Genomic DNA, 71,724 nt, shown 5'->3' with positions numbered 1-71,724 from the left:
AATGTCATTATGACAGTTGACAAAAATAAATAAATAATAAAAACAGGTATTAGAGTAGGTAGAGTAACATGTAAACAGCTGCGATTGTCAGAGGAACTTTAACTATCATCAGGGTTCCTTCCATCAGAAGTATTATTGGTGGCACATACCAGGAAACTGGGCGTGCCCAAGCTCCAGGGACTAATTGTTTTCCAGTGTTGTTTGCGTTTGTGTCGACCGAGTTATCTGAGCCACTTGTGATGTAACACATCATAAAAAAAGAAATTATAATAAATTGTGTGTGTATATGCACTTGGAGGATTTTTGGTGTGATGTCGGTTGTACAGCAGAGATCTGGTTATTATAAACATGTTTATATAATTATCTCTGCAGGAGTCTGGAGAGAAAGAGACCACTTCTCCAAAGTAGTATGATTACCTCTTACATCAGACTTTTGCTTTCTCCCCCCCAACATCCCCCCCCCCTTTTTTTTTTTTTTACAGATGCAGAGTTGTAATGGACAAGTTTCTTAACAAACAAAGAAATTTCTCCTCAAACTAAATTACACAACCTACAATGATGTTTGCCATTTCAATAAGTTACATAATAACAACACTCCGGCCAGCGGTTTGGGGGAAAAAAAAAACACATTGAGGTTTTATCACCTTGACCAGGAGCAGGGAAACTGATTGTTGGAAAGAAAAAAGAAAAAAAAACACATTACAAAGTTCAAAGAGGCCTTTACTCTCGCCTCAGTAAGTTCATAACGTAATGGAAATGGACAAGCTGATATTTCTGAAGTGAGGATACCATTTGTCCAAACAAAATATTACATATAAAAAAACAAACAAACAAACAAAAACAAATACACGACCCCCATAAGCGCGTGAAATCTGTCACCTGTAATCAACAAAGACCTGTGAGACTCGCTATAGAATGGAGGCTGACAAAAGTAACCTTAGAGAAGCTTACATGAGAGTTCTGGGAACAATCTAAAGGAACCATGGTCAGAAAGAGAAGTCTCTCACAGAGGTGATCCAGTTCATTTAACAGAAACTATAATGCATTGATTAGCATCATCAAAGGGCATCCACCGACCTGCAGCAGTTATGTTCGAAGGCAGCGGTTTTTGACTCCCTCAAACTTGCATTTAAAAGCAGATTTCAGCTAAAGAATTCAGGGGGGTAAATAAAGTTGAGAACACAGCTATATATACACATTCCACAGCCATGATTACAAAGAATGCATTATTTCTTTGGAATAAAGAGTGCTCTGTATGAAAATCAATGGAATTCATGTGTTTTTGATCAACACGAGCGACTGGCTAGCTTATCGTGCGAAGATACCGTCGCTCAAGAGTGTGCAGTGCATCTGTTTCCTCGCTAGTTTCTTACAAACATATTTCTTTTTTTTTTTCTTTTTTTTTGTACAGCGCTCTAAGTCATATCACAGTGTTTTAAGTGCAATGTTTTCTACCACAGCATATCGCAGCACCAATGTCCAAAGCCGTGAATGTCCCGAATATGACTCGACTTGTCTGGCAACAGAGTCCCCAGTGATTTGAGTGGGGATAAAACGTTGAGGCATGATTCGTCATGACTCGGACAGAGAGAGGGGATGAGGGATACGTTACGGAGGACGTGACTCATAAACTGAGTCTACATGCAAAGGCACCCATAGGCCAGAGACGCACATCCCACCAAAGACATTTCCCATTAGGAAGCTTCACAACAACAGGACACAACGAGCCAAAGCAAAGACGCGAAATCATTTTCGGTCAAACGGCTAATGTACACAAGCCTAACCCCGATGCATACCTCTAGGGATTCCAGTAATGACCCTCACGTTTTTATTTTTTTGGACTCTTTTAAAAAAGCCTATTCATGTAATGCATTTTTTTTTTCTGGCTCTAGGCAGCAGGAGCAGCATTGATCAACAGCTGCAAGCTTTGCGGTATTAGAACATTTCTGACCCTCCTTCCCTGGGGACAACACGACACCGCGATGGTCACCATCATTTCCACACACACAGCCATGAACAAGGCCTGTGCCCTGCAACCACACACACACACACACAAAACACTCCGGGCACATTTCCTGTCCCCTTTCTCATCCACCACACCTTGTCACTCCCCAACTCCACCCCATTTCCCTACTCCTGACTGGATTCAAACTGCATCAAACCATCCACCAGAACAAAAAACCTCCAACATGGTCTGCACCAGCAATGGCTGCCGTGTGCACCTCTGTTTCGAAACTGACTGAGACGTTCTGGCCTATTGTGATTAATCTACTGGAAAGCGAGAGAGAGAAAGAGAGAGAGAGAGAGAGAGAGAGACCCGGGCAAGGCCCTGGGAGGATGCATAAGAATGTGCTGCTCTGTACTGGCCTCACATCACAGGTCCCGTTCTGGCCTGTGAAGTCAGATCCCCCTCTGTTTGTGTTGGCAGCAGACCCCTGGTCCTCTGGACAGGACTAAGCCCTAGTGGGTACCAGCTTAATCTGGAATTTATTTCCTCTAGGCCAATAGGAAGATCAAACTCATAAAGTATATTATTGTGAAATAGCTGTCCACTCCATAGATGTCCACGTCAACAGGGTTATGCTTGAGAAGTATTCACACGTGCAGAAGTTATGCCTAACATATTTTAAATGATAAATAAACGTAAAGGCGGAAAGTAAAGAGCTGAGATGTTGGAAAAATGAGTGGGTGTGGCCACCCGGGGAATTTGTCTTTTTCTGTTTTGACTTGAATTATAAGCAGATGAAATTTCAGACCGGACACAGTGTGAGTGTGACTACACTCCGCCTCTGCACTGGACCTGATCCTCTGAGAGACTGACTCCCAAACATCACCGTTATCTGAGGGGAGTTTCATCTTGATCAAACACGAACCCTGTATTTTTTTTCAGGGGATATTCTCCCAGCAGAAAAACAGAAACATTTTCTGATATTGGTTTGTAAGAGTATAAACTTTGAAATGTGTAAAAGAAATGCAGAACTTTGATGAGGATCACAGCGGATGACCAGCGCGGTGTTAAAAACCAAACCACGGCCAATTTCTTTTCCTTTCCGCCTCTGAAACATACATATTCCATCTGAAGGCCAAGGCACTAAGACCTAACCACAGTGATTCTCCATTAAAAAAAAAAATAGCATGTGATCTTGCTTATGTGGTATTGTCTCTGCTTTAAACATATTCTGATTCTGAGAATTGTGTGTAGTAAAAACTTCTACTATCACTTGGAAATATTGGGTTATCAATTGGTGGAATTGATGATGATGTAATGAACATGTTCATGTTTTATGAGTCATAATGCAACATTGTTTTGTGTACACATAACGACAAACAGCTTCCATCATATACCCACGGCTTCTCTTCATTCTGATCCAATAAATGAAGATACCACGATTATGGTATTACCACGGTATTATCTCGATTAAGGTAATATATGAACAACAGTTGGTTCACAGTACGTTTAAGAGATTAACCACAAAACTCCAAGCTCTCTCGGTCACATATGTCGCAACTGTTTTGACGTACGTAACACTTAAGAATCTCTCAGAGAGGTTTCGACCAATTATCAGAGCCATATACCAAGTGGTGGAGATATTTCATCATCAGGCAAGGTCTTTTAGCGACCTGTGGGGAGCCCTCATCATCTTTCTTAAAGGGCGGACTGCCATTCGAATCCCACATCTGTTTCTCATTACCATTCCACGCTGCTCTGTCTAGAGCTTGGCTCCCAGCGAGCACCTCACCCATACTCTAGTGTCCAAAGCCTATAAAACACTAGCCGCTTGAAATTAAAGATGACATTGTCTCCTTCTTAAAATCTTGTACTTTGTCTTCATTTGAAAAATATGTGGGTTTCATGTTATCTCTCTGTCTGTCTGTCTGTCTGTCTCTCTCTCTCTCTCTCTCTCTCTCTCTCCTGTCTTTCCATCTTCTTGTTTCGGTTTTGTTTTGTTTAAAGGTGAGAATGGTTAATATGAAGAACAAAAGAGAGAGAGAGAGGGGAAGAAGCAAAACACCCTTGTCTGGCATTTGGAACAGGAAGTCCTCTTCAATCCGGCTAATGCCATGCTAACAACCACAATGCGCAAGCATTCAGTTCTAACAATGTCTTGGTATATGTAACAGTGCTGTATGCATCAGTGAATGGTGAAGAAAAAACCTTATTAAAGTTCTGGGTGCGGTTCCTCATGTTGTACATTATGCAAACATGAAGTCAAGTGTAGTGTTAATGACTTCGAAGGAACGTTGGCTGCGTGCTAACATACATCAGTCACGCCTTGTGCTCAGAATGAACGTTCAGCTGGAACCGTATGCCTGTTTGTCATTTGCGTTTTTTAGCACAGCAAACCTGCATCTTTAAGTACTCTGACTTTCAGAAAAAAAACTGCATTAAAAGCAGGTCCTGAGAAAAATGGTTCTGGCGTGAATCCGGCCCTTTTTTATCACTTCATATTCGTCTATCAACATGTGCCTCTTCTAGAACATTCTTCCTTTCTGATCAACAGCTATGTCATCGCTGTGAACCATGTGAAACCCAAAATCACCATTCACTTCCATTTAAAATCCAAAAACAGCGTATGCTCTGTACACACAGTCAAACAGTACAATCCCTCTAACACAGCAAAGGCACAGTGGCATCAACCACATGCCACCTGCTGCTATAGTTTCCATATCAAATCATGAGTCAGACAAACACCATTTTATGTCTACATTAATTCTAGTAAGACAGTTGTACACAGTTTATAGGAAAACAACTTTGTCTTTTTTTTTTTTTACAATGAAAAGATGAAAGCTACGATCCACAGGGAGTAAGGATGTGGCATGTTCTGCAAATGAAATCTTAAGATGAAAACATGTTTCCTATATGTAGAAAAAAGATTACTTAACAACCAATTGTGGTTGATCAAAGGATGGTACAGTAGTTTCTCCAATTAACTTGATACACATGACTCAGAGGACAGAGGGCTGTCTGTTTGACAAGTAGGTCAATACAACATCACCATTCTCTCTCTCTCTCTCTCGCACTTTCTCTCTCTCTCTCGCACTTTCTTTCTCTCTCTCTCTCTCTCTCGTACTTTCTCTCTCTCTTTCCTCTTAGCTAAAGGTAAAGGTGCTTACCTGAGGGCAATCTTTGATGTAGTGTCCCTTGTTAAAGCAGAGGTGACACAGGTAGTTGGGTGGGGGTCTCTTGCTGGGTTTACGAGGCTCAGAGGACAGGGAGAGGTCTGAAAAGTGGTCCGTTAGAGAGCTCAGCCCATCCACAAGATTACTCAGAGAGCCGTAGGGAGAGACGGTTTTGTATAAGCCATTATTCAAAGCCTGTAAAGTGATGGGGGGGGGGGGGGGGGGGGGGGACAAAAAAAACAAAAAAAACAAGAAATCAGAAACAGTAATCAACATTGGACTGATAAACATGTTTGCTTTTAGACTTCAGGGTATTCATAAAGCCTGTGCGGATTACCAGTTTTATCAAACATACTTAATCAGTATTATGTGAAATGGCACAAAGGTGACATTGCTTTGTCGTAGTCTAGAGCATCCATCTGATTACACCAGGTTGTGTTTGAGAATCCACTTCATGCCGAACAGGATCTGACAACACCCCAGAGGTACACACACAAATCCAAGAATTCGCTTTTTATTCAACTGCAAACATCTGAAGAGACTAAAAGACAGAGTGAGACAGCACTGGAAGATGACAGAAAGCCAGCACTGGCACGAACAACACAGCTGTCGAAGATTTCAAGGAAGAAGAACCAACATCTGTTGAAACCATCGAGCTCTGCTCTGAACCCCTTACTTTACTTAAAATGATATTTGTTGATAAAATGCATTTTATTATCTGCCTCTTCTTGATGATATTGATATGGCTGATCGGCGACAGAGGTCCGCTCGAAGAAAAACGTTAACAGCTACACTATTTGGCAAGGGGGCTGGGATGTAAGAATAACGTGCTACGGTGCAGTAATTCATGTGTCAATCAAAAGGCAGCAAACAAATCTGCTGCATGACCGCAGCCGTACGGGGAGTGCCAGACAGTCAGCGGGGCGTGTTTTCGTATATCTGGGAGTGAAGATCTCCTCTCTAACTGATGTCTTCCTCTGGAGGATACGTTGTGATTTTGGAGGATCGTGTTTTGTTGTCGACGTCTATCTGACATTGTGTGAGGCTGAAATTTTATGCTTTGGCGAGTTTCCGTCGGAGAGGGAAGCGTCGTCCAGGTTCGAATCCAGCCAAGCCATTACACTGCTTTCTCAAAATGTTTTCCAGCATGGCCTTATTTCATTGGTTAGATAAACTCAGGATACACCAAACATGCATTATAATTTTTTTTTCTTTCCACAGCTTCACATCTGCCCTTGGTTTTCTGTCCATAACCATTGAAATATTGCCGATTTCCATCCGTAGTGTGTGAATCCATACAAAAGAGAAAGCACATGCTGTCTGAATCTTCTCTGTTTTCTTTTCTCTTTAACATCTGGCTCAACACAGATGGTAGAGAGTTTTGGGACCTCTCAGATTGGATCATATTCTTATATTTGACATCCTAGTAACCCTCCCTGTTCATGAAAATGACACCTAGCATCATGTATGATAAAAAAAATAACCAGAATTTCTTCATTATGTTCTTTGTTATCATAACAATGTCATTTTCATATATATATATATATATATATACTCAACATATACAGACCTTGCAAAAACATGACTTGGAAACACATCAAAACTACATGTATGTATTTAAAAAGTATTGGTCAAAGATATTCACAACAACGATTATAAGTATGATCATTAGTGTTAGCATAGCATCTGTTGTTATACAAGGGCAATCAACCAAATGGCACATTATCCTCTGAGTTCAACGTCCACACAACATTTCAGTGAAACGTGTGGGTGACGAGATAACTTTTTGGAGAGGATAGAAACCATGTACTCCACACTGACCTCTCACCCAGCAGGGGCCTCTATAAGGATACAAGTCTTCCTCACACACACACACACACACACACACACACAGAGGGATAGGTGTTTGCAGCTGCTGTCCCTTGCTCACCTCTGCTTCTTTGATCAGGTGAGTGCTTTCTCAGCGCCTGCACTGAGGTGTGACACAGAATCTGACGCTAATGTCTTTTACTCGATGCCACAAATGGTATACGCTGAGTGTCAGCCTGACGGGTCTCTGTTTACACGATCGCAGAGAACATCAACAAGAGCAGGAAGAATAACTTTTCTTTTTTTTTCTGCAAAGCTTGAGTTTTCATATCATCAAAAGAGGCAATAAAACGAATGAGAGAGATACAAAAACACTTACAGTCATATTTTAGACTTTCTGTCATCCCCCCCCACCCCCACCCCCCTCTGTATAATTGACATATTTTGCTTTTTTATTACTGCAACAGCATCATCACAAAATCAAAAAGAAAGCAAATGTGTATTACTCATAAGATTAAACTTCTGGAAGCATTTATTAGACTTGGCACAGTATCCATGTCTCAAAAACTCACTTTCACAACACCATCCAGACTCCATGTGTGTTCTTTGAGTTTTTAGTTTTTAGGGTTTTTTTTTTTCTTCAGAAGTTAAATCATTGCTTAAATAAAAATGCATTCCAAATGTCACAATATATTAAGTAGACACACCCGTGTTGAAGGGTTCTGTTATATGTTTTAGGACTGCAGAACTTTTCTGGTTACCATAATAACATGTTATTTACGTTCAAGTTTAATATGACTTACAAAGTCTAGACAGGCTCTCCAGGCCAGAATGAACACTGCTCTATTTCATAACTTTGTAATTATTTCCAAATGAATTAACAAGCAACGGGGTAATTTTTTGAAGGGAAAAAAAATGATTATGTGCATGTGCATGTATCCTTCCCTCAGTAAGTGATGTTATGTATGTTGTGTCATTTTATGCTTGTATCATATGTTTATTTTGAAAATCTGCCCTACTGAAATGGCAATATGCTTTTCCTCTCAGCTTCAGGGCTGGTAATGAAAAGCAGCACCGATTACTGGTCTGTTATATCAGTAATGCGGTTATGCCAATACCTTATGACTCCTTTATGGCACATCATGACCAAACTCACTATTCAACTGTGAAACGACAATCGTCCTTTTAAAATGGGACTGATCAAAGACTTAAAATAAAAAATGACACTTCAAGGGTTTGGCAGAATAGCATGACGAACCATACCAGCTAGGGAAACACGACAATGCGCACTTGTATAGGCCTCTAAACCATCGCCTCCACAATCTGTGGTTCATCTGTATGCGGACCACAACCCCGGACGTGCGGCAAACTGGTGTGTAGCCTCAATTTGAACGCCCAAAATGAAATTTGAATAATCTAAAGTCGAATGTCATCAGTTTTTTTTTGTTGTTGTTGTTGTTGTTGTTTTTAATCCGCTATGTAAGCAGGTCTGTGGATTTCACTTATGTCTTACTAATGGGTTGAACGTGGAACATCCTGACAGAATTTCTAAATATATTTCACCAACTATCTAGTCCTGTTTCCATCCGGTATGCTCATTTGTACGCTAAAGTAGATCATTCGACAAAACTATCCGAACACTTTAGAGCGCTTCTATGTAAGCCCAAACTCGGTTGACAGAAATCACAGTTGGTGGTTTGAACGCTGTGAATCACGCTAAACTAAGCGGTTAAGCTCAACTGTTGCCACTTGGACGTCAGATAAGTGTTTATATACTCTAAAATATCTGACCTGAAAGCCCCTGTGCGAAATATCCGGAGCTTCCGATGATGGCAAAAATACTTTTACCATGCATCTGGCGAATGACATGGCGGTTCTACATGACACAAGAATAGCTTGTGATAAACACTCACAAATCACGAATGTTACTGAGTTCATTTCAAACAACTGCTCGTCAAAGAAAATCCAAAAACATAACAAAGCGACTAAATCAATACCATAGTCAATGAGTAAAAGAGGGAAGAGACAAAATGCATATCTAACCTCGTTCCTCTGGAGCTGAAAGAAATTGTTGAGATAGTTGGAATTTAGGGAAGAGCTCAGGTCGGCTGTGGGAGCTTTGCTGTAGTTCAGGTCCGGATGGGACGAGTTGGGCTCGGGTCTAAAGGCATCGAACGCACTGGTCTGATGTGTATCTTGTAAAGACAGATAAACCCAGTTAAGAAGCTGTGCAGGCTGGTACACGGAGGTACTGGTGGTGTCTATGGCAGACAACAAGCTCATCTTTAGTGGAATATACTTCGCTTCAACAGATAACTTGGGTGAGTCTGAACTTCGCTGCCTTGTTCTACGTTTATTGAAAGTGCCGTCCTTTTTCCCACCCAAAAGTGGAAATTCTTCTGTTCTCCCAACACGGACCCTATCCTTCTACTGGGATCCCGGTCCCAGATTTACGATTACCCAAAAGTCATGGCTCTGACATGTCATTACAAAAGTTTTAGCCCGCGGCCCGTTATCTCCCTTTATTTGCACTGTTACAGCAAGAAACTCATTGCATATTCACAGAGCTGTGGTGTGCGTCACTGGGTCAACCGCCGAATCAGAGCGAAGCTCATATTTTATGTGTATTCATATTACAGCCGTCTATCCTTCATTGGATGCCTGTTACTGTATTTGCGTCCATATTCATTGCTGTTCCTGAATTTTCACAAGTTTACGCGCGGACTGTTTTAGGCGAGATTTGTATTTTGTACACAGGCTTAAAATATTCCTTGTAATATACAATATCAGTATAGTTAGTTTTAAGTTACCCATTTAAACAACCCGAGGTTGTGAAATATATAAAACTGTAAATTACATTGGTAAAGTCAATGCACACACTTACATAATCTCATAGACGTATTTCTAATGAAGTTACGTCTATCCTACTGCCAGTGACTTGTGTTACTATAGACGAGCCTCCCAGAGGTCCTCTCTTTTCAACAGATGCCTGTCTCTAAAAATGCATTTCAGATGGGAACTGGCTTTTTATGGATTTCAGTCTCTCAGAACTGCCTCAAATTTACATGGAGAAATTTGCATGAAGAGTACGAGGTATGAAGTTTTGCATGAGTTCCCACATTTTTTTTAATGCATTGCGTTTTTCTTTGTCTTTATATACAAAACCTCCACGCAGGGTTTTTGGGGGGGGGTTTGGCGGAAACCGCACACTGAATGGCCATCCAGGTAGAAGGTACAGATGTGGATACTGGACTCGCAGAATTAAAACGTGCAGTGTCAAGTCGTTACTACATTACTGACCTCATGGCTGGTTCTCTGACAAACTGTAGGTGTTTAGCTTCGCAAAATCGCACTGAATAGGCCAATGAAGTAAACAAATGGTTTTGTTTATTCAGCTACAGAGGTGGTGACATTCTCAGTGTATGCCTGCTACAATACACAGGAACAAGCAGATATCAGATCGCCCCGCCTCCAGTTCTTCAGAGTCAATCTTCAGTGTAAACTGGAAAGCTTATATATCCATAAAGTTGGTAAAATAATGTCTGTATTCTCTGCCCTATTCCGTACACTGTCCACACAAGCAGAAGTGTATGTATGTATGGTATGTATGTGTGTGTGTGTGTGTGTGTGTGTGTGTGTGTGTGTGTGTGTGTGCGCGTTTGTGCCATAGAATGGCCTTTACCATATACGAAAAACACAAAAACTCACTGACAAACATACGTGTTGAAGATTTATGAAAACTGTGGACATACATATGCTTACATTGTAACACAATATGTAAATGTATGTTCAGTAAACATCCAGACAGGCAACCAATAAAAGGCCATCTCTGGATGGTGTCAGGTTATTAAGATAACAACAAAAGCAAGGCAAGAACACTGAATTTTATAAAATAAAGTGTTATATGTGTAAAGTTTTTTCTTATCTTTTCTGAAGTAACTTGTTTTTAACACCTATAGAATTTCCTTGCTCCACCATGAAATCTTCCTCCTGCAAAATAGCTATACTTCCCCCTTGTGGTGTTTTTGGATTGCCTGCGTCTGTCTGTGTGGATTCTTGAAAGTGGCACAAGATTAAGGCTTACCTCGCTGTAATCAAGTTCTTGAGCAGAATGTATTTGTGTTTTTCATCTGTCCAAAAGCAGAATGTCTCAGAGTAATGTTATGACCTACAGTTTGTCATTCAACAACAGTATTACATACATTTGCTATCAAAAATGCTCACTCAGTGAGATTACTATATTAATTATGGATGTAAGACTACAGATTTATTACCATTAAGCCATAAAATAATCAGCTCCTATTTCTGGTAAGTAAGAAAAGAAAAGAAATGCTGACCCCTCCTGGCAGTAGCTGCTTACTACCATCTGGAGTGCTTCTATAAATTACCAGAAACTCACAAACTCTTTCACTTCACCCCCCTACACCCCCCCCCCCCCAACCCCTCCACCTCCACTCACCCAGGTCTTCCACGACCTTCTCTAGTGCTGGTCACGTGCTGCGTCTTTCACTGAAATCAGTGAGGGATTATGGGCCCGCCTGTTAGGTCTGACACCCCCGGGGATCTCTCACATCCAATCAACAAGTGTCTCGATGGCAACGTTCAGCATTACATTTTTACAAGAAAACTCTTTTGATTCTAACAAGAGTTTACCAAATGTCCTAAAAAGCCACTGAGATCGTAATAAAGCTGGTCTCACAAATGTTGACGTTAGCATTATGCAGGACATAATGTTGAAAAATGGCAGAATGCTACATGAAATACCACGTAGTTGCATTTCATAATTGCCATTTAAATAATCACTGTATGTTGATGCCTTGAAAAAGTATCATGTAAGCAATAGCAACGTTACATTGTCCACACAATGTCAAAGTGACTGACAAGGGACAGGAATGGCTGGATGAAATGGAAGAGGAACCTAAGAGATAATCTTTAACAATGACATTATGCACCCATAAGTGTCAGAGACACTAACTGTCAACTCTGTTAGTCTAACTGGGAGGGAGTACTGCTGACAGATATCAGAGTTGCCTGTTCTGCCATATTAACTGTTAATATTTACTATTTATTAGCCATTTGATTTTGCTGCAGTTCAGAGTTGGTAGAACCACTTGAACCCAGAGACGAATGAGGAAAAACCAGTCACACCAGAGAGTAATTCAGTCAAGCAGGGTTTAATTTCAAAGTGCCGTAGGGAAGACAAAGACAAGCAGAGGATCATTTGTAGTACAAACAGTGAGACAGACTAAACATGTACATTTTATATGCAGGTGATAAAACACAAACGTCGAACTTGTATTTCATTGTATCCCTGAGTTACTGGTACTACTCCTGAGATACTAATTTTTGGAACTGGCCTCACCTTGGAATTTTTCTTTTTGAAAGACCTGGTATGACAGGTAAGTTATGCCACAAAACAATTTCCAGGAGGATCAACGACTGTACTTTCTTAGAAAAAAAGAAGGGGAATCCAACACAATATCTTGAGAGACGTATGCAAATCAAGAACATGATATCACTTGATGGCCTTGGAGTAGACCCTTTTTCATTTAAAGGGGTGCTTTCAAAGGGTAGCAGCAATGCCTGAAATTTCAGACATGCAGATTGGGAATAATTTTATGCATATTAACAAACATCATAATTTAGACGCCCACTTCTCATGTTTCACTGATTGTCATGCATCACGCATGATGGCAAAGCTGATACAAAACAAATAATGACAAATATAATGTAGTTAAATGTAGTTAAACATTTTAGTGTTTATTTTGAAGACCAAACAAATCAAACATCAAACATATCATTTGGAAAATTGGAAAGGAAAAAGGAGGAGATTTATGAATAGTACTGCCAAATGGAGGGTGAAACATGCTGAATTTAAGTATCGGGTGGAAGAATGTTTAAGCTGTACATTTAAAAATTTGATTATTACAAGTGGATAACTTTTAACGAAGCTCATTCAAACATCAGAGTTCAGAACACCGGACACACTAGTAGTTCATCATCATTATCGTCATCATCATCATCATCATCATCATCATCATCTTTATAAAAGTCCACAATTAACGATCTATTTTAATATAGATTTCGTTTCACAGATGCTGTCCAAAGTCATTTTCAGATGGAAAAGCCAAAAAAAAACACGTCCAAAATAATTGAAATTCAAATGGTGAACTTCCACTTTTATCACATCAAACTCGTAGTGTAACTTCTTCGATAAAAAAAAAAGAAAGAAATTCACTTGAAGGAAATTACTGCCAGACTCAAAAACAATAGTTCTCATGCTAGTTAGGAAATCAAGCAGTAAATACTGCCAGGACTGTCTTTGGTAAGCCTGCTCATGCCATATCATGTTATATTTGTTTAAAAACGTTTTTTTTCCACACTGAGTACAAGAGTAAGGTTTTTCCACATGGTGAATTCTTCGGCGTTTTATGAGTGTACACATCTTACTGTTGCTTCTTCCGTATTCTGTGCATACAAAAAGTCTCTCTCCAGTATGACTATGAACCTCTCCTCACTGAAATGATGTCTGCCTGGTGTACCTTGGCAGAGATGCCATTTTAGAAGGGAGCGTGTGGTTAGCTTCATCTCAGGTGAGTCTGGTTTTGTGTGTTTCTCATGTGTCTCTTTCTCTTTCCTGTGTGGATTCTTATGTGGTCAGCCAAAGAATCTGATCAAAGCTGTTTTTACATGTCTTGTGATATATGATCTCTGTATCTCTATGCTGTATTAGTTAGCACATACAGAGTTAGGGCATGCCTTTAAATGTAAGGGTTGTATTACTGTTTCCCTTTGAGAACGCCTTTGTTTTGATTTGCCGTGTGCTATACCTGGACAATTCCGTCACGGTCACTGCCAGTTTAAACAAGTCTTCAGTTTCCTCATCAGTCTCGCTAAAAAGATAAACTTTTTGTATCTGATTTCATTTTTTTTTTTTTTACTCAGAGAATCATTTAAATGTTTTGAATATTGCTTCAAGCAAATACCCTCAACCCCCCTCTTCCTTTTGAATGTCCAGTTTTATCTGTTTGATCCTGAAGTTGTTAATATTGTGTTCCAGTTAAGATCTGCTTGTGAGCCATTAATAATAATAGTAATAATAATAATAATAATAATAATAATAATAATAATAATAATAATAATAATAATAATAATAATAATATCACCAATCTCACTATATAGTCTCAAAGGGCTTTGCATGTCTATAACAAAGTCAAATCAAAATTATATTATGCATAAGTTCGAGAAAATAGATAAGTCTTTAGTCATTCACCTCTACAGATTGTGTCTTAACACAAAGCAACACCTGGATCAACACCTTGTTAGAGACTCTGCTGGGAGGAGCATTGGCTTATGTTTTGTTCTCGTGTCGTTTGTGACGGCCAAGGCGTGTTCTGATTCGTCATACTCTTTGGTCCATGGAGTTCTGAGAACTCCAGTGAGTTCTGAGAACTCTGAGAATTTGCTCAACTGTATAATCTACGAAATTTTCCATTAGAAAACAAAAACAAGGAGGTCATGGTATGAATTTTATGTTTTATGTGGGTTTTATTTGGGTGCTACATCTGAATATATTCATATTGATGCAGGTCAAATCAGTCAAATTATGCACATATTTAAAGAGAGTTTATAACAGTCACCTGGGAGGGAACAAATTCAGTGAGAGAGAGACTTTATCATTGCCCCTAAAAAAGCTTGCGCGCGCACACACACACACAGACACAGACACAGACACACACACACACACACAGATCAAACCACATCTCTAGTATACGCATTGAGATGCTTAAAGGGCCCACATGTTTTGGCCAGAGTTGTCATAGAACTCATCCTTTTAGCTCCATGAAGATGTGACACGACCTGTTTAAACGTGAGTGGTTGCAACAGGGTAGAGAAGGGAAGAAAGAACAAACGGGAACATGGGCGTATAAGTATATCGGAACAGATTATTATTTAAGAATATGTGCAACTATTTAAGAAACCATTTACATCTGCGAATGTCATCGAAACAGTGTGTGTCAAAAGGGCAAATCCAAATCTCAAAGCACGTTACAGAACAGGGTTAAAATCCAAAACACACACACACACAAGAGGAAAATCACACAGGCAAAACACAGAGAAAAGATGAGCGCAAAACTAAACCCAACTTCCACGGTGGCTCTGTGAGAGAAACCTTGAACCCCAGACCAGGCACACATAAGAGGGTGGGATACGACATCCGAAACACTGGATTGAGGAATCTGGACAATGACACTGTATTCTGAGGAAATCTGCAATGGAGCATGGAAGGGAAACAGACAACACGCAAGAGAGACATGTACAACACACACACACACACACAAACACACACACACACACACACACACATCCTAGCAGGATGTAATAGATGGAACACTAACCATGCTAGACAACCTACACACTGACTGTCTCAGGTTACAGAATTCTATGGAAAACCACTGCTCACACAGATAAGTTCATACATGTATTATCTCCTACTAACCCTATCTGAATCTTTCAGCAAACAGGGCACCAAATGACCTCCTGCTAAATGATCAGTGTGGCGTACCAGGAGTGGACAGTACCAGGAGTACATTTACTTGAGTACTGTACTTAAGTATATTTTTCAAGTATGTTTACTTTACTTGAGTGTTGACTTTTTGAGAAACTTATGACTTTTACTCCACTACATTTGAAAGACATATATTGTACTTTTGACTCCACTACATTTCTGTGAAGGTTTGTATGACTCATTACTTTGAACCGTAGCTTTTGAGTGGGTGGCTATAAAGCTAGAGGTGTATCACCGGCATTTTAAGGTAGGATGGTTGTTTTATTTATTTTTTATTTTCTGGGGAAGCTGCATCTACAGCAATACCACTGTCTGCCCGATGCAGGCATGCGCACTCAGACACACGCATATACACGCGCACACACACACACACACACACACTGTCAGTGCTCTGTCAAAACCTCTGCCATGCTGCTGTGTAGGTGTAGAGATGGGGTGTGGTGGAGGTGCTGACGATGGCTGTTGAGTTTCTATAGGTGTTGTAGTGTAGCATATTCCACAAGCTTGTTATTCTACAGGTTCTACAAGCAAGTCAGTGCAGTCAGTAGGTTGTGTCAGAGTCATTCGGTTCTGTAAATGCATTGTGGCAACAATACAACAGTTTGTTGGCATGAAAAATGAAAATGTACTTTTGAATACTTAAGTATTTTTAAAATCAAGTACTCCTGTGCTCAAGTAAAAATTTGACTAAACAACTTTCACTTGTATTGGAGTAATATTTGACCGGGAGCATCTACACTTTGACTTAAGTAATGGAGTTGTGTACTTTGTCCACCTCTGGTGGCTAGTGATCCTTAAAATACACCTAAATCAAAAATTTGCATATCCAGTTTAGATCAAACCGTGATACTTAACTTACAAACCCTGATATGAAACTTCAAACACTCTCCTCCAGGCTGCAGTAGTGATTTAGAGGAAAAAACAAACCAGTGTAGAGTTTAGGCAGAATAGTTTGACATAGTTCAGTGTATCAACACCCCAGTGATAAGTGGAGAAAGAACCAGTCAGACCAGGAACTATGCTGAACAGAAATTATGATGATTGCTTGTAGCAGAACGTACCCAATGAGTGACAGACTGTCCGAGCAGATTTGAACCGTGTCACGCAGCTTAACACACTGCTGAAAATGGTTTATGTCCGTTGTGAGAGGCCTCACTGATGGACTACGTGAAGTTCTCAGAAAGTGCTGTGAACCAGTTACTCACAAAGGACAGTGAGAATGAACACATGCACTTTTCTCCCTTTGGCCCCCTGGAGCCCTTCCCCATCCATCAGAGCGCTGAATAACTCAACTTACTGCTCAGCCATCAGTGTTCATAGCAACACAGGGTCACAGAACGTTCACTGGAGATGCCTCTCCCTCTCTCTCTCCCTCTCTCTCTCTCTCCCTCTCTCTCTCTCTCTCTCTCTCCCTCTCTCTCTCTCTCTCTCTCTCTCTCCCTCTCCCTCTCTCTCTCTCTCCCTCTCTCTCTCTCTCTCTCTCTCTCTCGTTTAGGCTAAAGGTTTTAGCTCGTGCTCACGCTCTGCTGTGCAAATATCCACTGCAACCCCGAGGCTCGGTCTCAACCATAGCACAGCCTTGACTTATGTCCAGTCATGCATGTAAGCTATGCTCTAGGAGTTTTTGCCTTGTCTGTGGAATCGCCTTTGACCCTGAAGCGTGGAGCTCTTATGGATTTATGCTGAAATACACTGTCTTTCACCACTGTTAAGAGTTTGGGTCAAATGGCAGCACGTTGTGAACTAATTGAAACCTGGCCTTATTGTTTTTGTCTTAGGTCATTTCCATCGCGTATACGCAGGAATCGTTTGGCGGCACTGCAGACGAGATCGGACTCGGTCGCTGGCTCGTTCAATCGATTCCTCTCAATACGTTCACAGTACTCTTTCTTCTCCATTCTCTGGTCTGTCAGGTTCACCTCTGCAGCCATCACAAATCATTAGACATTTCAATTCAATCGCACCAAACAATGCGTCAGAGACATTTTATTGGAGCATCTTAAGAATCCGTTACAAAGGCACATGATTTCCTTACAGTAAGAATCATTTCTCAGCATTACTGAGAAACTCCCTTTTTTTTTTTTAAACATAAACTTAATTAAATTGAACAATGTATGTTACAGTGAAAATATACCCAATGCTAGAGAAAGGCCAGTGTTGCCATGGAATCTGGTCAAGCAATAGGTTACTCAGCCCTAGTTTGCATAATTCAATACAATAATCACATGTAGATACTGTCAGTAGCTGATATGCTTTAAGGAACCTAAAGTCTATTAGTCCATAACTGTAAGATGTCTAATAGAGCATAGCTTAGGTCCCTGACTAAGTGGTGAGGGGGGTGTCTGTTGATCTCAAAAAGATGAGATGGAAGAGGAAAGCACTATCCTCAAATGCCTGTATTTATAGTGGTAACTTGAAACATTGTGTATTTTCCTAACAGCAACACCCTTGTGTGAATTTGGCAGTGTGTGTGTTCCTTTATGTAAACTCCACAGTGGATATATGTGTGTGGCTGGGTGTGTGTGTTTGTGTGTGTGTGCAGGATATGGAGAGAAGCTTGCCATGGATGGATCTGACTGAGACCTAATTAGTTTTTACAGTGACTCAGGCAGTTCCAGTGCTGACATTACGTGCTACAGGGTTTCCCAGTCAGGGTGATGCTATGAGGCCCATCCAGATAATGACACAGCGTTAAACTAACCTGAAACCTCACCAGCCTACTTAAATCATTTTAATGCGTAATAAACAAAGTCCATTTGAAATTCTGAATGAATGTGAATGGAAAAGCAATTCTGCTGGACGGAATAAGAACGAATTAGCAAAATATTCTTGTAAAACTTCAACAATTCCAGTCATTGTCAACTATAAAACCTTTTCTTTCTTTCTTTTTTTTTTTCTTGATTCAAGATTTTCGAGATAAAGGAAAACCCTTGCGTTGTAAAATAAGGCACGAGAGAGGGTCTTCTCAGTTTGAATTCTCTAAATGGTGAGTACAGTCCTCTCCCTCACAGTTTGGAAGATGCTGGCCCTGGAATGGTTGGAGCATAGCTTGAGATGAGGCGGTCAGCTTCTCTCCACCCTGTGAGCAGCGCTCCGTGCACGGTGGAAAAGAAAGAACTGTGTGTCGCTTCCCCAGCAAACAACACCTGCATCGCCTGAACGGAAAAACACAGTTAGCTTTACAGTCTCTTCCGTAAGCTAGCACCACAGGTCTCCGCCAACGCACAGGCAGGAGTGGTCTATAGGATTGGCATTCTCTGGAAGTTAGCTACAAACTTATTTCCTGTGAAACCAGTGCATTTTTTTTTTATTAACGTCCATGAATAAAGCAAGATAATACATCATTGTCACCTTTGGTCACAGCACAGATAGTGCAAAGAATTTTAGGGACCTTAATAGTGTTTGAGAATGGATTTGATTTTTTGGTTACTTTATAAAACCACGCAACTCCCCTGGTGGCTGGAGGGAAAAAATCATGTCTAATGTACATAAAAAAAAAAAGGTTTGAACTCAGATTTCCAGAATGTTGAGATATTGTCCAATGACATAAAACAGTCTGGACACAGAACAACTACTGTTACAGCGGTACAGGTGTGGTCGTGGACACAATACGTTGGGCGTGTGAAGACGTGAATTTACCTTTGTTTGTGAGTCTCCCGGGGGAAGGGGTTCTGCCAAGTTGCTGATATCACACCCTGAGCAGCCCTTGGCTATGTAAGTGTAGGATCCACATGCGTAAGGATGGCTGTGCCATTGGGATCGCACTAGCTTCCGGGGAGCAATGGTTGGGTTTCCTTCAGATCACGAAACATGATCACATCACAAAGGCTGTATATTAGTCATCGTTCGCTATCTAGTGTTTGGACTTTCAGTCCAAGTTAACAGTATTAGAATTTTGGTCTTTCTGTGAAATCCAATTAAACACTGAAGGCAATATACTTGGGAAATTAAAAAGGTCAGGATATATACAGTAAGCATACATAGGGCACAAAATGTACGTTTTTCAAGTATATAGTAAATCCAGTCAATAAAATACCACCAAGACAAAACATCTTATAATACAATATAATATAACAGGGCACACACAGCCTGACGCCTCTGTGCATTTAAAACATTACCTGTAAACTTGCGGATGAGTTGTGTTACAGTATGTAGTACTTCCAGCTCAGAGAGAGTTTCCATGTATTCAGATTCATGTCCAGCAATCCATCCGCAAAGTACATGTCCATATCTGTGAGAAAGCAGACAAATATATTCACACTAGTTCTTACATGCTCGTGCAACATCTCCCAACTTCTGGGGCCTTTTCTTGCTGTTCTTATACTGTCCCAGTTTTTTATTATCAAATGTGTCACAAATCTTACTGTCGGTGTAGTTCAGAAAGACTAAAACCATTTCTTTGCAGACAGAAGTTCTGACTTTATGAAAGAATACCCCTGAATTACGCAGAATGAACGAGACATTCCAGAACAGACATGACTCACCTCTCTGCAGGCTTCAAAACGGTAAACCCGAACAGTTTCCTGGCCCAGGACGTTTTCACATCAGCCACGACATCCGTGAGGCCAACCTCGTCGTCCCACACCAGGAAGATTGCCTCACAATCTTCTTCCCAGAACGGCTGCTCAAACTCCAGGAAGATCTTATTGTTGGTGCCAAAGCCCATTCTCTGAATGGAGTGCACTTTATGAAGTGGCAGCGGGGGACTGAGAAGTGTCTGGTGATGCTTTTTCAAGTAACCTTTAATGGTCGAGCATAGAAAAGATACTTTAGGCTTCATGTTAGCATCAATTTAAAATGAAAAAAAACCCCAAAAAAACCCACACACACCAGAGATAATCTCACTATAAAAATGAGTGGAGCAGGGGTTACAGCTGGTGCAACCCAGCACTTAATTGTGATATGTGGCACTTAACAGTTTATACCATGGGCTTTTTTTTTTTTTTGACACGCTTGTAGTCCATTTCCCTTAAATTTTTTTATATGTATATCTAGCCTGATACTGAATTTAGCAGTGGCAACAGTCAGCTCCTTTACGGCTGTATGCTTGGTTTGTAATCTGATTGCCCAGAGGATTCGCTTTGGATAAAAACATTTCTGCTAAATTAATAAATATAAACATGATGTAAATGTAAATGCAAACAGCAGATAAAAATGAGTTTTCTTCGTAGCACTTGTGATACACACCGAGTGAAATGGTGATGATGACATGGTCTGCCGGGAAGGTTTCCCCATCCTCACATTCAACCACTACAGGGCATGTGGTCTTTCCTGCACTGGACCCATCATAAGAGCCATTCCAGTGAATGCATTTGACTGGTTTATTGTAGGAGACTATATCCTTTGGAAGTTCTTTCATCATGTGCTCAATTAATCCATCATAACCTCTGAAACAGATAAAAAAAAAGAAAGAGAGAGAGAGAGAGAATGTTAAAAACAAAGAAAAAAAAAAAAAAACTCTCAGACTGATTTATAAGCCAGACTAGCAAATCTTTGTGAAAGTATGACATACAGAGTACATGTTTTATTAAAATATACGATAGTCATTATTGTTGATCTGAGACCTAAATCAGTGCCTCTTGTCTCCAGTCCTGTGCACCCACAAGATTTTTACATTTTTATTTATATTTTATTTCTATAAGAGCAGCACAATCACAACTGATTCAGCTAATCTTCAGACTACAGACTAACCCCTGAGCTCTTGACCGAGGTGTGCTAAGGCTTGACATCAGCCAACAGGTGCGGCCTTACGGGTGCGCAGTACCAGAGCCGACAGGAACACTGGTCTAAACGAGGAAGACAGGTTGGCCTTCCTGCGGACTCACTGTGGGAAAGTGCAGTCCAATCCTGGGAGGGTTTTGTACATCCCAAAGGCTCCGAGACCCACGTCGTCCATCGTATGAGTTCCACTGACACAGCACTCTGCCTTTAACAACGTGTTAACCATGGCCAGTCTCAGCTCTCGGACCACCTGGTCATCTCTCCACTCCTCCTGGGCTAGGCGAGAAGCTTCACTCTTGATAAACTCCCCTACGCTGGGCACGGGTTCCCCACCAATATGCTGAAACTCTTGGCTCTTCTCCAGCACAGACGCATACATGGACATTGCAGGCAGCATAAGCTCAGGTCCAACTTTCCTGCCTGAGCTGCAGAACCAGTTGGGTACGAAAGGTGGATGCCCACCACAGTCAACGGACTGGTTCTCCTCAGACATGGCTTCATTGTCGAGGAGCTGGTACTGACAGGCCAGGCGAAACACAGGATTCTCTTTACATGGTCCATGGATCCAATTGGCGCCTATTTCCACTATATTAGTACCTTTTAAATAATAACATGACAATGTTTTACCACTGGATGATATGTGGATATTACAAATTGTTATTACATTTTCAATAGGGTTTTGTAATAAGACAGTTAATACGGTTTAATGATTTCCAAAGCGACTGGGGTAATGTCATACATTTTTGATTAAGTTCCTATTTTGAGCAGTGGAAGACAAAGAAAGATTCAAAGTCCTCAGTCCACAGGGTGGGTGAGGCAAGCGCTTTCAAAGAGGATAACTGTTCAGAACTGAAATGAACGAAAACCCCGACGACGAGTCAGTTTTGTCCAAGAAGTACACATCAGCGACCGAAGCTGACCGAAGAGTACACATTTCGACTGCGTCACAAACTGTAGCTGCGTCCAAAACCGCATACTACACACTGCACGCTAAAGTTGCATTGAAGTACGTGCTGCAGGAGTACGCACTAAAAGATTGTAGACAGAGAGTATGCTAGAATTTGGACGCACTAACGAGGTAATCAAACTGCGCCACATTTTTGCGCGTGAGCTTTATAATCGCGGTTTAATGACGACCACCTGTAAACAGACATAGCGGTACATTTAAATGCCGCACCAGAAACGCCCCTTTTTTCCATGTGGCCTTATAGGATTGAAAAGTGTCCAGAGCTCGCATACTTCGTGTGTCCAATAGAAGTAGTATGTCATCCGGGTACTATTCACATACTACTCTATGCATACTATGTATTTGGACGTATTACTAATGGTGGCGTACTGTTTTGACGTACTATTTAGTACGTTAGTACGCGGTTTTGGACGCAGCATGTATCTTTTGACCTGGAAATGACCTGGACTACGTCAGCCACAACTGCAGGAAGTTCGTCAAACCATTATTTCCCAAGCCATTTAACGGTGTAATGATCCAAAACACTATGAGAGACTATAGAACTGTATAAAATAATACTTAACAGTAAAAGATAACGGAAGACTTCAAACTGACTAAAAAATAACAGTGCATGTGAAGCCCGAGTAATAAAATCCACTGCGATACCATCGTCGAAAAACATTAGCAGAACATGTAGCGTAAAGGCGAAAATATCTTGACAGCGTTTGAGCCGTATAGCTCTATATTACTGCAGACACAAAAGTACAGAAGGTCTGAGAAATTAAAGAAAGCTCAGGTGTAATGTTAAAATTTACCTAGTTGGCCGGTTTTTATTCTCCCACCGCTTCTGTCGGTTGCCTCAAGTATACGTACGTTACGAAAGCCATGTTGTGTCAATTTCTGAGCAGCTCCAATTCCAGATATTCCACATCCAATGATAACTATCTGTGGATCAAGACCTGTACGGAGAGGCATAGTTTTTATGCTTGTCTCACACGGAAATAACGAACATTCTACTTATACCACTTTATGCTATTCTGCGCACATTACACTTTGAACTGCTACTGCGCCGGACAGACGAATCACGTGACATCATCCTGTGTCCTCTTTTAGCCAATCACCTAAATACAGTATGTGGACCTGTTTCCTTGAGTTTGTTTCGCTTTGCCGTATTATGGCATCGGTTTTAAATCCTAAACTCAGTCATTGGACTGTTTTCCTTGTCCATACAACATATCTATATTAAGGCACAATTGTTGCAGAAACGGATTAATCAACGACGCTCTTTTTAAATCTTTGATAGAATCACAAGAAAACAGCAGTTGTGACAGTTGTCTTCCAGATGGGGGCAGCGTCCTCTTTTACATGATAGGCTACTGTAACTATTTATTAGTCTAAAACGCTTGGACGTGAGGTAGTATCATACCTAATTCCATCCGTCTATCCTACATTTCTCAAAGATGCATCGAAATAAAAATGATAGAGACAGCAACATAACGATATTCATGAGGTCACCACAACAACCATAGTCATCGCTGCCATCATCAGAGATAGAATAAATTAGGTGCCTAATTCTTGTTACTATTCGTAGCATCGCAATAGACATTTTCAGCTGTATAATTTTGCATCGAAAGTGTTCTGTTGTGTAAAAGACTTTAAAGAGTTTAAGGATAGTGGATTTCTTCCTTCCTAAGGCCAACTAGCCAAAAAAAGGGTAGTTCCAATACAATTTACAATTTGGTATTCGCAGACGCTTTTAAACCAAAGCGACAGTAGCAGTGGTAACTGTTTATTTACATTTGTTTAACTGTACTAAAAATAATATTATATCTCTGTTTTTATAAAAACTGTCTAATAATTTGCAATGTGCTTTCAGCTGACCGTGGCCAAAATAACTGAAAGGCAGCTTAGCTGACTTTAGCTTTAACAAAGCTTTTACGCTTAGACTCAAATGTCATTTTCTCACACTACTGAATATTAACACATGGTGCATTCTAGTCAGGGCCGAAACTGATATACCGAACAAACAGGTTAGTTTAGAAATTATAATCTGAAAATTAATGCCCTTAAAAAATAATTTAGGACAGTAAGAATATTTGTGGTGAGGCAAATGGTTACAAATGATCTTGTAAACGTGAAAAAACAAAAACAAAAATGAAACGAAAGATTTGCCTGGTCTTGCGGTGGCGAGAGCGTAAACAACTGAGGTATGCGTTTTCTTTACAGGGGTATTTCTCTGGGAAAATGGAACCACCTTGCATACTGCCACTTTTTTTTTTTTCTCAGGAGACCTCCTATTGTGTAAGACTGGCAGTCAGCCCCTCAGGCACTAATTTCATGTCTTACTCTCAGCAAAACACGCCGCGAATAGCTCGTGGGAACTGGCTCAAAGCAATGGTCACCCACACAACAATGACACACCATGTGAGCCTCATTGTGAAAATGCAGGAAATAGTACGTGGTCAAAACAAAACAATCTGAACAATGATTTGAGATAGTGAATTTCTGGGATAATGAAAGTTATGGGATGTAAGACCAGCATAAAAAGTAGACATATTCGTGTGTATTACGAAAATAAAATGAAAGGAAACATAATTTGAGGAAATTTTTGGGAATTTATTTTGCTAGGAATGTGTGTGTGTCTCTCTGTTGAAGGTATTAGAAATCCGACTGATGCACCAATTGTAAGTCGCTTTGGTAAAAAGCGTCTGCCAAATAACTAAATTGTAAATTGTCAATTTTACAGTTTATAGTATTAATGGTAAGGATGATTTTTTTTTGGGGGGGGGGGGGCTCCTCTTTCCTGCTGTGTTGTTTTCCTCTTGAATGTGATAGTGGTTTAAATCCACGTGTCAGTAACTGTAAAATCGCCTGTAAGCCCAGGCAAGCTGAACTGTTGACTGTAGACAGTTCCACCTGTCACCTCATTTAAAAACAAACAAACAAACAAACAAATGACACAAAGATGTTTCAGAAATTGCAAACACTTTTTTTTTCGAGATGTAGAAAAGTCTTTATTTTCTTTAGAAAAAGACATTTTAATATCGGTACATATCAAAATATTCAAATAGTCAAACAATAAAACGTGTAATGGCATTCTGTGAACAGCTGAAGTGCTATACGTGTAAAAGTCACAGTTAAAATGATAAGTGCTCACTCAGTGTTTCATTCCTGAGAACTACGGGTGAAATCATATTTACGTAGTGATAGATTTACTAGATTTAACGCACATATTATTGCCATTATGTCAACATACTTCTTTTTCGATAGCTCTATAAAACACTTAAACATTCATTATTTACAAACACGGCACAGCGGGCTAATATCGTAGCTCTTCCTTTGAGCTGGGGGTACTTCCTTTCATATCTGATCTGTTCTCACAGCCATGCTCTCCAGCTGCTGTGTTATCATAGACTTCAGTGCACTGTATCTTTAAGAAGGAAAAAACAAAAGTCACATCAGGTTAAGGTCAACCAAGACGAAATCCAAGCAAAATCCACAATGGTTCCCTTTTTTTAGTTTGAGTTTTTTCATTAATCACAGTGGGAAATGTTTATTATGTCCTGAGGCTGTGCAGATGAAATACTATTATTTAGAGCTTCTTTTTGCAGGAGTCATATGAGGATACATCTATTAAACACTAAAAAAAAAAACAACAACAACAAACAAACAAACAAACACGCAAACAAAAAACCCTTTTTGATGGCATGACTCACTTTTTTGTCAGTTTTAAGATCTCTCTCTCCTCCTCTTCTTTCAGTTTTTGCACAAAGCTATCCAAAACTGGCATCTCAAACTTAATGTATTGAGCAACCTGCAAAGACAGGCAGATGCCAGGCAGTTCAGTGTTCTGGAACAAGATCTTCATTTTCAAGATGGATGTTATGACAGATACGGTATTAAAAGCATCGCATTCTTGTTTTCCTGCGACAGCATTCTGATTATAAACAGAGCCAAAACAAAATTAGAAAACAGAGCCATTGTTTAGAACACTAAACAGGAAACTGTCCGACAGGTTCCTAAAATTAGACCGGACAATTATAACCTTGACATTATCTTATTTATCCTGTGTTTGGTAAACAGCCGGTAACCTGTCTAGGCTATGAAGAGTTGAGTAGTGTTTTTTTATTTTTATTTAAGTATTTTATTTGTTTATATTTTTTAAATGCAGACACTTACATCGTATGTCACTTCTTCACCTAAATCTGTTTCCATGATAAATAGTTTGGCAATTTTTTCACAAGGGCCATGCAACACTCGAGTTACCAAAGGATATTCTGTGTCTTTCAGCTTTGTCCTCTCTGTGAAAAAAAAAAGAAAAGAGAGAAAAAAAAAAAGAAATAAAGCACATTTTGCTAAAATACACATACATATGTCCAGAATAACCTTTATTTAAGACAAAACAGCACATCACAAACAAATAAAAATCATTTAATAAATGAAATAAATAAATAAATAAAAATACCTCCTGATTCATGGACCAAGTAGAGAGCAAATTCATCTGCCTTGTTCTCCACCTACAGAAAAATCTGCAATATTTCAGAGCACTTAAAAATAACGATGTTCAAGTTCAAAAAAGCAAAGCGTTACTCACTCGGAATTTGTTGAGGAGCAGACTGAGGACCTGGAGAGTTGTCATGGCGCTGTTGACGCGAACATTAGTGACAGATCCATACGCTGGGGTAAACACTGAGGTCTGTGAAAACAAATTAATAAATATATATATATAAAAACAAATCTTGATTCCGTCACTGAGAGTTTCCTTCACGCAATCATTTAGCAAGCCAAGCACGGAACGAGACAGACCAAGCATTAACTTAAATAGATTATTATAATTTTATTAAATGGAGCTCCATCGGTGGCATGTTCATAAATCACCTGAATATGTATATCAATAGACGACTGCTGTAATCACCCTCATATTATAACGTCAAAATCAACCCCATCACCTGCTATTAGTAAATGGCCTATTGTCTAAAGACACACTTACTGAGAGTTAAAGCCAATAAGTCATGGGACCCTTGAGGAGATGGAAATCAAGCATTGGCCTACTTTCCCCATTTCATTGTGAAAGGGGCTGGGGTTGAAAAATGCGTGTAATCAGTAACATTAATTTCCCCTCACATTTGTTTATCTACTCAAATCAGCTTAGAGCCTCTCCGAGCGTCCGTTCCTAATTCTGTTTCCCTTTGCACTTTCTCTGCATCTGCAGAAAGACCTCTGCGGCCCGGCCAAGTCCTAACCCCCGAGGGCCGTTTTCATGAGAGGAGCAGGTGACAGACGCTTGTGAAACGCACAGCGGTGCCAAGGGAACGCCTGCACAGGAAAGAACAGCCTCTCCACACCTGCATCCATCTCAGGACGCCTCGACCCACAAGATAAACACTCGGAGAACAGACGCTTCCTCCTTTACATGCCGCTCTGGCAATTAGCGGGCGCACAGCGAGCTGCAAACCTCTCTGTCTTTTCGTCGAGCGGTGCCATTATAAAGATAACTGTTTAAAACACCACTCGTGTGGCTCTACTCCAGGCGCGAGTTTCTGATTTATATGGATTGTGGTAACAGCTTGAAAAAAGGTTTAAAAAAAAAAAAAGAATTTGAAAATGAAATTTTCACGTGAAAATATGTGTTGGTCCTCTTTACCTTGTGGTTGTAGAAATGGCCGTTAATGGAGAAGCGGTGTCTTCTGATCCGCTGCAGCTCGCCCGAGCTGCGGAGTTTCGATCTCCTCTGAATGTTCATGAAACTGGCATCGCTCCTGGTCCTGAGCAACTGCGGGGTCTCTTCCTCGAAAGCGTTCAGGTCCAAAGCTGTTTTTGGGGATGGGTGACAGGGTGGCGAGAGAAAGATTACAACACACTTCAGCGGCGCTGAAAGTAAGCCTAAACGCTGCAGAAAATCAGAAGTACTATCTCCCATACATCTCAGACACTGGGCTGTGGACTTACACTTCAACCTGCCATAAGCGACAACACATTTTTAAGTGCTGTTGCATGATGATGAATTTACCTGCAGCCTCTCATACCTTCAGATCATTTACTTTTTTGGCTGAGGAAAAAATCTAACCTTATCACATTGCTCAATATTATTACATAATGTTCTCAAGTGCAACTGGGTTATCACAGGCCCGTTTGGATTAATGCAGTTGGCAATGGATCTCGGGGCGGAACCCAGGTCAACGGCTTTATCTTAACGATTGTTAATCTCGTTACCCTCAAAGTAACTCTTTGTCTGTGAAACTGATGACACATTTGTTTTTATATTGTGTAAGTGCTACGGCCTCTGAGCTGGCCTTAAAGGAGAAGGATACAGATAATGAAATGTTCTGCTTTCTTGCAAAAACACATAAGAAAACGTTTTATTACAAGTAGCTTTGTAAACTGACTGTGTACTCTGTCCAGGATACCTACAGAATCTACTCTACTTATGATTAAGGCAGAAGGTCACAAGTTTGATAGACTGACTGTTGTACATGAGAACAATATCTTCTCTTTCTGACAGTCTCTGCAAAAAGGCAGCCCATTCTCTAATACCATAATCCACATCTTTCTAATCAGATTAATAGTTGACAGATTATGGTTTTAGCTGACCAGTCCCCCAGAGTGTTGGCATGTTAAGCATGGGAGTTGTTATAATTCAAATCTAACAAGACTCCTCTAAATATCCTCATGTACAAATCACACATTTGGTCTATATACAAATGTGTTAAGAATAAACTAATCTAAACTAAACATAATTAATGCACAACAAGAGGGGAGTGGTCTTTATGTCCAGAAGAGCTGACATGGTTTGTTGAACATGAACCACAACTGTGAGTGAAAGTGAGATTCAGTACTTACTGGTTACAGTGATGATCATTACTTGGCAGTTAAAGCAAAATTGAGGATTTAGTGGGTAGAGTGATGTTCAGTACTTACTGGTTAAAGATGGGACTGTAATTTTGTTAGGGATGTTGTTGTTAGACTCCAGAGAGGACTGCTTTGGGAGACTCTGAGGGCTTTCTTCATTCCTGTTTAATGATGAAACCTCAGCTTAAACATTCAGAAACAGCTAGAGTACTGTAACACGCTGAGGTGGAACATGTCGATTAAAGCTGGAGCTTCCTGGACGAAGATTCAGACCACCCTGGACTAAATTTAATTTTTAAGTTTTCATTAAAGAATTCTTTGTCTGTGACCGAAAGAAAAAAGTCAGTTAAGGGTAAACCATATTGCATAGCTAATAACACGATCTGTTTTCAATTATATCCATTATCTATTTTCTGAAAAGCAATAATGTTGTGTACATGAATGCATCATTAAATAACCTGAAAGACAAATATAAATTCTCTCTGCAAATTAGGTTGAAAGATCTCTGAATGTCATCACTTACCCTGAAAATATTCTTAAGAAGACAGAAAAAAAGTTCTACATATTAATTCTGTGTTTGGAGAACAAACAAACAAACAAACATACAAACAAAAAAAACTATTCTCATGTTATACACGCTTAGAATGTAAAGCAATATATTCAGGGCTTATTTTTTGCTTAATAAATGATACACTCTTCTCTACTCTTCTTTTTAAAACTGTACAGGACCAGTCAGTGCCTGTCTCGTGTCTGTTGTCTTAGCGATGGCTCTCCGTGTCATATAAAGGTCACCGCAGCCTTGGATGTGATGTTTAAATCAGCTTAATTATTTCCACTGAGGAGGTGGCGCCACGTGAGGGACAGCATGTTGCAGCTGTGCAGTCACTGGCCTGATGACCAGCAGTTTCCTTTAGGAGGGACTGTACAAAAACAACAAATACACCTTCTCCTTTTCCCTCAACATCTGCAGATGAAATATGACACTCCTACTGACCGGGGGGGGGGGGGGTTAGGGTAAAACAGACACGCCCCCACGCCCAAGAAAGACAGGTCCTAAACGTTCGTTTAGACTGACTGTATTCTAAAACTACTCTTATAGTGTATAGTCAGTACAGAAACCACAATGTAATTAGATGTCAGGAACCCCAAATATCACATTAAAAATAAATATAAATAGAGATAAAAACAAACTAACAAATAAACAAATAAATAGATGGACTACTTATACCTATGAATATAATTCTATATAACAAAAGACAGCTTTCATAGTTTATACACTTTTAGAGTGACAAAGTGAATGCCTTCACTGCCCCGTTAATATAAAAAAAAAACGCTGACATTAATTACAAAAAAATATGTCCACATTCTTTAAAACTCTGAGTGAAAATGATGAGAGAAACAGATGATGGCGGGGAAAAGCGGTCAGCCACAGATGGGTGTGGTGCGGTAGGACTCACGTTTTCGAACCCACCTATTGAACCCTGGGCCATCTGCTCTGTGCACGCCCGCACAGGCGTAGTGGAACCGCTCATTGTCATCCTGCATCTGAAGCCTGATTGGTCTCCTCAGGCCCCAGGAGATGCTGAGTAAACCTTCCACGATCAGCTCGCCCTCTTCCTGCGGCCACACGAGAAATAATCATAATAATAATAATCATTAATTCTTATATCAGGCGAAGGAAATCCTGCTGGCTGGAGTCCACCTCAGCTCCGTTTCAAGTCTACGTGCTTGAAAGCAGTCAGAGGTCTTCCCAGCCTTGCTTTCTGAGACGGGGGAGAGATGGAAAGAATTGGGTGGTGTCGCCTTAAGCTCTCCCACCTGAGGTCACGTCTGGGATTGTGTGTTTAGAGTTACAGCGTGTCACCCATAATGCAGTGTTAAGTCACGTACACTTTCCATTTTGAGTAACTGACGAACGCGTAGTCAAAGAGGAGTCATAGTACAGTCTAATGCACATGAATACACAGCACAAGACTCTTCATCTAGAAAAGACTCCCTGACAGTTTCATTTTCTTTTATCAAACATTCCCCCGTAACTGAACTTTTAGCACTCGTGCCATTTTACATTGTTATACTGTGAGACAGAAAAAAAAGACATTACATCAGTTATGTCAGGCATTGGTTCTGTGTGTACCATCATATACATTACTTGATATGAAGTGAAGACAAGGAACTCATCATATACAATCGGTATTATTGTACAGTATTCTTTACGCTTAGTCCATATTATTCCTATTAGCTCTTTATACTGGTCTCCGGCAGTGTCTTGACTGGATGTGTGTGTGTTCACCATCACATAGTTTCAGAGGGTTCTGCTTGTCACTTCTCGAATTAAACAGTGGGTAAAGGGTCAGCGGGAAGGCAAGGTACAGCCACTCTACTAATGCTCAAAGACTGTACACACTCAACTTCAGAGAGAGGACTGTGTTCAGGCAGAGGCCTAATCCTATCAAGAACTAAATCAACGTGCTGGAGCAGTCTCTTCCGTTCCCAGACACAGGGTAGTGTAAGCACTGCATGTTCACAGGCCCAGAAGAAAAGGAGAGAGAGAGAGAGAGAGAGAGAGAGAGATTAATCGTTGAGGTCTGGAACTGTTACTCTACTAAAAATAGAAGAGTAACAGACCTTATTGTTCTGAACCTTGTTCTGAATCTCTCAGTGTTCTAATCACCTTTGCACTTTTCATCCAGACTGATTAGAATAAAAAAAAGGTAATAAAACTCAAATGATTCAAGACAGCTTTCCCTTAATTGGCTGAAATATTTTCTACAGTGGCAACAGTAGTGCAAATATTGATTCAGCCACCAAGTGACCATTCCTCTGATTACTGGGCCTACTTAAATTACCATCTGTCAGTCATGTAAGGTCATTTGAAACCATGGCGTAGAGTTTAGGTTTGTCAAACCAAGTTTTTACATAACTCTTATTTTTGTGATTCTCCGACTCTCATTCCTAAGCACTTCGCCAAATCGTTGTACAAATCCTTTTCCTCGCTCATGTTCATGCAAATTAACTCAGTTACAGAGCAAGTCATCTGTGCAGCTGAAATATATCTGGATATTCAGATTCAGACTCAGAGAGATTTTTACTTTCATGGAGAATATGACAAATATAAGAATATAAGTTCTCAAGCTTAACTTAAGATCCCACTTAAAAACTGTCTGGAAAGAAACTTGTCCTCTTTGCTATGGGCATTAACTATCATAGCATTTTTTGCATAGCATCTTATCTTATACCGTGTCTATTAAAAAAAAAAAAAAAAGTTTTGCTGCTTGCATTCATGTAGCCTGCTTAAATAAAGAACTTACAGATAATTCATAAATTATTAACAGCTAATAACTCTTGTGAAGGTTATACAGCATTTTTTTTTAAAAATTGGTTTTGTCACTTGCATTTATGTATCCTACTCAAATAAACAATTTACAAATAACTAACAAACAAATAAAAAAAAAAAACATATTTTTGTGTTAAGAACAATCATTTGTGAGGGAAGGCCGTTTCAAATGGTTCTTCAGCTGTCATTCTCTCAAGGAATGTGCTCTGCGATTTAGAAAAGTAAGGAATCGATACCAGTGCTGTCAGCACCGCAGAGAGCAGCTTCACGAATATTCCCTAGCATTGTTCAAGTGTCAGCTAGGCGGAGGACCTTGTGCTCCCAGGACCTCATTGTTAGAGAAATGTAAACAGTGAGGGCAGCTGCAGCGGCGAGCCATGGTCAACTGCCACACCACAGCTTCCTCCGCACTCTCAGCCCAGCACACACACACTTCCTCCGCAACCAGCGAGGTCAGCGCTAAGATATATTTAGCATCGTTAGCCTTGGCTTACAGCCCGGGTAGGCAGTAGCGGTATAAAAGCCCCTGCGACCTCCTCTACCATCCAGATCAAACGCTACTTGTGCCGAGCAGAGAAACACAGCGGCTCCTCGTCTAAAGGGATAACAAACAGCATTCGGTGCCATTACGACTGCTACGCGTCAACTGTTTCAAGCCACACAAATGACCATTCAGCAAAGGTGAGTTATAATTTGATTTCAAGAAATTTTGGGGGGTGTAAATAACGATGTATTTGCAAAGAATTATGAATAAATTGATATATTTGGCAGGAATGCTTAGATGATGAACTGTCAAACTTCTGCCCAGTGCATACAGAAGTGTAACAGCTGACGTTAGATGCTAAAAGAGTTCATTTCTCGTTACAGTTTAAAAACTGTCTCCAGTATGAGACCTAGAAGATTACTCCTGTTCGTGGCTCCTTTGCCCACGATAACAGAGACGCACGAGGATACACCTCAGCTTGGATGTTCCACACACCCCTCTCAGTCTCTGGAGGAATACATCAACTCCATCAAGGAGCTAGCGCAGCCGTGCTGCCGCCCCGTCAGGGTGACAAGGACTCAGAGGCCTCGCCTCCTCTCCAAAGCCCTGGCCAAACATTCCACCTCCTCCTCCTCCTCCACACCACGGTCCTCCTCCAGACTCTTCAGACCCCGCACGGCCTCTCTGAGCTCGAACGACGCCACGCTAAACTTCAGCGGCCAGAGGGACTACGGTACTAAAGATCCAGTGGACTGGCTGTTTGCGCAGACCCAAATGCTGACACGCTGCGAGGATTTGTGTAACTCGGAGAGCGTGCCAGCGTCTTTGAGACTGATCTAACGGGAACAGACATGGACACGGACACAGACACCTTGATAAAGGCCAAATGAGGTTTACCTGGTGATTTGTCCAGATGGGAGTAATTATATGCCAGGAGGAAGAAGAGGAGAAGCAGGAACTCAAACACTTAATTTATTAATCCATGGACACTGGTCCCAGTCTGCAAATCTCATGTTTACACTTTGAAGAAATTTTGTGTATGATGTGTGATTTTTTATTTTTATTGTTCTCTGAGATTTTGTAATAAAATAGCAAATGATAAAACCCTTTGCTCTATTTTTTGAACATCTAATGACAACTAAAAATGGTCGTTACGGCACTTGTAGCAAAAAATATAACATCTTATTTCCAACATTGATGTTAAACAGTCTAATAACAGTAATGCATTGTAACTGCACATAGCTTGACAATATGAGGTACTAGCATTGTTTCAGTACATTAAGTCATTAATGAAAATTTTACAGCTGAAAATTAACAGCAAATATTAACAGTGAAAAGGAGACACAGTTCTTGCAAAGTATTATACATGAGTAAAACCTCTAATACTAGCATTATGAGTGCATCTTAAGAGTGACCATGTGTGGGTTATTACTCTTTCAGTTGTCTCGTAAAAGAGCATTCACACTTTATCGGTTTTGTAACCACATTATTTTCAGGCCTCAAATTATTGACAGTTCTTTTAAGAGATTTCATTAGACTTTTATGTGGCATAAGATAAAAAGACACACACACACACACACACACACACACACACAGTTGTCCATTAACGGGTAAAATAGTTCCAGGGGGCAAACTCATAATGTTGTCTTTATAAAAGCAAAACCATAAGACATGATATATATAATCAGAGACTTACTGGCTATACAATGACAGGCCACCAGAATGAATACGGCTTACAGAGCTTTGCTGGGAGGCAAAACAGGGCACAGGAACCACTGTCTCCCAACGTTGTTTCAACCTGCACATTGTCTACGTATACCAAAATAAAGGGAACGCTTAAATCAACGAGAGACCGAGAGCCGAAGAACTCGCACCTGTCAGTTAAGCAGTTATCATCTTCTGACGCTCAGGGGCCTCTATGGAAATGCTCGTCAGGCCCAGTTAGCCATAATCTTGCCTACCGTGGCCAGAGAAAGACAAGCGACCTGCGGGGTGGTTGTTGGAGCCTGTTTATCAGGAGCTTCGGAGACGAAGTCTATGCCAGTGTCTAATGTTTCACAGAGAACAGTGACTAAGGTGAAAGCGGGAGGGAATTCCGAGGGGATGACATCATCAGCTGGGGTCACCTTAAGTCAGGTGAGGTTACTCCCGTGACGTCCGCGCATTAGTTTGACATATAAGACATACAACACACGAAAGAAGCACAACGGTACGTCAGGTGACTGGAAACATCAGTCTACGGCATGACCAGGCAGTTTCACAGAGAGACGTTTGTCCGGAGCTTCACCGTGAAGAGTACCACAGATGACCTCCTTTGCACAAACCTCTTGCTACACTAACCAAAAACGTGTGTTTGTGCATAAAGCAGAGTGGAGCACACAGGCAGTGGTAAACCTAGTCGATGATGCCATCTGGAGGGCACAGGTGCTGTCCCTGAATGGTTTGAACAGTGTGAAATTGATGCCAAGCACGTGATGCCACTGTCACTGTCACCAGGTGAAAAACCCAGTTTAACACTTACGGCGCATTCTAAAGCAGCCCAGTGGAGTGATTTTCAATACCATCGACGAAAAACCTGTGTATGGAGGTTTTCATACAGCTCCTGCAACTCCAACTGCAACTCCAGTGGCTTTTGCAGACGTTTGTAGAATCTGGGTCACAGCACACTGACACTGTTTTGGCTATCTGGTGCTGGCCCAGGGCCCCACTCAGGCCACTTATGACTGGGTGTGCCTTTATTTTGGCTGTTATTAGCCAGATGAAATAGTCCAGTTAATATGACATTGCTATTAACATTTTAGAATAACACAGCTGTGACCTTTTCTTTTATTAGACACATGGAATGAGATCTAAGGACTATGAATGATTGAAATCTCAGTTCTTACAAACAATTCAATGTAGGCCTTAAGGCAGGCAGCTCTCTAACACGTTTTTACTGACCATATCACTTTTAATGATTAGACAGAAACACTTTGGTGCTTGGTGCCCTCTGCTGGTGAATAGTACAAACTGCATCTTCATAAAAAAGACCACCCCGCCTCCCCCAAAATAATCTTCTAAATGTCCGAGAGTTCCATGTAAGGCCTGGAATTCCAAGATTTTGGAGAGGTTAAAGTATCTTCCCTCAAGGCACCAAATCTTCTGCACTAAGCGAAAAAATCTGAACCATAAGCCATTTCTAAATGTCACATAATCACAGCGCTGACAGAAATTTTTCACTAAATTAACGTTTTCCACATTTTGTTGTCAGTACATAATTCATTCATTCACTCAAAAATGAATAAACAGCTATTGATAAATGTGCTTAAGCTATAAATTTCACCATTTACATAAACATTTATGGAACCACTTACGAACTGTTTAAACAGCCCATTGATTTAAGTGCAGATTGGCATAAGTGCAGATTCTAGCAGACATGGATTTGGAGCGTGAAGTTTCTTAACATGAAGCAGTAAAAATTTCCCCGTCTGTGGAGTTATGTTAAGCAGTTCAGTAGGGTCTAAAGGGTGTCTAGTGCTTGCTCAGTAATTATGGTGGTGATACTAGACACGATCCACCATTAATAAGAGAAGGCTACCATTACGGTTTCTGTGTTTTATTTCCTTTAAATGTGTTCGCTTGGATTCGGTGGAGCAGATTTACAGATTAATATGCGGGTAGATGAACTATTTAAACCCTTGATTTAACTTAAAGTTATGAAAAGTGGCTATTTTGAAAAAAAGGACACTTTTTATTTGCTGTTGTTGCTGAAAGATACCAAAAGAAAAACGTTACTATCCTCATGTTATAGTTTCCACTCTCAATAGTTTGTCCTCAGTTCTTGTCATAAATCTTCGTATACAACAAACGTCTCTTTGTTTATATTGTAGATGACTGATTTATGTGTGTGGGCGGTGTTATAGATTCTTTCATATGAATAGCCACTTGCATAAGCTTTTACAGTCAGTAGTATACCTATATCAGTGGGTGTAATTGGGACTGACTAGGGGAGAGTGTGGGTCAGACAAACTGAGGAAAACTTAATCACATGGTGAAAGTGACTCCAATTACACAACCAGAAATAGTTCAGATCTAAATCCCTGCTGAATACACAGAGACGGCTATGACAGAACTGTGTGATACAGAGAGCTAACAGCTGGGATGAGGAGTATTATCATCAGTTTGTGAGAGACAGTGGAAGAATAAAAACAATCTGTTTTACTAGACTGTAACCTTGTAGGCGGATTTTATGAGGATTAAGAACAGGTCTGAGATCAAACCAAGCTGAATGCTTGAGATAATATCTTTAAATTGTAACAACAGATTTGACCTCATATCCTGGCTCCTCACAAAGAAAGTTTTGACTAATGGCTTAATCATTTGACATTTGAGTGCTAAGGCGGTGAACAGTGAGAACTGGCATAGACTCAATCCTCAGTTATAAATCTATCCAGTTAAGTAATCAGGTGTACAGGAAGCTGGCCATTCTCTCTCTCTCTCTCTCTCTCTCTCTTTGTCACACACACACACACACACACACACACACAAATGTAAATAACATAAGTAGTCATGAATGCCAAATTGTTATACGTGAATATAAGGTGTAATAGATGAGTGTGTAGTTAGAAATTTCACATTTAACATCTTAAACTCTGAACTGATATAACCCTGCTTTATAACATGACCAATCAAATTTGAACATTTTACAAAACACATATCCTGTCCAAGGCCTCTTGAAACATGAACTGAATGAAATACACATTGCATAGAAATCAGCTCCATGTCCTTAACTAATCACATAAATCGATTATATTATATGGACGTATTCCAATTCATTCATTAAACACATTTTCTAATAATGTAATGGGTAGCAGGAAGCTGTGCATAGAGGCATACAGACCAGTGGGAATGATGTAATTCACTGTAAAAAAACAAAAACAAAAAATTGTTTTTATGAAAAAAAAAAAAAAAAAACAAACTGCCAGCTGTGGTTGCCAGAATAACTCTGTAAAAAATACAGCAAAAATGCAAACGACTTTACAAAACAACCTGTAAATTTTACAGTTTAAAACTGTTGTAATTTACCAAAAATTACCATTTAACCTGGCAAATCCAACAGGCTTTAAATAGGAAAGTGCAAGTGTAACCTGGGTTGTGTAGACCAGGGGTTCTCAACTTCAGTCCTGAGGACCCCCTGTCCTGCACCTCTGTGTTTTAACTCTTCATTATCACAGTGAAATGAGCTAGTCAAGAGGCTTGGTGATTGACTGATCAGTGGAATCAGGTGTGTCAGTCCTGCACCGAACTCAAACTCGCAACTTCGGACGCGGGAGGCGGGCATGCTAGCAAGGAGGCTAAAACCCTTGGGTGCTAGCTTCCGTCACTAGCATGTTCCTCCAGGTGTCGGGGAGTGAGTTTGAGTCCGGTGTGGTACTGTGCTTGTCTACACAACACAGGTTACACTACTACTGTTATAGTGTTAGCCCACTGACACACTGTTAAATATAGGCCTACTCAATTCTAAACAGACACATTACCTGTTTTTCTAAACCTTTCATATTAAGATAATTTTGTTCTAGGCCTATTTGTACATATTCTTATCTGTAAAGTGTAACATATGAATTTGAAAAATGTAATATGGTTTCTTTCTGTATAAAAAAAAATTCACCTGATGAAAAACATTACACACTGTCATGTTGTAATTTTAACTGTACTGTACTGTTTGTTTGTTTTTTTTTTTGTATTACAGTTGTTCTGCATTTAAACTATAGTAACCAGTAAGTTCTACAAAGAAATATGATTCTTTCAACATATTCTTACTTTAAAATGAACAGTTGCGTTTGGTTCAGTATTTTACAGAAGTATACTGTAAATTAGGCACTGCTTCATTGTTTTTCTACTTACTGTGTTTTTTGATGTAATGATTTTACAGCACTTCACTGTTAATTTCACAGACTTTTTATTTTTTACAGTGTTCGTAATACATGTAAGAACAAGAACACTGTCAGTCAGTCAGTGGAGAAAGGAGAATGCTCTCTGGAACTTCACCGCTGTTTATTGGAGTGGGTGTATGTATTCATTCAGCCTTCACATTCCAATGTGCTGACCCTGCTCTGAATCTCACCCCGCCCTCTTTCCGTTTTCTTTTCTGTTCCAATTCTGCCCCCCCCCCTTTTTTTTTTTTATATATCAGTTTTACTGGGCTTTTTGGGGGGTTTTTTTTTGGCTTGTTGTGTGGACTGACTCACGGTGAGCCAACTCCCTGCTAGATGAATGCAGGCCAGGTGGGCCACCATGGCTGATACACACATCTTCTATAATGGTACTAATGCTATCAGCAGTGTGTAGGGACAGACGTAACACCGCACAGCTACACAGGACAATTCAAACACACAGGGTCATGCTGTTAAAGCTTAGATACACAAACATGTCACAATGATTCAGGCATGCCTGGACACACTTACACACACACATGCACAGACACACAAACACACACACACACACATGCACAGACACATAAACACACACACACACACACATTCACATAATATACATATGAACACACAGACAGACAGGAAGATAGACACACATAAACATACAAACACTCAAACACAAACACACACATACACACGTTTGTATTCATATCATGCTGGATAATTCTCTAAACTCTCCAAATTTACTATAAGTAAAGAATAATAACTGAATCTAATCCTACCCCTAAGTCTAACCTCAACACCACACAAAGATATATCTGGCACCTTTTGTTGTACAGATCGCAACAACATCTTTTAGAAAAAAAAAAAAAAAACTTGTGAGGACCCATAAAACGTCCCAATAAAACTATAATTTTGTCAGATGTTTATATCATCATAGGGACCTGATCAGAATCAGAATTCGTTTATTGCCAAAGTAGATTACCCCTATGGAGCACCACACAATACACCATTGTATGACGCAGTCTGTGTCAGCAGAGGACAGGGGGGTTTGTTGATGAGTTCAACTGATCCACACAACATTGCAAAAATGTGGTACACACACATACACACAATTACACATACACAAACACAACTACACATACACAAACACACACACACACACACACACATACAGCCATGAGCACATACACATGTCTTCCTCTGTCGGCGCTTTCATTATGGTGAATTGAGAAAACAGATTATCAGTTCCCACGGGTCCATGAACCTCACCCTTCAACCTGACAAACAGGTTCTGCCTGACTCATATGCCGTTAGCTTCTTAACCTCAGAGCTTTGTGTTACGTTATCTAACAGTTTCTTACGCGCTGTTTCTGAGAGAACAGGAGGAACCGTTGTAACTGTAACTGTTTTATCGGTGTGTGTTGGGGATTTGTGAGAACACGGTGCTCTGATTCATCCTTCTGAATATTTAACCATCAAGTCAACAGAGCTTAAAATGAGTGTCACCTCCTGATTTGTGGGTCATGTCTGCCTGGTGGAAAACCAGTTGCTTTGAGAAATAACTAACCAGCTGATGCTTTATTATGATAAAATTAGTTCACCAATTGCTAACAGTCAATCTAACTGAACCCCCTACCCCCACCCCCAGCATGAGCCTTGACCTTACACAGCGTGTCAGGACAACATGGGCCGTTCTGTATGGTGTCCAACAAGAAGTCACTGCCCCGGTGTTTTTTCCCTCCCTCTCTCTCTCTCTCTCTCTCTCTCTCTCTCAGTCTCTTTGGAAACTGCATGTCAATGGGAATTCTCCTCAGCAGAGGGAAACAGAAACCACTCTCAGCCTGCCCTCGTACCCACTGAACTCTCATGAACCAACACAGTCAAAAAAAAAAAACTGAAGCAAGGTTTCCTGCTTTAAATATATCGCTCTCCTTATCCGGGCTCTGGGGATATTTTGTTTGTTTGGAGATAAATCAGTTCTTGGGAAAAGCATGGAGTAGCCTATGGTTAAGCTGGTCTTACAGAGGACTTATATTGAATGGCATTAAATATGAAATTATATTGATACTGATAAATATATCTTTTATATAGCATTGAAACCACAGGTTAGTCATCGGCTGAACTTAAAAGGGGCAATAAAATTTTGCAGTGGCAGTTATGCTGATATATATTCTGCGCAGCGGTGTGGTAAAGAAGCCGCTACTGAAATACTGAAGTTCACTCTTTCACTTTACAACCACTGCGTGCAAACAGTTACGGTTCCTTTGATCCAGTTATCATTAGGTGTGCTCAGATAAGAGACCAGCATTCATTACAGTGCCCGACGGAGAGCAAGTTAATTGCTGCTTATCATTAACACATGTAGTCTAGCGTCAGCTGTCTTAACTCACTCAACGCTCCACACAAAGGGGCTAATTGTCCCTCGGCATGCAGTTTGGCTGCTTACCTCTCGTACATGGAGCTGGAAGCTTTTGCCTTCGTGGTAACAGTTGTATGTTTTAAGAAGGGACAATATATCTGATCTAAAACAAAGATGAAGAAGAAGAAGAAGAAGACAGAAGAGGCATTGATTACTTGGAATTGTGACATCTTTTCTTTCTTTTCTTTTTTTTTCTTTTTTTTTTTTTTTTTACAAATGGGAATGGAGGGCAGAAGTCAAAGTTTACCTCGAAAGAACTTTCTCTTCGTTTAACCTCACAACGGACGCTTTAACCGGATCCATTGTGTGTGTTTACCATAGAGGAGCGACTCAGCTGCAAGACAGTGTGTGAGAAAAAGAGTCAGAGTTAAAAACAAGGGGGAAACTGCTATAATATTTGTACTATGGCAAAGACTAAATGTGTTTGAGTAAATGTTTTGATCACAGACTTTTTTTTTTTGTTAAAGAGTAACTTGAGCAGCTTGTATACAGAGCAGACACCTGCGAGAGACCTTGTGGATTAGGAGAAATCACATGATCTGATCTCAGTACAGTGGGAGGAAACTTTGCACAAACTAGTCCCGACATGTTGGAACAAATTCAACGTCTGTCCCATTGTTTAAACATCCATGCCTATTCTTTTTTATTTTATTTTACTCCTTTATACCAGTATTTTATTACCTTCCTTATTTATCTAAGACTCATTTCTCGTGAGATGCTATTGCGTAGAGTGACCATTAAAATATGAGTTTGGATACATCCCGAATCACTCTCCGCTCTTAGTCGACTCTCTGTTAGCAGAGAAACCAAACGTTCATATTTTTCTCTTTTCTGTGTCGGCAGTGAACACTTTCTGACACCATCCTTCAGTTGGGCACTGGGAATGGGAGAGGGCTGACGGATGGGAGAGTAGGCCCCCTGCAACAGTCCTGGGAAATTCCCGGCAGTGACGTGACAGAGCTGGGAAGTCCCTCCAGGGCAGTTAAATGCCGCGATGGGAAGTTCAGCTCAGCACACGCTACACAGTCAACATGAGTTCCACACTTCACACATGCCGCTCTCTGCTAGCGCTGCTGCTCTGCATCTACCTCTTTACAGGTGAGTGCTGCAGAAATCTTTCACGATGTTTTGAGGAAGTTTACAAAATGTGTTTTGCCTTGCAAAGTAGTCTTTGGTATCTGACTAGCTGATTAATGAATTTTATCGACATCTCTCAGACTTTCTGCTGAATTTTTAGAATTGTTTAGAGAACCTGGAAGTGTGATTTTTATTTTTCTATTGTGCTTTTTTTTTTTTTTTTTTTCAATCAATGCAGCCCAAAAGGCAGAAGCTACACACGTCCCCAGAGGATGCGTGTGTCCTAAATCAGTCTCCAGAGTCAAGGCACTCCTGTCCAGCTTCATAGTCTCCTCAAAAGGATCAAACTGCGACAAAGTTGAAATAATGTAAGTACCCCACAGACTGAGCTTTGTGACACTGATCTGAGAACAGTTTTGTTTTTTGGGTTTTTTTTTTAGAAACTACTGGTCTAATTATATTCAATGTTCGTTTATTGATGTTTGTTTTTTGTTGTTGTTGTTGCTGTTTTTTTAGAGTTGTTCTGAAGCGGAATAATCAGACCGCGTGTCTGAGTCCAGATGGGAGACAAGGCAAGAAACTACTCCACTGTTGGGAAAGGTGAGAAAAGAAAAACATCTCAGTTTTACTAGACATACGGACCAAAGGTCAGCCACAAATTTTGGCTTTATTCCAATACAGCAAGTAAACATTCGCACAATTACCTCAGATTAGAAAGTTCATCATAAAAATTCAACACAGGTTACAGTCTCAAAAGGATATGTTGATGTAAAAACAAGCTCTAGGAAAGCCTAAATAAAGATGTAATGCTTCAAAATGCACTGTGTGATTTTTTTTTAAAATTTGTTTTATTTTGACTTTGTCTGAAGGAGTGAGAAAACTGGAATTGACAGGGTAAAAGAATGTCTTCGGAAGCTGAGGCCTAAGAAAACAGGGCAACGGAGACAAAAGGTCAAATCCAAGAAGGTCACGTCGTGACTTCTCACACCACGTCTCTGACTGGGAGAAATGGGACAGACGGGGGGGGGGGGGTAAATGGGAGCGGATGAAGATGGGCCAGTGCGAAGCCACTGGTGAAGCAGCGCCTGAGGTGACCCTCCCATGCCCCCCCCCGAGGACGCACTTCCACGACGTTTTTGGCACACAGAGCTCACAGAATCTGTGATGTGACATAACTCACTGTACAAAGCCATCGCCAGATAATAATCACAGATGCTTCCATCTGAGCCAGCTGCAGCATAAGGTTGATTTTACATGTGTATTCTTCCATGCCAGGTTTAGAAAGACTGAATAAAGATATCTGTATCTAGGCCAGTGTGAAGAGGTTGACTGCTGACTATCTTTCTTATCTGCAGCAGATTAAGAGGGGTGATTATAGAATCCCTATTTTTAAGATAGTTTTATTCTACGACTCTTTTCATGGTCAGGTTTCTCAACTGCCAGAGATGCTACATGTTTTGACAAAAATGTGGGAGGTATTTTTATCAAGTTTTTTGTTTGTTTGTTTGTTTGTCTGTTTTATTTTTGCTCTTTTTGGTTTGCGAATATCCGGAATGCGGGCATTTTTGAAGAATGTGAAAAAACACACTACACTGCAGTGTAACAATTGTCTGTTTGTCTCTGCTATTTATTTACAAGATGTACTGTCAATATGTTATACCAATAAATATATAAGCTGATGATCAGACAGTGTCTTTTCATAAATGCACGTGTTTAAAACCCTGGGCAGCGTATTTCTATGGCTGTTATAAAATACATTTCAAAACTGATGCAGTCAGTCACAGTCTTTAAGTAGACTCTTTCAAGACCTGTACATTATCTGCAATTTTAACAGCACACAGATAATCATTTTCATTTGTCAAGAATATCATCCTGTTATTTGGCTACTATGAGACATCTGAGAGCAATTCTTGCACCAGCAGTTAAGCACCGTAAAAACGTGTGGTTTCCGAATATTAAAAATTTTCAAAATGTGTAAGTGCGTAATTATTGTGCATTTCAGCAGAAAGCATTGCACGTATTAGGGAATAGAAAGACACAGGAAATGAAGTAGAGAAATCTCTGTAGCTAGATTTAAAGAGTCCCTGGTTAAACTGTAACAGTTCCATTGTGTTTGCTCAGACTGTTATCTGTATGAAATGACCCGCAGTTTACAGGAAATAAATGGAATCCAGTCTGAATATTCAGGCGGAGGAAACCTGGCAAGGGTTCATAAAGGAGCTATTGAGAAGACGGCTCAGAACCACCTGAGCCTTTTTTACTGGAAACCATGTGACATTGTCAGTGCTGAATATGGACATGGAGGAAATAAGGACATAGATCAGCCTGGAGCAAAGCACTGCCTACCATTCCCTGCACTGAACCCGTTTCACGAGAGCGCATGCATTTCTGCAGCGCTCGCCTTCAGACATGGACTTCAGCAATCTGTCACCGACTCTGAACCTCTTCTTCCTCTTCCTTTTCAGTCTGGGCTTCACAACAGGTAAACCTGATTAAACTCAATCGCTACAACTGCTCCGACTGCTTGAGTTAGACGAGTATTAAAACGTTCGGGGGCGGTCTGTTTCCAGATCACAAAGCCGCAGCCTTGTCCATCAGATGCGACTGCATAGAGACGGCAGACTTTGTGAAGTGGACAGAAATCAGAAATTTCACCATCAAACCAAGGAGTCCCCTGTGCAGCGATATTCAGATTATGTGAGTAATTCACTAATTTCGTGTCAGTTATAGATTATTTATGCACAAGCCATTCTATCCCCTGCATTAATTTAAAAACTGCTGACAAGCACTTGAAGATGTCTGTGATGTGGTATGTCGAGGAAACGACGCATGATACAGAGACTGCATTAAACAACAACAACAACAAAAAGGGATTTACATTTTACATATTCTCTTAAGCCTCCAGGAGTTCCCACGCTTTTGGTAAATGAAGTGACACTTTCCATGTGTGTGTGTGTGTGCGCAGGGGGCAGGGTTTCAATCAGCTTTACATTACTACTGAACCTGTTTCAGGGGGATTTTTTTTTGGCTTGTTTGCTTTTTTTTTCGTTTCATTTTGCAATGTTTTCATTACACTCATCCTGTCATCATTTCATAATCACTAGTGGTTTATAGTGGTTTATACTGAAGAATGCTGCATGTGCAGACATGTCTTACAATCTGAGATATCAACCGAAAAGTCCAATTCATACGAGGTATAGCATGACAGATGGCGGTGATGTTTGTTAATCACACTCAGAGACCTGCCAGGACCTGAATGGAACAGTGAGATTCTTTCACCCTTTGATTCCTTATGAGCAGGCAGATAAACAAATGCCAAAACACAATGACCGCAGAATGAAAAACAGATGAAATACGAGAGACTGAGAAAGCACAGAGATGGACAGAAAATCAGTTTAAATGCCTTTGCACAGGGCTTATGACAGAGGACGGTCCTGTCATTACAGAACATTTGCATAAGTAATTTTTTTTTGATGACTCTCACTTTTGCTTAGTTATAATGTTTTTAAAATACTATATCCATTTATACATTAGATTTCCTTTTTTTCTATTATTTTCTTGATGCTACCATGAAGTTAGTATGAGGATGAAATCGATGCTTTTAAATGATGTACTTGCACAAATTTGCCTTTTTTGAAACCAACCGTGAAAAAGTGAACCAGGTTTCAATGCCTCACGCTACTTCCATCTATTTTTGCTACCTGACCCGTGGAAGCAATATTTTCATTGTTTTTTCCTCACTCTGTCTGATGAACTCTTTTCCTTTGTGAGAGAATGTGAGCTGATGAAAACAATCCTGTGATTTCATCATTTTACACAGAGGAAATGTAAACATATATCACAAAGATAAATTACAAGGTGACATCTGTTTATGTTCTTTGGTCTCTGACATTCCTCTTAAATCAGTCAGCATATATAAATATGTTACTACATTTGTTTAAGGAAATATGCTTTCTGTTGTAACACTAAACAGACGACGGGTGTTGACAGAAGTGTTAAGATGAGCTTTTGTTCGTTAACACAGTACAGTCACAAAGCCTCTGTGCTCCAGCGACCAGTATTCCTCACGTGCCCTCAGTGAGCATTTCTGAGAAAACAAAACAAGCTGAACGAGACCTGAAGCGTCTCAGTCTGCGTACCGGTTTTGTTCATTTTATGCTCTGTCTCGTCAGACTGGAGCGGCAGAAAAATAAGGTATGCCTGAATCCAGACTCCAAACAGGGACAGAGGCTGCTGAAATGCTGGAACCGGTCAGTAAACATCACCTGTCCACCTATCGTTTGAAATTTTGAATATATTGTGTGTTCAAATATCAATGTCCACAGTATGTGCACATTTCATTATTCTAGAGATTGACATAAATCTGTGTATTAACGTACTATTTATGATCTATTATGTATCTCATTCAGTACATATAGATACATATGGTTAAGATAATGCATATTCCATAATAGCACTGTTTAAAAGTCATGCACTCATTTAATGCCAGAGAAATTTTTTATTTATTTATTTATTTTTTACCCAAACAAGTTCCTTATGATTGGGAAAAGTGTTGTTCAGATAAATAATTGAAATAATCTGTAGAACTCTGCCCCCTATTGGTTTAAAGGGAAATAAAGCAAAAAAAAACTGATCGTTTACAGTTATTTGAATTGGGACTCCTTTAAACTATTTAGAGCAATGAAACCAGGAGATTATGGACAAATGTATTTATTTTTGAACAAACAGAGCAATATTAAATGACTGGCCGAATTGCTAAGATTTTTATAGCTGAGGAATCTCAGTTTAAATGTAATACATTAGCCTCAGTGTAGTGAACAGCTTAATTTTTTTTTTTTTTTACTTCTCTCTCTTACATGTTGTCTCAGTCACTAGTAGTGCGTATTGATTTAAGGTGCAACTCATTCAAAATAGGGGTGAACTGATTGACCCCTGCTTCTGCTGTACTCAGCATAAAATCTATGGTGTCATTCAAACACTTTAACCCTTTGACTTTACCATTTTCAAGGATTAAACAGGATCCCGCAAAGAAAAAGACGTGCTTACGGCTGCCCAAAAACAAAGGAAAGAAAAAGGCGAAGAAGCAGTAACTCATGTCATGATGTGCCCTTCCCGAGTCAAGTTAAAAACATGTTTATACAATCCCTGTTACAACACATTATAATCATCATATCACGTCATAACTGTACCGTCCATGATGTGAAAAAACATCTATGCACTTACATTTTCTAATAAAATATGTTAAAAGCAGTTGGGTTTTTTTTTCAAATCCGTTTGTTAACTCTTGGTTAAGGTTATACGGTTGAGGTAATTACGCAAAGCATAACTTTAAAGAAGTTGTGGACTGCTGAACAGAATGAAACCGAAATCAGCTTTGAATGAAAAGGCAGCCGTTTTCTCATTTCTGCATTCAACTGAATTATGTTGAGGAACGAAACATTTTAAAGCATAAACGCACTGCTGCATGAAAAGGGTTTCACACACGGGGTGACAAAGCAATTAACAAAACGCGTCGTTTAAACGGGCAGAGACAGCAGAGTGAGAATAGGCCTTTTCTGATTTGACACCACCCTGTCTATGACCGTCATCATAAATTATTAAACCGACCCACGGAAAAAACAAAACAAAAAACAAAACAAAACACGAAAAAGACATAAATGGCTTGGTGAATTATGAAGACCCCAGTCAACCAGACGACAGTTATTCACGGCATCACACTATGAACAAAGAAACCATCCTTACGAATGTGCCGCACTTGCTAAATTAAGACAGATTAACAGTCGCAGTTAATTACAGAGAGGTGTGTGACCAGCTGATGCCCTCGATGACTGGATGATGAGTAAGTGACCAAGTTTTGTTCATGCGCATACATGCTGATGGACATGTGATGTTGTGTATAAAAATGTGGGATAGACTCATTACAGACAGGTAACCGCCCTGGGCACGCATCATGTGAAATATGATATTTGTTCGTAGCCTAAGGCAATGCGTAAAAGAAAATCATTGTCGCTACAGGAAAACAAACAATAAACAGTGATATTCTGCACATAAAACGAAACAAATCCCCTGTCATAACTGGTTATTTGAAAACCATTTAGCTGAGATTTGCAGGGCGCGGGGAGATTGCGAAGCGCAATTTGTAAAAATTCAAAGTGACATCAAAGAGATGTCAAAGTCTTGACATCCACTGTCGGAGTTTGAAAAATGTACTGAGGACAAGGAACCCGGACCAAATAAAACGATTTTCTGAGAGGCATCACTTTTTTTTATACCTGAGCTGAAAAGGCTACCTGTTTAATACGTAAGATGTAGAACATCTAACGCAAGTCACAATACCAGTTTTGTCGTTCGCTACAGTCCTGACCACTGAATTATCGTACTATCATATGCATAATTTATTAAGACGTGTCTTACCATCTCCAAAACACAGTACGCACGTTTGATTCTGTGTTTCTCTCGCAAGCAAACAACGTAGTTACGGCCAGACTTCTTCCGTTTCACACCTAAAACGCTTGACTGTGCTTGCCCGGAGAAGACGCTACCTACCAAGGAAACCAAGAAAAAACATTTCAACCATGCGGAGACTGGCAGTGACATAAGCCAATCCTTGTATTATCTGATAAGGAAAACCAATCAAAATAGCCCGTGGGCGGTAATTCTGTTGTGTTGCCCCGGGAAACGAGGACCAGATCCATTTTCCTTATCTTGCTGTCACTGGCCGATTAGGCTTACTGTCACATACGTGTACTCGTATGTGATAGCCGACAAGCAAAAATAAAAAATATCACAATATTTTATTGTCCGAAAGTTGCCGCGCGTGTGTCATATAAGACGACAAATCAATTATTTATCTGACATTTTAACATTTCTGTATCGAAGAATCATAATAAATAAATAAGCAAAATAAAAAAAAAATTAATAAGAAACAGTAAGGAATTCTGCACAATGTTAATTTCTGTACTACTTGCTTGCTACATCTACCCTCAGCCACGTCTTTGTGTTCAACCGTAGACTGCACCGGTTTCCTGTTTTTTTGACTTGAAAGTATGAAAATACCATCTAGGAAAAAGATGATCACGCAAGAGCTGATAAAATATTTGAGGAAGTTTATAATTTGAGGAGCTCGTTCCACTTCCCCCACAGGAAACCAGCTTTGTTCAAAAAGGATATGATCATGACAAGGAGACTCCCAAATAAGGAAGATAATTCAGGATGTGGAGGCATGTGGAAATTGTGCTGAATAGAATGAGGCACAGCAACCTGGTTAAACCTCTAACCTTTTCATTCTTTCATTGCTTTATCTTTGACTCTGTTTGACTCTGAGCTTCTTTCAGTGACATCTTCATCTACTGCTGTTAAAAAAATGTGGTTTTGAGGGTCATAGGTACTGCAGTATTTGGCAACTGCCCAGGCCACTAATGTGCTTTCACCCCAATTCCCTTACACAGAGCAAATTTTGCTCTGCATCGCTTGCCAATCACAATCCCCTGCTTATGATTGGACAATATCATTCAATGCTCAGAACTGTTTTTCTTTTCATACAAACCCTAGGCTGTTCATAAGGTCACTGAATATCTAGATCTTCAGAGCTACGTGTGTTCCTAATATCTGATTAATTTAAATTATTTACTGAGCTTTGCAATACTGATCCATCATGAAAAGTCCTTATTGCATGTAAAATAACACCACACAAAGAACCCTCCTCTTTAAATGCTTTTTCATTAGTTGTTGAGAAGGTTGGACATGTGAGTCAAGGCTTCAGGGAGGACAACGTGACAACCCTAAGGGTGTTTTAGGATTCAGGTCTTTGTAAGAAAAGAACTAGACGTCTGAGTCTGACCAGCGAGGGGCTGTCTGATGAATGGATGCACTCAGTTTTATTGATTTATTTAGCCAAGATGTAGTAGATGCACTTTATATACAAAGGCTACCACCTTCTCAGCACACCACAGAACACTGCCTGCGGGCAACGCTTTTGAAATGGACATCAAAGTAGTCGTGAGCGTTGAAGCGAAAACAAAACCTTAACCGTAAAAACATTTTAAATAATTCTGTTTCATACTCCAAAAAAAAAAAAAAATACTACTGCTTTTTCCCTTACACACAGTCTTACACACAGAACTATGAAGGTGGACAATGGAGCAGTTTCTGAGTTTGAGAATGACTGGGAGGATGAGAATGGGGAGCTGGGATTATTGTTTGGTTTGTGAGGTTCTGCTGTGGGCTTTAGCGGATCTCAGGAGGGCCTCTCATGAACTGTCTCCATGGTCACCTAGAAGCGAGAAAAAAATTAAAACCCAGCTTTGTGTTTCTCCAGCTCCGCCTTCCTGTTCACAATACAACAAAAAGCAGCGACAGTCACAGTTTTTACAGTTGAGTAGTAATCTGGATTAAGTGATAATATCAATTTCAAATCATGTTTGGATCCAAAAGCGAGGGTAGCCGAGTTGCACAAACACAGTATACTGACAAGTTGAAAAGAACAGTAAAAATGCATTTTTTTGTAGTTGAAAACAACATTCAGCATACTTAAAAAAAAAAAATCAATCATTATCTTTACAGTTATTTTGGAGATTATTCTATAAATGGTCTGAGTACAAGATGATGCAAGATGATGCAATCTAATTGTTATGCATATTCATTATTCAGTGTATCTAATGTGTCTCTTTTCATATAAAATACGTACTATTAAATAAAAGTTAGGATTAATCACTGAGCTGTATTTTTAAAATGATCATGAACATTAGAGGACTTTCTCCCAGCATCCTCTTCAGCCTTACAGAACAAAGCTCTGGTGTTGTCTTCTGTGTCCTGTCGCTGCTTAAAACCTCCAAGAAGAAAAATCTCATGACTTAAACATGAAACAGAACTGAAACAGAATTTTTGCTCTACGACTGTGGTCTCTACTTTCTCCTGTCACGAGAGGGTTTTTTTTTTTTTTGCATTTAATCAGGGATCATGGGTGCTTTGTCTGAGGTGGTCTCTAGTTCCATGTCATGGTATCCGTCCATCTCGGTTTTGTCTTGGTCGAGGCCTTTTACGAAACGCACATGTCTTTTGTCTCCCTTGCCCCTGGCTCTGGGGCCGTGTGTGGCTGGGTGGTGGGGATCCAGCATGGCCTGGGTACTGTCAGCGGGGCTCTGGAGCACGCTGCTGATGGGAAAGAACGAAGCTCTTTTCCCCGTGATGACGTGGAAGAAGGAGACGCTCTGTTCGTTCTCCCCCATGTCGCTGACGTAAATGGTCGACAGTCCCGGTTCGCCCGTCTCTTTGGACTGCTCCGCTTTCTTCTTCCTGCTCAAAATGAAGTTGACGAACCCGGTCACCAGAAGCATGGTTCCTGTCGTGGATTTTACAGAGATTACAGTTAAGCCCTGAAGAAACAATTGTGTGTCCTGTGGGGATTGTATTTGTTTGTTTGTTTGTTTGTTTGGATTAATCATCAAAGTTGTCTTTTAAAAGTGTTTCATACCTGGAATAATTGCATGCCAGACCATCACTGGGTGTAGGAAGCACACTATAGACATCAAGGTGTAATAGAGAAACTTCTGGAAGCCTCCGATCTTGGCCATCTTCTTCCAGATAATGATAAGCTTCCAAGTAGGGGGACAGCTCCAAATATAAAAGCCAGACATGCAAAAAAAAAAAAAAAAGGAAAAAAAAAAAGCCAAAGTGAATACGAAATGATGGCAAAACCAAGAGCGTAATTCATGAAATTATACATGTGTGCAGAATGGGAATCACTTCACCGTCTGCAAAGTTGCTGACACTGGAACTTAAATAAGAACCTTCAACGTGACAAAGCACAGATTTCACAAAAGATATATAATACTTCTTTTTGCAGACAGGCCTCAAACGAATGAAGAGCCATAGAGCCTGGACTTACGGAAGGCACATTGCCAGAAGAGCGTCGACAAAATAGGCCATTTCAAACAGCATCATCCCAGCCGATGAGACACTGTCGCAGAGAGTAATAGAGATGAATGCATGAGATGAAAGCAGTGTATGAGAATGATTTCTTCCCTTTCAAGCTCAGTTGGAGCTACAATAACATCAAAATGTGAACGGGGTATAAATCATTAAATATATGAAAGAGACCGCCCTACATTGAGTGTAGAGCCATTGGGAGAGATTTTGAGTGTATGTGTCTAATGTTGCAGAAACCGTTCTGCCATGAGGGAATATAGTTAAGAACTCTCCTTTATCAGTCAAAATACTGCCAAAGCCCTGAGTCTGCGAGATCTGAGAAAACAGAGTCATATGAGTCGCCAAATCAGCCAAGGGTCAAAAAAATCACGACATCAGTTTCCTGTCAGCTACTAATGTAGGTGCGTGTTGTGTTCATATGTTCATCGTTCCAAATAAGCCCTCAATATTTCACTCCCTTCTGGACATATCTCCTTGTTGCTCATGCAGAACCTCTCACGATTGGCTGCGAGCCCACAACGATAAGGTCATGTGAACAAGGAGTCCTCCCCTCTCGTGAAACTACACAGAGGAGCTACCGTCCTCCTGCCTCCTGCTTTGAGTGTCCTTCAGGGAGGATGTTGGAGAATGATTGATGGAAACGAGCATGTATTACTTCAGGATCCTTTATCCATTTGGTCCTTCTTCAAGCCTAAAGCATTGGGATAAGTCTGGATAACGGAGGGAAACTGATTGACTATGTTGTTCCCCGCAGACGGTCCCTTCAGAGCTAAGAAACTTCAGCTCTGTTGGAGCGCTCTGACACTATTCGTCATAAAATACACAAAAATATATGATTTGCTGTACGTCTTGGGATGTGAAACGGAGACAAAGTTAGCGATTCTCAGTCATAACTGTCTGTGTTACTGAACTTCTGCTCTCGCTCCAAATGACGGGCTCAGAGTTCCAGGAACAGGCCTCCCTCTGAGAGATGAGCCATGTGTTTTTAAAGGCAGACAGGCTGATCACAGGCAACTCATTACCCTGGCCGCTCGGTGGGCACTGTCTGTCTGGATCCGTGTCCGACACAAGTCAACCATGCTGGAGGTTCATTTAATGTGTGCGGTGGGTCTAAACCAACTCACACATGTCAACCAGGCTGACAAAGAGATTCTCTCTCTCTCTCTCTCTCTCTCTCTCTGTCTCTCTCTCCTCTGTCTCTCTCTCCTCTGTGTCTGTCTATCTCTCTCTCTCTCTCATACACACACACACACACACACACACACATATGCACCCATACACAAACGTGGTTGCACATCTTTCACAAACAGATATGAAATCCTGAGATGAAAGTATGTGCATAAATTTTTTTGCTCTTTCCAGAATATCTGCAGTTTTTTAAGAAAAAAGAAGAAGAAGAAGAAGAAGAAGAAGAAGAAGAATTGAACGAGTATACTCACAGGAGATAGACAGCCAGGCTGTGAAAGTCTCCCTGTCTCAGAGTCTCCACCCCCACAGCACACAGCACTATGGCAGGGGTCAACCAGAGGCATCAGGGGTCAACCAGAGGCATCGGGGGTCAACCAGAGGCATCGGGGTACAAGGACACAACACAATTCAATTAAGCAAATGGAAAGTTTCCCAGCAGGAGACAGCTCTTTATACACCCTTAAATCTCATATTTACTCAGTGGCAAGAGCAAGTGTTCTAATAATCCGTTGCTTCTTTGTGGAAAAAGAAACCACTTTACAAAGGTCACAAAACAACACATGCATACACACTCACATGCTAAATACCATGAATGAACTCACATGCAGATTACCAGAGAGTGAAACTATAAACACACAAGCACACATGCCTCAACCAAGCAGATTATGATTTTACCGGCTTTTATGATGTGGAGGATACAAACATCTCATTAACACCTAATTTTCCTGCTGTAACTGACTGCAGAGGTGAGAGAGAACGAGGCAGAACAATTTCATATGATTTAATGATTTCATTTACACATTTCTATATAACCTTTCATCTTCGCGTGTGAAAAAAAAATCATTTACAAAGAATAAATGATTTCCATGTAACTCTGAGAGTGAAAAAACACAGAACATACTCCTGAAACACTGTAAAAAAAGGCAACTGCTTTAATTTATTTGACAGCCAAAACAAAACCTAAATCAAGAAATAATTTTTTGTGCCCCCTTCAAAAAAAGGTGTCGAACCGTCTTTCTCTTTGCAGCCACAAGATGGCAGATTTGCGTCATCTTTTCTTAAACAGACCGTGGGTAACTATCCAACCTGTAATCCTTTTGCGTTTTTTTTGTTTTGTTTTTTTTTTAACTTGGAAGTGTAGTCCCACTTTCCATGGAAACGTCCAACTGAATTGCTCATTTTGAGAAATGTCAGCGCTTCAGCATGAGATCATACAACTTATCAGGTCAAAAGTGAGAACGAAAAGAAATACACCAGCTCTTCGAGTCTGTGTGTCAAGATTATTTAGACGCAGAAGAATTGAATAGGTGATAAGGTGATTAGGACATGAACTAGTTTCCAAAAAACAGATAAAAAAGATAAAAAAAAAAAAACCCTTCTCCTAAATAATTATTGAGCTTGTCATGTCTTGTAACTTCCAGTATAACAATCAAAACCAAAAACCACCAAGGCCATAATCCCACACCACATCTAAATCCCAACAACACCACTGCTCTCTCTCTCTCTCTCTCTCGCTCTCTCTCTCTCTCTCTCTCTCTCTCTCTCGCTCTCTCTCGCTCTCTCCCTCTCTCTCTCTCTCTCTCTCTCTCTCTCGCTCTCTCTCTCTCTCTCTCTCTCTCTCTCTCTCTCTATATATATATATATATACACACACATATATACACATAAGCAACAATAAGACAGGCACATATCACATTTTTATAGCACGCAAACATCAAAGCAATAAGTAGAAACATAGTTTTACGAGGTATGCCGTGTATGTTATACAACTCCAGCGGGATAGAACAGCTTCTGTCCTGAGGGGCTTTTGTGGGGAGACTGGGGGTAGATGTTACGACAGACAAGCCTCTTGTACGACTGTCTACAGGGGCAGGCAGGAGTCGGACACTCTGTGATTTAAACAGGGCCATTCTCACCGACACAGCGTCTGGAGAAGCAATGCAGCGATTTTATGGTTCTGATGTCTCGCATAAAACGTCACTCGAGACCGTGGAAGACGCTGAACCTCGCTGGGGATAATATGTAATAAAATAACCATAGTAAAATGCGTAATAAATATATAATTTAAGTGTTTATTCACTACAGTTACCTACTGTGATCAACACTCTCGTTTTATAGGAACATTTTGTGTTTTAGGCTCATGAAGTTGGTCTAAAGCAGACCACAAGGTCAAACTAATCCAGCTACGAGAGTCACAAGCAGGAAAAAAAAACCTAACAGTGGAACTGATGGCGAATATTTACGTAACACACAATACTTGGCACCTGTTGGCACAGATTAGTAACTGGGAACTCCAACAATGCATTAGACTGATGACTTTTCGTACGCGCGCATCTGAACGCACATTCGGTCTTGCTGAACGAGACCCTACCTGCAGCCGTCGAGACGCCAAGAATTCTGCAAGCGCACTCCACCACAATCCACAAGGCTGGACTTCCCATTACCAGAGTTTAACTGCGGCTCCCTTTAGTCAGTGGGGGTGGCTGAGGCTCCTTCAAACCTCAGACCTTTAAAACAGCCAGATGCCTCAGGCAGGAGGAACTCAGTACTCCAGAGGTGTGTATGGTCCACGGGGAGCAGCGGAGGGAGAGGAAGCGTTGTTACAAGGCTTCATGGTTGGATATTAGATTGTCTTAACTGGAAGTTGCTCTAGGCCAGGACCTAGTAGGACTTTTCTCTGGTTAATCTGCCTAGTGTAAAAATGCTGGAACACACACGCATACACACGCATACACACACACACACACACACACAAACACACACACACAAACACACGTTCTGACCACCCCCAGCCGGTTCCTGCCGCATTCCACCTCCATTCAAGGTGAGGGGATAAAAGATGGAAAACTGGACTAAATCCCCTCTGCGGAGTTCCAGTTAAAGATTACCTGACTTGGCACTGAATGTTGTTGTGGCTGAAACAATTCTTTTCCAAAGAGGGACCATGAAAAATAACGCTTTTTTTTTAAGAAAGTGTAAGAGTGGTGGCTTTTTCTGTCTCACTCACACACACACACACACACACACACGCAAACACACACACGCAAACACACACACACACACACGCACGCACGCACACACATACATATGCACACACACACACACACACACACACACACACACACACACACACACACACACACACACAGTAGCTTTTCAAAGAACAACTAATTTAAACGAGTTTTTTGACCTTCATCTGTGGGTAATACATTGCCACCCCCTCTCCGTTTCTTCCACAGCACTGCCTCTGGGGAGTAAAACACATTCAAATAACCTTCAGAAAAAATCACATCATTAACGCACCAAAACATCCTTGTCGGTGAGGCCGTCCACATTTTTCAAAATTGGGTGTATATTGAAAGGTTTTCAAATCTTTGGCTCCTCTTAGGAAGTCTCCTCTGAAAGGTAACGTTTAATCGTGCTTAATATCCGTCTACTGCATGACACAACACTTTTATAAGACTCCACAGTACTGGAAGACAGATGTTTGTCAGAGAACAGGAGAGAGGCTACAGAGGAGACAGTATCTTCATCAACCCATTTAAACCCATATCAAAGGTAGGATACATGGGGTAGGAGTTAAAACCCATTACAAAAGACCAAAACAACATCTCTGACTTAACAAAAGTCAAATGAAACTGCATGCGTTAACTGGTTGACTCAGAAATGAGGAGAGAGGGTGTTTTTAATTATAGAAGAATGCACACAGTCAAAACAAACACAACTTCAGTTCATTTGAAAACATGCCCGTTGCATCAGTTGAATCAAACAAATGTTACTGACTTAAGTTTGTAAGAACTGAGATTCAGTATAAGTTAAGTTCCCAGCATTTGATTTGAATCAAGGCCCTGAGTTTTATAACGTTTTCAAATAAAGCTAACCAGTTAGATGTTGAAGTATGTCCGGCTTTCTAATTAGACTGGTTTGTCTGTTTTATTTAGTGGTTACTGGTAACAAACTCAAAGGAAATGAACAGAATATACGTGGCTTACTTGTGATGCTCTTGAAATAGAAATACCAATAAAATATCAAAGAAACAAATCAAACACAAATACACAGCACTTTATATAAGATAAACCTCTCAAGTTACATGTTATGTGAGACTGAAATAAACCTTCTCACTTTCTGCCAGGGACAAAATCAAAACCGAAGCTTCCATTCTGTCCCTGTGGTTAAATATCCTGTCGACTTGTCTATGCATTACACAACTAAATCTGGAGTATTCATACAAATAAACATAAAATAAGGGAAACATTGGTGCAATAGGTCTGGAAGTGCAAATTCCACACATCTGGAAATGTTGTGTTTGGATGACTTTATTGCCAACAAAGGCTCTTGGCGTTGATCAATAGAAAAGACATCATCTGATGCCTGAGGCCAAGTGCAATCTATACTGTACATGGCAGGATGGTGAGCCCGAAGTTTAGTGTGTTTGGAACAGGCCTGGCAGGACACACATAAATACGCATGCACACACACACAAACACACACACAAACACACACACACACACACGCACGCACAGACAGAAAGCACAGCTCTGATTTATAGCTTTGATACACAAGTTGACTCTGTCGGGAGGAAAAATGTAAATCAGCTTACACTGCACAAAGCTACCTTTGTTTTCAGCCCCAGTCCACTCATTTTAAGATTAGCAGTTATATTATGTGTGTGTTTGTGTGTGGGTGTGTGTGTGTGTGTGTGGGGGGGGGGGGGGGGGGTGGATGTGGGTGCATGGGGGAGAGAGAGAGAGAGAGAGAGAGAGCTTGGCCGCTGCTGTGAGGCATAATCAGGTCTAAATCTGCAGCAGACTTATTAGTGCAGCCTGAGGTTTCTCTATATTTGATTACATGGAAGTTCGTTCACTATGGGGACAAACAAAAAAAGACACGTGGAGTCATTGTTTAAGATTGTTCTAGAAAATTCCAGAACACTCCACTGTACATCCCTATTACTGCAAACACACACACACACACACACACACACACACAGCAGAGATCCAGACAGTACAGACACATCCACAAACTGATTTCATCGTCTCAGAAGGGGCAGCTTCATGAACATTGCTGATGCTGACTTTGACTTCGGGAGGCTTTTCGGCTCTCTCTTCATTTTCATTAGTCAAACTGGACCAACAGTCCAGGTATAAAACCCAGAGACCTCTTACAGAGGAGCCCATGGCTATAAATTGGTGGCCACGTCTATGCAAAACCCTCTCATTCACACCGCTGCTTTTCAGCTTTGCATATTCAGCATTTCAGAGACTTTTTCTGTAATTAATACTCTAATTAAGAGGATATATATAGATCCACTCTTTTCTCTGTGCTCAGGAAAAAAAAGGATATATATTTTTTCACACCGTGTCACCCTGTGTTGCCTTAGCATAAAGGGAGGAGTGACATGCCAGACCGATTCTTTTGTTTCATTTTCCCAGAAGAAAAATACATTTAAATGGTGTCAAGGTGGTTTCCATGGCTACGCTGCAACACAGCAGTATCATTCTGAACGGCAATTTAGCTTGGGAAGCGAGTCCAGGCGGAGAGATCCAGATTGTAACTGAGCCTCTATCGGGTGTCAAGAGCCGAGCGTTTCTGAGAGGTCTACAGTGGAGGTTTTCCATGATGGCTATAGCGGAGGGGTCCCGACAGGCTGGCGTACGTGTGTGTAACTACACACAGCAGGACGTTTAAAATTTAAGTTAAAACTAATAAATCCATAGTCATTCAAGCGAGACCACCCACCCCTTAATCCCAAGAAAAGACGCAAATATTTTGAAGGATTTGCTTAGTTGTACACCCCCCCCCCCCCAAAAAAAAGTGTGTTAAAAAAACATGGATGCTCAGGGTGAAATTAGATATTTATTTTACTAATGGGACTCTATGTTTGTTCCTTTGGGAAACCTATGGAAGACCGCATTAAACAGCATTAATGTTGAGGGAAAATGTTTAAGCAACAGTGAAGAACATGAGAACGCCAGATGGCTGAATTTGTTTTAACAGAATCGTACACTCACCAAGCTGTCACCAAATCTGGTGTCAGGTGAAACGCACACGTGCACATTCACACATACATACACACATACACACACAGACACACACACACACACATGCACACACATGTGCACACACACAGACATACACATACACACACACGCAAACACACACACACACACACATGCACACACATGTGCACACACACACAGACATATAGACACACACATACACACACTGAGTCATTTGTACAGGAAACCATGACTACACTTAACTATAACTTGAGTACTGACTAAAAATGTATATTGTTTTGCTGAATCTCAGAAGGAGCTTAAGTGTGAATAGTACTCAGTTGATTTATATACATTCTATCATAGTATATTTTCAAATGGAATAGAATGGAATCATACCATAGACATTAATGGGCACCATTCAAAACAGCCTGACACAGCCAAGTTAGTTCTCTGACCAGTGTCTGATAAACTGACGCAATTTTTTTATCAGGCTTGAAGAATTTTAACTCATTTATTTCACGACTGTATAAACACATGCTTGACATTACTGACTCCCTTATAACCTGATGAATGGACCTGAGGCATTTCTCTTTTCAAATACAGAACATCTTTAAGCAAAAAAGAGAAGTTATGACACAAACACACAGGAAGAAGAAATGGTCACGCACACACACACACACACACACACATACACACACAGATGCAGACACACACACACACGCACAAACACACACACACTAAAACTAGCTAGCTAACTAAATGAATAATTACTTGCATTTTAGATTATAGGGCAGGGGACGTGAATGGCATAACTTGTTTAAGGACATTACAGAGAAGGAAACACATCTTGTCTGGTCTGTGCTGACTCTGTGCCTCCTGTGCACTGGACCATATGCTCTGGTCCCTTGGTTTAGTGACATCATATTTTCAGCCCCATTGCAGAAATAAAACATCACATTTCATCAGACAGTTTTCAGCCTAATGGTCTTAATCATCGAGTCTTCGAGACAACCGCCTCTCCCTTTGTCAAAGCCTCTCCGCTTTTGGCTCGGATAACAAAACGAAGTGACCGGTCGCAGCTGGCAGCATAGCTCTCCCCATGATAACGACCTCTGGGATTTCGCTGGAGCCCTGAACGCACTAAAGAAAAAAAGGGGGGGGGGGGGGGGGGGGGGGGAAGAAACAGGCTGGTGAGTATAGCATGAAGGTACGTAAATGAGCAAAGAACACATCGATTTCCGTCTATCGAAAGCAGCTGGCTAACATTACCGAATAAAATTCAATTTCTTGTTTTGATTTGGTTATAGAGAGCGAATTGAACATGTCTACAGCACTTAAAGCTTGCAATGAACTAAGCCGGTGTAAACTGTGGAAGGACCTAAAGGCCGTGCCAGTCTTACTCTGGGCTGAGGGCACAGCAGAACGATAGTTGTTCTCAGCTAAACCACTCCCCCACTCAGTTACTCCTGATGTCCTGGATCTGCTATTCATCAAAAGCCATGGAGCTATATTTCATCTTGACTACCACGGCAACTTTATCTTGTTGTATGAGGAGAACAAGTAATGATTACAGATCTACATTTCAATAATCCTCGTAACAGAACGCCACGTTATTTTTCATCACAACTATGAGCTATGAAAATGTTGGTTGTTGGTTTTGCGAGATACTCTGAATCTACATAATATTAAAATGTCTAATACCATAGACAGGATTAGTTCAGATTATCACATGGTTAATCGCGCTCTGTTCGTCGAGATCTGAAAGGCAGGAGAGACACAGTAGACTGAAAACAGATTCCTTTCTCACTTTGCTGACTCCAGCATTACTCCCACTTACATTTCCAACTTTACCCCGTCTTGCAGACAGAGTTTGGTATTTATGACTGATGAATCTGGTTGAGGTTGGGGTTAGGAACACGGGTACGGGGAGGGGGTAGGAATTCCCTCTCAAAGACAGACGACCGAACGGATGACTGGTTGGCCGTAAACCAATTCTGATACGCAGACACGCGTAAAAAGACACGCAGAAAGGAACAGCTACAAAACATATTCAAACAGTGAATAGATTCAGCAGGATGTTAAAACTCTTCACATCATCGAGCACTGAATGAATTGTCTAGAGAGTCTTTGCCATTTCAGAAAAGCCCATATGTGGTGTAAGTCAGTAATATGTAATTGGGTGAAACATGCCCATATATCATTTAATGACATCTGGTTTCCAAGCCAAAGCCCTGTTTAGTCATATTTTGTCCATATGCACTTGTTCACTGATCCAGTGACGTCACTATCGTGAAGGTACAGCAGAAACGCTAAAACGATGACTTGAGCAAACCATAGTCGATCTTGTGTGATACCGGACAGAAACAGAGCCCATTGTCATCGGCTGGTGGTGACTGAGGATGTATCAACAGTGACATCGCCTTTGTGACAGGGCAGGGTAAGGATGTGTAAGCAGAGTCTGTGTAAACTCACAGACTAAACCCTCCACACGACACGTACTTCCAAAACAGAGTCAGGCTCACCAAGGCAATGCATGCAGTCATACCCACCCAAAGGACGCCTCTAGCACTTTCATCTCCTAGCACTAGACAGGGCTGGATCAGCTTTCCTTGATTACCTGATCGTTTCAGTAACTGGAACCACTACATGCAGAACATCAAAACTGACCTAAGACCAGAGCATTGTGTTTGATATCCATTTTGGGACACCTGTAACATGTCACCTGGACCAGAGTTCAAACAGCCCTGAATAGTAGACTGTCAAAATTGAATATTTGTACAGTTAAAATAACCAATGATTCAGTCAGTTCATGGGAAAATTCAGTTTAAATTTTTCTGGTTAATAGCCTTTTTCCAAATGTAAACATAACTACTGAACTGTTGAACTGTTTCATAAAATAAATGCTTTTAGTAGTAAGGGGGGGAAATCCTGAAATTCTGCAGGATTCCAGATGTAAACTAATCTCTCCAACTGGCCATATCTAAACAAATTCAGCGATTGCTTCATCATGGGGTAGTTATTCCAAGACGTTAAGAGATATCTTTTTTTTTTTTAAGAAAAAATCCTCAATAGATTAGTCATTCATCATTAAAATCCCAGACTTCTTTGGTAGACTGAGTGACAAACTCAAATTCCCCCAAATCCAGGGTTTCCAAGAAGTATACAAAAACATGGAGAAACCTGACTGTGATAGCCAAGCAAACACATGTCTTTAGGTAGAACAAGTGTGTGTGTGTGTGTGTGTGTGTGTGTGGGGGGGGGGGGGGGGGGTAAAATCAGGACAGCCTCTTTCACATGCCCTTGAGCTCCAAGTCCTTCACTCTGCTCTCCGGTTGGTCCTTGGCCACATAATTGGTAACTGGCTAGATCCACCCTCTCGTAATTTTAGTTGGGTTTTTTTTCCTGTCCTATTAGTCTCTCAGTGGCAGGGCTCCATTAGAGTGAATAGGTGTAGGGGGAACTAGGCAGGCATGTCTGGGCTTTTATTAGACTCCTGCTGCGCTCATACTGGAGGTTTGAGGAGAACCCTCATTTGATGATGTGCGAATTCAAGTCAGTCTGCTGAGTGATGATGACTTGTGTCTGAACTGTGAGCTAAAAACATCTCCATATGGCCATTTCAGCATGTCTCCCACTGAAATGTATCAGATTGGCTACGACAGTTTAGATCTAACCAGTTTAAATCTAACCATCTCCAAAAAGAGGTTAGTTTTGGCTTTGGCACCTTCAATAAGGTGTTCTTTTATTTTCTTTCCCAGGTTTGTTCAGAAGTCTGACTATCGCTTTGCGTGTCTGCACCATAGCGATGCGTGGATCGCAGTTAGATCCACTCGCACCTCGGTTAATCCGCCAATCATGCAGGCCGAGTCGTAAAAATTAACATTCTGATTAATAGCGGATGGGTCGCGGGTGGGTGAACTAATACATCATTAGTGAGGAAAATATTCACGACATTCTCGAAAATGTGAACATATTTTAACCTTCATTTTTCATCAGGTGCAAATTAGCAGACTAGCCTCTCATTGCGCCAACTGTGGCATCCATAAGCAGCAACGGAGGCAAAAAAGAGAAAATCTGAGAGAAAATTGAAAAGGGAGCATTAAAACCAAAACAAAAAAGGACAGAAAAGTTCCGTGTGATTTAGCGAGAAACTTAACCATGACGAGTCAAGTGCTGAGTAGCCTATCTCATGGGCAACAGCACGAAGCGCTAGACTAGCCTGTCTGTTGCCATTTTCATTTTACTGAAAAAAAAAAAAAAGAACTTTAAATAAATGTTTATTTTTTAAAACCAGCCTGCTTCAGTGTAATATGTTACCATATCATCACGCCTACATATATCCCACTGAGAAATAACAGTCTCGAAATCAGAGCTAAATCATTTGTTCGGGTGGATGATTTATGCGTACACGCGGATTCAGGTGACGTCAGATCCGATCCGCGTATCACCACTGTACTAAGGAACACGATGACTCAAAGCACAGCGGACCATTCTAAGAGACTTCATCATTTTCCCAAGAACAAAGTGCTGGCTGCTGTAACTATATTCCTAAATGCTCTAAATAAGCGGAACATCGTTTAAATTCAGTGAGTCTGAAACTGAATGACACATTTACGCTGCTGATCTTGGATGGCATAATTCCCAAACAAACACAGATGTCAAAGTTTTCACAATAAAAAATCTGAATAAAGTTTACCCTCTTCCTGGTTACATATGCCAAATTCCACAGCTAAAAACCTTGGTGTGATTTTTGACTCTAGTCTCTCGCTTGTCACTCATATCAAGAATACAACCAAAACGGCCTTTTATCATCTCCGTAATATCGCTAAAATTAGGCCCCTATTATGTTTGGCTGATGCAGAAACCATTGTTCATGCATTTGTCACGTCTCGCCTTGATTACTGCAATGTTCTGTACTCTGGTTTGCCTGCCCCCAGTACCAGAAGTCTTCAGCTCGTCCAGAATGCTGCTGCCAGAATCCTGACCCGAACTAGGAAGTTCGATCATATCACTCCCGTCCTGGCTTTCCTTCACTGGCTCCCAATTCACAGGAGGGCTGATTTTAAAGTCCTCCTATTAACATTTAAAATTCTCCATGGGCTTGCACCGGCCTATCTTTCCGAATTTATTACACCCTATGAGTGTCTGGCTTGAATGTGGCTACTTTCTTCTTAGGTGTGCCCCCCCTCCCTCCCTGTCATCTCTCTCTTCATCATCATCCCGATGGCTGCTGCGGCTTCGTGGCTTCCTGCGCTGCTGTGGCTGTGTCGTCCACTCCAACTGAGCCCCATGCTGTCCTGTCATTCTTTATACTGTCTATTAGTTGTGTTTTCATGCTCATTATCACTGTGTTGTTTGTAATCTGCCCACTGGGTTGGCACCTATTGCACCTGGCTGGACTAGAAGGGGTCTCCTCTCTCTGTGGTCCTCTCAACATTTCTCCTATTTTTCCCTAGCATCTGGGTTTTTTGAGGAGTTTTTTCTTGCCCGCTATCAGGTTCAAGTCAGGGGGTGCCACTCTGCTCTGTTTGTTGTAATCCTGTGGGCATGTAAAGCCCTTTGAGACTGTAAACAGTGATATTGGGCTTTAAATAAACTTAAACTTGAAACTAGGAAATGCATTTACCACTCACCAAGAGTCAGGCACACACACACACACACACACACACACACACACACACACACGTCCGTGTGCACACGCACACACACACACGCAACATGCACGCGCACACACACACACTCACACGCACACACACACACACACTCACATGCACACACACACGCAACATGCACACACACACACACACACACAAATGCAAGCGAGCATGCACACACACACATGCACATGTATGCACACACACGCACACATGCATGCACATGTACACAAACACAGACACACACAGACACACATGCGCATACACACACACACACACACACACACACACACACTGATTTACTTGCATGTAAAAGGAGTAGCCTGTAACTTCCTCTCAAGGTCCCGGTGAGGTTAAGCTGTCGACCAGTTTGTCAGATCAAGTTGTGTACCACAAACTACAAAGAGCAGACAAAGAAATATTTCTCACCACAGACCAAAAAAAAAAAGTACAGCCTAATGATGTTATCAGATAACCATGCTGCATTCTTATGAATAAACAATGTGGATTATAAAATAAATAATTTATTTCTATTGCCTCTTAACACATACATTTCATGCACGTAAGCACTGCACACATATAAGGTTTTTCATATCTATAAATAAAAAGCCTGTGATGGAAGAATGTGACCTTAAACCGCAAGTGATAAAAAAAGCAGGAAATGCTGAGATTTCACTCAGATGACAAGCTCATAAATTATACAACGCTTCCCGCCCAGCTCCTCACCCTACTTAACTGTTCTAATGAACTGCAACGTGGTTTGGATTAAGGTATTAAGCCCCTAGTTATTAATCAATTATCCCATAAAATAAATATTGTACATGGCTAGAAATGACGCACTTCGGCTCCAGTAGATATCTGATTCCGCGTTTGTTCATTGCAGCAGTGGATCCTTTAGTGCTTAAAGCGACTGAAATAGTTGCTGAGTGACGCAGCTCTCTGATGCTGTTGACCAAGTCGAAAACTGTCTTTATATTAATTGCAATATGACATGTCTCTTTCGCTTGGACCAGCGTTGGTGCTGAACCGTCAGACCAATTCTAAAAGCAACAGTGAACATCAACATGTTGTTCAGAGTCTGTTGCAGAAACGTCTGGAAATGAGGTACTGTATGTTACCTTGCAAAGAGTCTGTTTTATCTTTGTGCTTTTCCGTTTTCTTAATTAATGGGTCATTCATTGTTTAAAAATGTTTTTAACGGCGTGAACTGATCCAAAATGGTGAAGGCCTTTTCTGTTGGCTTCATCGTTGCTTATTTTTCTAGATCAATCACTGCGTTTTCATACGTGAGCCAAACATACAACTCAACATGTGGAAAGCTTTGAGAGAGGGCGTCTGCTTTAGTGCGCTTTTCAAATCTGTCCAGCCCCGAGGAGAACAAGCAATTTTGTGAGCAGGCCATATATCTTTCTTTTCCCCTACAGTCAAATATAGTTTTATCACTCCCATTGTAAGCAAAGCGCATACCAGATTATTACACTGACCTGAAGTAGTCTTCATCTATGATATAAAAATCTCTTTTAAACAGTATAAAGTACAGCAAAGCAATGGTGCAGTGATGCATCGGTGATTAAGTCATGCAGAGGAAAGTGTATGAAAATAAGGATATGATAAAATACATATAAAATATGGATATGGATATGGAAAAATATAAAATATGGATATTTCCGATGAGGAAAAACGAGAGAGCCGACTTTACGCACACTCCATGCCAATCGGCACGGAAAACTATCTCAAACTGACATGCGTACCCCACAACCCCTATCTCAAAGTGCTTATGGGTAGGAGAACATTCTGCCATGTTCTTTCCATTAAAAAACGACTACAGCCAGATTTAGCTTTTTGGACCCAGATTAGTCTGAGGATTATTGATATAAATTGGCCCTGTGCATTAACATAGTCAGAGAAGCTCTTGTGCATATTTCTGTCCCCTCCAATTCCAAAAGAATTCTTCAAAAATAATCAGTTTTTGTGTACTGTGTATTTTGTCTGGCGTATGTCTTTTTGCCATCATAACATTCCAAAAAATTTGCACTCCGTGTTCCAAGTTTACATTCAGTGGCTTCATCCACATGAACCTCAACAAAAAGAACGAAAAGAAAAAAAAAAAAGTTCCAAGGACTGAAGTAAGAAGATCACTGGAGTTGACTCTCTCCAAATGCATCTGCTTTGGATGAGTAGGATGCTCTGTGTTTGCTTTTAACAGTGCTCTGTCCTGCTCAAGCTGAATAACAGAGAGATGTGATGAATGATTTAATTAACTGCAGGAGGTATTTTACAGCTTCAGAAAGAGAGAGAGAGAGAGAGAGAGAGAGGAGAAAGAGAAAAGACCATAATGAACCAGCTTGCTGCCATCGAATCGATTTGTCAGGAAGATGAATGTGGGCAAATTAACCTAACCCAAAGGAGCACAGTCTGAGAGGAGAAAAGCAATACCTCCGCATGTTTCCTCTGGTGCACTGCCATCTTTCGCCGCGCTTAGACTGGAGAGCAATGTTTCAACGTTCCAAATGTGAACGGCTCTGTTCTACACGAGGAGCTTCAAATGAACTGTTTGCTGCCCGATTAAACTAAAGCGGTGCGTCTTACGCTTATCTTAGCTCTTGGATCGAGCATGCTCCATCTGCTGAAGCATTTGACATTACTGCGATCATTCGTCATTTCTGATTAGGCTTGGACTGGCATGGGCCGTCTATGTCAGACGTGACGTGGACGTCCTCAAAATATACAGTTAAACTGAATGAATTCTGAGAGGTTCCTAACCCTTAATAATAACAAAATATAATAATAACCAAAGTCTTTTAGATGGAAGGATGACTGTTTTCTTAGCTGTCTGAGCACCTGTAGCACTGGATCACCCATCATGCACTGCTAAATCAGCGGCCCTTAATGTCAATAGACTACACAATTTTAATCAGGATGAGGACTGAGGAATCTCCTTGAATTACGTATTAAAATCCAAAATTCACTTCTTAAGTCGTGAAATTTCACCACAGGTAATGGAACCACTTAATGTCAGCTGTTAAGGAACAGCTTTTTTAGCTTTAGACCTGGAAGGTAAGGCTTTGTTTTTCTGGTTCCATACACAAACAATTCACTTTTTTGTGTATTCTGAGAAAGCAAGAGAGAGGAGGAGGACGAAAAGCCGTCAAATGATTTATTTGGACTGCCGAGATCGTATCTCTGCTCTCACATGAGCTACACTGCCCTCTATAGGACAGTTCAGAGACAAGCCTCTCTCTCTCTCTCTCTCTCTCTCTCTCTCTCTCGCTCGCTCAAAAAGGAGAGAAGACCCAGTGAAATGCATCAGCCTTACTATCTATTAAGAACATTTCAGCTGTGATTCATATTATTACTGGATTACATGTTAATGGCATGTTAAGGTCTCTTTGTGATGTTTTGCTAGCACCGAAGTTTGGTGCGTCCTTTTATTTTTGGCAATGTGAATTTCAACAAAACAGCAAGTTGTGTCAGATGTGACCTGAACTTTAACTACTATATCTTTGAATATCTCGATCAATATCTTGAAATGCATGACACACATTTTGTACATGTTATCATTCAGCAGAAAGGTGTAAAATTTGATGTCTCCGTAAAGGTTTTTTTTTTTTTTTTTTTCAGAGGACAAGGCACCTTCGTATTGCTATAACATTGGTATTGCTCACGCTGCATGTTTGGCTGTAAAATGTGAGTGTTACGGATCATGTGTTAGCCGTGTCAGCGCTTGCCAAAATCAGCAGCCATCACAAGCCCCCAGCACAGTTCCCATTGAAGGAATCTGCAGAAAATTAGCATCTCTGATTATGGCCGTTAGATTCAAACACAACTCACTGGTGGTCCAGCATGTATATGAAAAGGATCATTAATCTAGATTTTGTGAGGCAATCCATCCATACAGTCTAATCAAATTATCCAATTTCACTGCCTCAAATAAATGTGTAGCACAGCAAGACACACTCTGTGAACTGCCATCCACTTCAAATACTGCCTTTGTGCAAAGCTAACAGTTAATCCAGTGAAAACAGAGAAGAGTACAGAAAAAATAACTAAATCTGTGAAAGACAAGGATTTTTTTCCTGAACATTTGTATCTTATCTTTGTTGTTGTGGCTGATTTGATCACTGGTATGTCCTGGACACATACATGTGGTCTTGGATTGGACGCTGACAAATTAACAGCAACTGCAAGCCGCTAGCAAAATGGTACATCATCTTTTTACATGAGGATCCTTAAAAGACTTCTAGGTAATTGTCTTTGAAAGTTCAATATATTATGTTTTAGTTTGAGAAAAAAAAAATCAACTCAGTGTCTCTTTAGAATATCTTCATTGCATGTATGCGTGATGCTACTGCAGCAAAAGATCGAATGGTTTTGGCTTCTGTGTCTCAAGCAGAACTTGGCAGTCTCTCTGTCTCATTTCTGATCTGTGTTTGTTTGTCTTTGTTTGCAGATGGTTTATTATGGATGTAATAGACCTTTACACAGGATCAGAGAGATGTTCTGACTTATATTAGACATGCTTATGCTAATGCTTATGGACAAAGGTAGCAGTGAACTTCAAAATGTCTGGGGAGGCAGAGTCATACACACACACACACACACACACACACACACACACACATATATATATATATATATATATAACATTAATTTGATTATAAAGTCACATCAAATCCTCAAATAAACGGTAATGGGATACTGTAAAGCTTATACAAGCCTTTGGCATCACTCCACACTCTATGTGTTATCTGAAATGATAATTCCCAGGTCTTTTGACTCAGACCAGTCATGTTAAGTTTTAATGTCTTGTGTATTTGATTAGTAAGCCCTGATGACAGGATGTTCATACGGAGAGATTAATGAAGTGAGATGTGTGAAGAGCAGTGTTCCATGTGAGTGGGAATTATTGAATGGAAAAATCACGTTTCTCTGTGCCCCCTAGTCATGAGAAGCCTACTGTATGTGTGCACATGTCATATAAATCAAATTGAACATGGAATCTAGCACAGGGAGAAATACGATATCTCTACTGATGGCAGCACTGCAGAAGAAAAAGACACAGCATCCGCGGATATAACCAGATTACAGCCATTAGTAGACACAAAAAATGTTTTGGAGTGAAGAATGCACACAGAAAAACCTCACACAACAACAACAACAATAACAACAAAATTAATACCACTACTACTACTAGTACTAAGAAGAAGAAGAAGAAGAAGAAGAAGAAGAAGAAGAAGAAGAAGAACAACAACAACAACAACAGCAACAACAACAACAGCAACAACCACAACAGCAACAACAACAACAACAGCAACAACAGCAACAACAACAACAACAACAATAATGCAATGCAGCCTTCGTAATAGCAATGCTGCTTGGAGGTGGATACATCCTTCACAAGATCCGGGATCTCCTAGAGTTTTGGTAGGAACTCCAAGACCCAGAAGGACAATAACCGACTCAAGGAAGGAGAAAAGAAAAAAATAATAATAATGGGGATTTGTATATGGGGGTTATATACTATTTAGGATGGAAGCCATGGAGCGACTTAGGTACAACAGTGTACCCTGATCAAACCCAAACTGGACTGTTTGTGATGAACATGAGTGTGACAGGTGAGGAGGGATGTTACTCAGTGTTAAAGATCATTGCAGTCATGTGGTGAAAAACACAGCGCTCACAAAGAGATAGATGAGTGTCAATCTAACATTAGAGCCAAAATGTCTTCTGAAACGAATTGGAAGCTGTTGTTTTACCTATTGATCATCCTGCTCTCAGATCACTGGCCTTTAGTGTGACCTCACACAAGTGGCCTGGTCAGAGAGGTCAATGCTGTGCTCTAACGAAAAGCAGCCTCTCTCTCTCTCTCTCTCTCCTGCCCCCCTCTCTTTCTCTTCCTCTCTCTCTTTCTCTGTTGTTTCTCTCCCCTTGCCTGCCCCCCTCTCTCTGCCTCCCTCTCTCTCTCTCTCTCTCTCTCTCTCTCAACTCTTCCTTTTGTATCTAATTTGGCATTTTGAAAACTGTTAACATCACAGTTGGCCGACGTGCAGATTATGCAAGCAAATCATAATAAAGGAAACTGCAGAAGGTACGGATTGGACAAGGCCCTGTCTTTTGCCAGAGACTCGTTCAAAACTTCATTGACTGTGGCAAATGGTCCCTGCCTATTAGAGAAAGGCTTTAGTGCTTAACAGTGAGAGGCAGTATTGAAGGTGAATGAAAGAACACGCGATTCTCCATCTGCCTTGAGCTCTATTGGGCTCAGAGGAGATCCTGGACGGGACCCCAGACTTTCTCCTGCGGTGTTGTTGTTGCTCCAAAATTGTTCTAACTGTGTTTCCAGGCACCTGCAAATTGCTGATTTAATTAGGCATGATCTTTGTTTTTCTAAAGCGAGTTTTTACTTGGACGGCTTTATGTTTCAGTTTCCATCGCTTCAGGTCTAAATCTGTGTTTTTAATGTAATATAGTGCAGTGAGGTCTCAACTCAGAGCTTAATTTCTGAAACATACAACAACCATATGATATACCGTCCTGAAGGAATAGAACATTATATCAGACATAGATTTTTATCTAAATGGTTTTCCTCTTTGGGACTTATCAGTGAATAGGCCTTTATGGAGATTTACAAGGTGTCACACTGGGACACAGGCAGATTTTCTGGTCCTGCCAAACAGGTCACATGGAGTTTGTCCCCTCCAGAAACCTG

General features: G+C 40.6%; 6 protein-coding genes across 6 annotated transcripts in view; 2 read left to right on the top strand and 4 right to left on the bottom strand.

Annotated features, from left to right (window-relative positions):
• Nucleotides 1-9,396, bottom strand: part of zcchc24 (zinc finger, CCHC domain containing 24) — a 29,426-nt gene extending 20,030 nt beyond the window's left edge. Inside the window, exons 1-2 of the mRNA XM_030771870.1 lie at nt 8,974-9,396; nt 5,116-5,316 (exon numbers count right to left, since the gene is read on the bottom strand). Coding sequence (XP_030627730.1) covers nt 5,116-5,316; nt 8,974-9,213 — 441 coding nt within the window. The 5' untranslated portion in view covers nt 9,214-9,396. The remainder of the gene's footprint in view (nt 1-5,115; nt 5,317-8,973) is intronic.
• Nucleotides 9,397-17,494: 8,098 nt separating this feature from the next.
• Nucleotides 17,495-23,201, bottom strand: paox (polyamine oxidase). Its single transcript, XM_030772532.1, has 7 exons — nt 22,982-23,201; nt 21,325-21,817; nt 20,687-20,886; nt 19,984-20,239; nt 19,618-19,730; nt 19,139-19,293; nt 17,495-18,654 (listed from the first exon to the last, which is right to left on the bottom strand). Exons 1-7 carry the CDS (start codon nt 23,139-23,141, stop codon nt 18,505-18,507), a joined length of 1,527 nt encoding a protein of 508 aa, XP_030628392.1. The 5' UTR covers nt 23,142-23,201; the 3' UTR covers nt 17,495-18,504.
• A 2,081-nt stretch (nt 23,202-25,282) lies between these two features.
• Nucleotides 25,283-41,479, bottom strand: rassf4a (Ras association domain family member 4a). The gene is made up of 10 exons (XM_030771333.1): nt 41,415-41,479; nt 41,195-41,270; nt 30,487-30,632; nt 29,085-29,176; nt 27,811-27,977; nt 26,761-26,862; nt 26,632-26,683; nt 26,346-26,467; nt 25,883-25,980; nt 25,283-25,596 (listed from the first exon to the last, which is right to left on the bottom strand). Exons 1-10 carry the CDS (start codon nt 41,468-41,470, stop codon nt 25,527-25,529), a joined length of 981 nt encoding a protein of 326 aa, XP_030627193.1. The 5' UTR covers nt 41,471-41,479; the 3' UTR covers nt 25,283-25,526.
• Nucleotides 32,929-33,907, top strand: si:ch73-6k14.2 (protein DEPP). Its single transcript, XM_030771334.1, has 2 exons — nt 32,929-33,030; nt 33,217-33,907. The coding sequence occupies exons 1-2, from the start codon at nt 33,014-33,016 to the stop codon at nt 33,671-33,673; spliced, it is 474 nt and encodes a 157-aa protein (XP_030627194.1). The 5' UTR covers nt 32,929-33,013; the 3' UTR covers nt 33,674-33,907.
• A 617-nt stretch (nt 41,480-42,096) lies between the features above and the next one.
• On the top strand, nt 42,097-43,919 carry cxcl-c13b (CXC chemokine 13b). The gene is made up of 4 exons (XM_030771655.1): nt 42,097-42,265; nt 42,483-42,612; nt 42,761-42,844; nt 43,114-43,919. The coding sequence occupies exons 1-4, from the start codon at nt 42,154-42,156 to the stop codon at nt 43,220-43,222; spliced, it is 435 nt and encodes a 144-aa protein (XP_030627515.1). The 5' UTR covers nt 42,097-42,153; the 3' UTR covers nt 43,223-43,919.
• A 7,112-nt stretch (nt 43,920-51,031) lies between these two features.
• tmem72 (transmembrane protein 72) lies at nt 51,032-56,032 on the bottom strand. Its single transcript, XM_030772699.1, has 5 exons — nt 55,731-56,032; nt 53,611-53,677; nt 52,131-52,202; nt 51,717-51,856; nt 51,032-51,584 (listed from the first exon to the last, which is right to left on the bottom strand). Exons 1-5 carry the CDS (start codon nt 55,798-55,800, stop codon nt 51,190-51,192), a joined length of 744 nt encoding a protein of 247 aa, XP_030628559.1. The 5' UTR covers nt 55,801-56,032; the 3' UTR covers nt 51,032-51,189.
• Between the last annotated feature and the right edge of the window lie 15,692 nt (nt 56,033-71,724).

Source organism: Chanos chanos, chromosome 4 (genome assembly GCF_902362185.1).
Source record: "Chanos chanos chromosome 4, fChaCha1.1, whole genome shotgun sequence".
Taxonomy (NCBI): Eukaryota; Metazoa; Chordata; class Actinopteri; order Gonorynchiformes; family Chanidae; genus Chanos; species Chanos chanos.
The sequence above is the reverse complement of the archived record's forward strand: the minus strand, read 5'-3'. Positions and strand labels throughout refer to the sequence as shown.

What these genes read in the sequence shown, in the direction of transcription:
- paox (XM_030772532.1), bottom strand. Translation starts at nt 23,141, where the DNA reads ATGCCTCTCCGTACAGGTCTTGATCCACAGATAGTTATCATTGGATGT. An exon ending in CATCATCACCATTTCACTCG is followed by an intron (nt 20,240 to 20,686) that starts GTGTGTATCACA and finishes CGACCATTAAAG; the next exon opens with GTTACTTGAAAAAGCATCAC. An exon ending in CGGGAGACTCACAAACAAAG is followed by an intron (nt 18,655 to 19,138) that starts GTAAATTCACGT and finishes TTTTCCGTTCAG; the next exon opens with GCGATGCAGGTGTTGTTTGC.
- rassf4a (XM_030771333.1), bottom strand. Translation starts at nt 41,470, where the DNA reads ATGGATCCGGTTAAAGCGTCCGTTGTGAGGTTAAACGAAGAGAAAGTT. An exon ending in CTTGGTCCATGAATCAGGAG is followed by an intron (nt 26,468 to 26,631) that starts GTATTTTTATTT and finishes TTTTTTTCACAG; the next exon opens with AGAGGACAAAGCTGAAAGAC. An exon ending in GTGAAGAAGTGACATACGAT is followed by an intron (nt 25,981 to 26,345) that starts GTAAGTGTCTGC and finishes CTGTCTTTGCAG; the next exon opens with GTTGCTCAATACATTAAGTT.
- cxcl-c13b (XM_030771655.1), top strand. Translation starts at nt 42,154, where the DNA reads ATGCCGCGATGGGAAGTTCAGCTCAGCACACGCTACACAGTCAACATG. An exon ending in TGCGACAAAGTTGAAATAAT is followed by an intron (nt 42,613 to 42,760) that starts GTAAGTACCCCA and finishes CTGTTTTTTTAG; the next exon opens with AGTTGTTCTGAAGCGGAATA. An exon ending in CTACTCCACTGTTGGGAAAG is followed by an intron (nt 42,845 to 43,113) that starts GTGAGAAAAGAA and finishes CTTTGTCTGAAG; the next exon opens with GAGTGAGAAAACTGGAATTG.
- tmem72 (XM_030772699.1), bottom strand. Translation starts at nt 55,800, where the DNA reads ATGGGAAGTCCAGCCTTGTGGATTGTGGTGGAGTGCGCTTGCAGAATT. An exon ending in TGGCGTCTCGACGGCTGCAG is followed by an intron (nt 53,678 to 55,730) that starts GTAGGGTCTCGT and finishes CCCCTGCCATAG; the next exon opens with TGCTGTGTGCTGTGGGGGTG. An exon ending in CTTCTGGCAATGTGCCTTCC is followed by an intron (nt 51,857 to 52,130) that starts GTAAGTCCAGGC and finishes TTATATTTGGAG; the next exon opens with CTGTCCCCCTACTTGGAAGC.